This window comes from Aristolochia californica, unplaced genomic scaffold (genome assembly GCF_029961685.1).
Source record: "Aristolochia californica isolate CCGP_79_NKW_82.1479 unplaced genomic scaffold, dmAriCali1.0.hap1 SCAF_7, whole genome shotgun sequence".
NCBI lineage: Eukaryota > Viridiplantae > Streptophyta > Magnoliopsida > Piperales > Aristolochiaceae > Aristolochia > Aristolochia californica.
Genome location: NW_027182268.1, coordinates 33596334 through 33668422, shown reverse-complemented (window position 1 = coordinate 33668422; position 72089 = coordinate 33596334). Strand labels below are relative to the sequence as shown.

The 72089-nt window shown below is 35.6% G+C and overlaps 5 protein-coding genes and 2 pseudogenes across 5 annotated transcripts; 4 read left to right on the top strand and 3 right to left on the bottom strand.

Moving 5' to 3' along the window:
- Positions 1-5599: 5599 nt before the first annotated feature.
- Positions 5600-6136, bottom strand: LOC137937340 (secreted RxLR effector protein 161-like). Its single transcript, XM_068782408.1, has one exon. The coding sequence runs from the start codon at positions 6134-6136 to the stop codon at positions 5600-5602; it is 537 nt and encodes a 178-aa protein (XP_068638509.1).
- Positions 6137-16636: 10500 nt separating this feature from the next.
- Positions 16637-18356, bottom strand: LOC137937339 (uncharacterized). The gene is made up of 4 exons (XM_068782407.1): positions 18189-18356; positions 17438-17974; positions 16924-17301; positions 16637-16669 (listed from the first exon to the last, which is right to left on the bottom strand). Exons 1-4 carry the CDS (start codon positions 18354-18356, stop codon positions 16637-16639), a joined length of 1116 nt encoding a protein of 371 aa, XP_068638508.1.
- A 31372-nt stretch (positions 18357-49728) lies between these two features.
- LOC137937773 (protein SMALL AUXIN UP-REGULATED RNA 51-like) lies at positions 49729-50388 on the top strand. Its single transcript, XM_068782941.1, has one exon. It carries the CDS (start codon positions 49766-49768, stop codon positions 50288-50290), a length of 525 nt encoding a protein of 174 aa, XP_068639042.1. The 5' UTR covers positions 49729-49765; the 3' UTR covers positions 50291-50388.
- A 3590-nt stretch (positions 50389-53978) lies between these two features.
- LOC137937868 (small ribosomal subunit protein uS12-like) lies at positions 53979-54440 on the bottom strand (annotated as a pseudogene).
- A 596-nt stretch (positions 54441-55036) lies between these two features.
- LOC137937337 (uncharacterized mitochondrial protein AtMg00810-like) lies at positions 55037-56452 on the top strand. The gene is made up of 3 exons (XM_068782406.1): positions 55037-55278; positions 55380-56199; positions 56267-56452. The coding sequence occupies exons 1-3, from the start codon at positions 55037-55039 to the stop codon at positions 56450-56452; spliced, it is 1248 nt and encodes a 415-aa protein (XP_068638507.1).
- A 108-nt stretch (positions 56453-56560) lies between these two features.
- Positions 56561-64555, top strand: LOC137937336 (laccase-17-like; annotated as a pseudogene).
- A 4178-nt stretch (positions 64556-68733) lies between these two features.
- Positions 68734-69559, top strand: LOC137937745 (auxin-induced protein 6B-like). The gene has a single exon (XM_068782901.1). It carries the CDS (start codon positions 68857-68859, stop codon positions 69340-69342), a length of 486 nt encoding a protein of 161 aa, XP_068639002.1. The 5' UTR covers positions 68734-68856; the 3' UTR covers positions 69343-69559.
- The last annotated feature ends 2530 nt before the right edge of the window (positions 69560-72089 follow it).

Below are 72089 nucleotides of genomic sequence, written 5' to 3'. Positions count from 1 at the left end.
TCAATAACCATGCGGAGGTAGCGTGCATTAGAATCCACTAGAGCAGCACAATTTCAAGATTCCATAGCGACTAGCATGTGGAGTGATTATTGATGGTTGTACTTAATTGCTTATGAACATGTATGTTGTCGTTCATATGTACTAAAGTAGTAAGTTGATCATTTTAAATGCACGAACTCGTTGTTATATTCCAAGGCATAATCGTTTGTTTTTTTGCTGTAAATTGTGGACTATTACAAAATAATTTATTTATTTATTATATTCGCTTATGTATTTTTAAATTTTTTATTTATTTTAAATAATTAATTCTAGTCACACGTAATTAGTATATTAATTTAGAATAAATTGTAATCATTAATTAGTGTCATTATCCAATTTCTATAATTAATTAAACCGTTGGTTTTACATTTTATGTTAATATATTATTAGTTAATAATACGTAAAAATATATATTATGTTATAGATAAAATAATATATTTTTTTATTTATTATGTATTTTTATTTTGTATTAAAATAGTGATTTTTAATGTTAAAATATATCTTATGTTCTTAAAAAATAATTTATTTATTTATTATATTTGCTTATGTTATTTTTAAATTTTTTATTTATTTTAAATAATTTATTCTATTCACATGTAAATAGTTTATTAATTTAGAATAAACTGTAATCATTAATTGGTTTAATTTTCCAATTTCTATAATTAATTAAACCACTGGTTTTATATTTTGTGTTAATATATTCTTAATTAATAATACGTAAAAATATATATTATGTTATTGATAAATTAATATAGATATATTTATTTATTACGTATTTTTTTATTGTGTATTAAAATAGTGAGTTTTAATGTTAAAATATATCTTATGTTATTAAAAAATAATTTATTTATTTATTATATTCGCTTATGTTATTTTTTACTTTTTTTATTAATTTTTAATATTTTTTTAGTCACATGTAATTATTGTTTTAATTTATAATAAACTATAATCATTAAGTAATATAATATAGTTTTTTATTAATTAGAATATTAATATATATTAATACAACACATTAAATCACTTATAAGTGTAGTAACCATGTTTATTTTGGTTAATTTTATGTTTAGGTATATGTTCTATTTAAGTATATTATAAAAGGTTACTCATTCTCTTCTTTATATCATATTTTTTATTTGGGGACACTAACACTGGAATCTGTTTTCCAGTGCACTTGAACTCGTCTACACTAACACCTAAGGATGAGTTGAAGTTGAATCAATTCATTTAAGATGAATTGAATTCTTCACTTCATTTCAAGTTCATTGTGGACTAACCCCTCCTAATGTAACACAATTTTATTGAAATTATAGTATACACATAAAAGGATCCTCCTTGTGGGCCCTTTTCTATAATAGAAGGGATAGAAGTGAGGGTGGGGCAAAGTTATTAATTTCATTGTTTGTTATCTTGCTTCTATGATTCATTAGGTTTATGATTTAGTTCCATGAGGCATCAACTATGGCCGATGCATAATTACATAAAAAAATTCAAGGTTGATCTCATCTGAAATAAGGATAATATGTTTCTTTGCATGGCTGTTAAATCACATGCATGTCACCTTCTTTCAAATTAGTCTCTTCATACTCTACCTAATGGCAAGAGAAGATAATGGTACAAGAGAGTCCCACGTAACCAGCCTTGTAAAGCTGTTGCAATAGAGTGATAAGCCATTCTAGAACCTTTGTCCTTCAGACATTTTCCTGCTGCATCGTATTATAGATTAGAAGATCGATACCATCACATTTGAAGAAAACCCATTTCTTAATGAATTAAATCTGAATTTTCACTAATGGTTTGGGTTTGTATCCATTGACATCCTTATTGAAGTCAAATTTAAGAACCACAAAGGCAACCACAATTTACAACCTAGCAACATAAAGCAATAAAACACTACAGAGGCAATTGAAATTTCAGAACTTGAGCTCTTTCCAAGCATTTCTGTTTGTTGTACAAAACTTCTTGAATGCAACAAGCTTTGGGACTTTTTGTAAAGGAGTTAGGTGCTTTCAGACTTTCAAGGTTGATCTCATATGAAATAAGGATAATCTATTTCTTTGCATAGCTCAAACAAGTAGTCTCAAACAAGTAATCTGATTTAGTCATTTGTTGTGGTAAGATAACCATCAAAATATCATGGGCAAACCATCAACATATTCTTAGTCCTCTTTAAATATTTTGTTAACCTTTGTCCTGGTGTGCTTGTCTAATTTGGTATTAGGAAACTCTCCCAATTTCTTGGTATGCAAATATAATTACGATAGGCTACATAAGCTCTGCCATTGCACCTCTAGTCCTTCAATGTAGAATTTGAGTAAGAAAGTCCTTTCAAGAAACATATCACTAGAAAAATTGAACTCTACTAAATGAAGGCACTACACAAAGAGAGAGAGAGAGAGAGAGAGACCATTAGGAGTGGAAATCTCAACAATTATCATTAGTCATTTATACTGCATTAGGGTAGTCCTATGCCCTGAAGTCAAGTGCAAAGAAAGATTTCAAACTCAATCTCAATATAAAATCCTGGATAAACTAAAAATTTAAAAAATGAGTTAAAAAGAGCTTTCAAATAGAGAACCTATTGCTATGTTGCCTAGAATCAGTAATTTGGTAAATAGCAACATTATTTTGATCAAGTCCTATTTTTGGTAGTCATTTTACTCACTTGTCAATAGAAATAAACCGACTCTATCAAAAGTAACATTTAGTATTAATCAAAAGGTATCAACAAAAAAAATACATAATAATTGGCACTAAACATTGAAAGAAAATCTCACCCAACTCCTCTAATCCAACCTATGGCCTCTAAATAAATTGTCCCAAGTTTCATAGCTACAAGACCCACATGAGGTCAGTAGCATAAAAGCCTATAGTGAGGCTTCGTAAATATAACTCGCCATGGAAGTCCATTACTTTGTATTTTTCAATGCCCATGCCGAATTTGGGATTTTCATGTTCTCTAACAAAGAATCCTAAAGCAACAATTATTCTAAGCAGGCAAAGCAAAATAAATAAATAAAAAGCCGAATAAGCAAAAAAGAAAAATCAAAATTTAAGCTAGTTGAATAATCTTCCTATTCTCTAATAGAGCTTTGTGAAATAAATAAACAAATAAATAAATTGATAAGGTGCAAGTTTGATAAAGCCTCATTGTACCTTGCATTGGAATGGCAATCAAACGATGATGGCATCACCGGAGACGGCAATGGAGACTTTGGGAGAAGCTATGGTGGAAGAGGAAAAACATAATGAAAGAAGAAAGAAAGGATCACGTTGGTGATGGGAAGGGAGAGGAAGAGAATGATGGTGAGGCGAGGCTACGAGGCTTAGGCGATTGTGACAGTGACAACATGCGAATGGGGGCAAGGCGAGCCATGGTTTGGTGAGAGATTAGGTAGAATGAGAAAAGAGGGAAAGAACGAGGAATGAGAGGCAAGCAAGGAGCGCGACTTGTCACCTCTACCGTTGATCAACATCAAATAGCCAAAATAGCCGTTTCACATTTTTTGCATGAAACTGGGTTTTGTACCCGATCATGCTTCTATATGTATTACTCATCTCAAATATCTCCCAAGTGTTCCCATATTAGTTTGCAAGTTCTAATGCCATTAAAATCTCAACAATAAATGATTTTGGCATAGGTTTTTAGTGAAAGCTAAGTATTTGTGTGCATTGGTTTTAGTATCATATTAAAATACTTGGTGTTTGATTGGTGGAAGTTTGTCTACTAATTTTAATGTCAATCAATGTATTTTGAAATACAAGCAGTTAAGATCTAATACATTACGGCTGCTGAATAGCTTGCACCTGGGATTGGGTGTAATTTTTTTTTTTTATTTTGATTCTAATATCTGCTTATTAAGGGTTCTATTGCGCTTTAACTAGCTAAGCAACTATCTCTTGTAGTTGTAAACCAATCCAAAATCTCACAGGTTGATTAGGAGTCACTAAAAATCCTTTACTTGGGTCTCTGTGTTTGTTTCTAGTAGCTGGTGACGGTAAGTCCCAAGTGTTGGGATGGTGTTGTTAACCCATTTGGGTTATTGGCGTAGTAATATGAAAAATAGTATTTGTAAACCACTATAAAAATTTGAGGTGTAAGAGTGTTAAAAATTCAATTTAAGCTAAAAAAACTCCTTCCCCCTCCCAATCTAAACCCTTTTCTCACAACTCTCTCATTGTCCAAGCATAAGAATTTCTTAATTTGCACGGGGGACAATTCAACATTCTTTCTTGTGAAAAATAAAGGAATAAGTTGCCTCCATATTCTGTTGTATGAATCAAATATCTTTGGAATGATTAGATAAGAATGGAATTTCGATAAACAAGCAAAGGGAAAATAAAGAGAGAGAAAAAGGGAGATTAGAAGAAGCATAATTTCTCTTTTCAGTTTCCTGATTGGGTTTTGGCTTTAGTTTGGTACATTTTATTCTCAGTGCACCCTCCAGAACACGTGCCTCGAGACTGCGTTTTCCACGAAGAGAAGTCTAAAACGATCCATCTTTGGAAAAAAGCTGCCAGAAATGGTTCCCTGATTTGATATTCCTTTCAGCATGGCCAGCAAGTAAGTGACTTAATCTTGTTTTTCCATTGTGAACGAGACCAACTTTGATTCTAATTTTACATGAGACAGGTGTCGATGAGTGTTAGCAGATCAGAGTAGCTTCCACGCTTTACCACCGTTCATGTTGAACTTCTTCAGCCCTCCAAGAAACATGACGAAGATGAGAATGAGCTTTCCTCTGTCGCTCCATCGTCCCATGAACCCATACCACGCATCTTTACGGTAGCCATCTTGCTTCAGTCGCCTTCGTCAACTGTAGCCCGCCCGTCGACTATCCGAAGCCATTTGCCAAAATTCCGTTAGACAATCAATAACTCAGAAACTCCACTTTAAGTAACATGTTTTTCTGCAAAATATTCAGCTCGAAATAATTCCCTTAATTATTGGTTTAGTTTTTGAATGTTGAATTGGTAAAGGTTGAAGGCGGAAGAAAAGTAAAAAAAAAAAAAACATCGCTTGAAATAGAACAAGAACCAGAAGAAGTGATGAGAGAGAGAGATGAACTTGCCTATGTCGAATATTTTGGAGATAAAAAATCCGTTTATTGAAAGAAATAAATGGCTTACAAATAGCCTTACAGAAAACAGAAAGTTCTTCCGTTTATCAATCTGAAAGAACCGGTGTAAAGACTAAAAACAGTCTAGAAGGAATAGTTTCTTCTGTAACAACTTTAACATCCTCCGTTAAACTGAATGCTTTTAGCAATCAAATTACACCTGGATCCCAACAAACACCCAACAAATCGCATATTTTCAAGAACGCGTCAAGCTTTAAAGGCTTAGTCATTATATCTGCAACTTGCTCCTACGTATGACAATGAACCATCTTTACAATTTCATCTTTTGTGAGCTCACGAACTAAATGAAAGCAAACATCAATGTATTTGCAGTGACCATCCATCACTAGATTTTTAGAAAGCTTGATTGTTGAACTATTATCACAGTAAATGGTTGTAGAATCATGTTGAGCATGACTGAGATTTTCCAATATCCTTCTTATCTATATTGCTTGACAGGCACATGAGGTTGTAGCAATGAACTCAACTTCAGTAGTGGACAAGGCGACTACAGGTTGTTTCTTCAAGGACCAAGACACTGCTCCTGAGCCCAACATAAACACATAACCTGAAGTGTTTTTCCTCTCGTCTAAATCCCTAGCATAATCACTATCTATGTAGGCAATCAATTCCTCACTTCCTCCCTTATTGTAGAACACACGAAAATCAACAGTACATTTCAAATACCTTAATATCCTCTTTGCTACTTGGAAATGAACTTCAGTAGGGCAATCCATGAATCTACTGATGAGACTCACCACAAACATAACATCTGGATGAGTGGCAGTCAAATACATAAGACTTCCCACAATCTGCTTATAGAAAATATTGTTTATCCTCACTCCATCTCCATTTTTCATGAGTTTGAATCCATGAACCATAGGATTGCAAACTAGGTTGCACTTGCCCAAGTTAAACCTCTCCAACACTTCCAATACATATTTCTTTTGACTAATAAAGATGTCATCTGGTCTTTGCATCACCTCAATGCAAAGAAATCATCTCATTTTTCCAAGATCAGTCATATCAAATTCAAGCATCATGTTTTTTTTTAAACTCAACAAACATAAACTCATCATTCTCAGTAAATATAAAATCATCCACATAGAGACACACAATTATGATCTTACCTCCATTTCCAGTCTTGATGAATAAAGTATGTTCATGGTGGCATTTATCAAATCCTTCTTTCATAAAATAGGACTCTATAAAACTATACCAAGCTCGCGGAGCTTGTTTAAATCCATACAAGGTTTTTTTTCAGTCTTAACACCTTCTGCTCATTGCCCTTCTATTCATTGCCATGAGGTTGTTCAACAAATAATTTTTCACTAGTTCACCATGCAAAAAGGCTAGTTTTACGTCTAATCGGTAGATTGTCCATTCCTTTAGAACTGCAAGAGAAATCACCAGTCAAATTGTATCTAACTGAGCTATAAGTGCAAAAACCTCAGTATAACCTACTCCATGCTTTTGAGTGTATCCCTTTGCTACCAACCGGGCTTTGTACTTATCCACTTTTCTATTCTCATTGAGTTTTGTCTTATAAACCCATTTTACCCCAACCTTCTTTGCTCCAACAGGTAAGTTTGTCAACTCCCTCGTATCATTTCTCTCTATGGCTTCTATTTATGCATCCATTGTTTTTCTCCACTTCATACTTTTCACAGCATCACCAAATGAGACTGGATCACTGCTTGAAAACAAAGCTTGGTATTCAATAGTTTCTTCCTCAAAGAGACCTCCACTTTCATAATCTCTCTTCCAAGCCGGTGGCCTTCTGACTCTTTCTTCATTGCCATTACTCCTATTTTCTTTATTTGACTCATCTGAATGATCACGCTCTATATCCTCTATTGAATTATCACGATGATCAGCTTCAATGTTTCCTCCATTGTTATTTATTGTAAGAGATTCTTTGTCACTTTCTCCCCAGTTCAGATCAGCTATAATAGCTTCTTCATGACTCTTGCTCTAATCCCAATTATTTTCTTCTTCAAACTTCACATCTTTGCTTACTATTATCTTCTGAGAAACAGGATCATACAATTTGTATGGCTTCGATTCCTCACTAACTCTGAGTAAAATACATCTCACACTCTTGTCATCAAGCTTACTCCTCTTATTATAAGGAATATGAATATGTGATCCAAACACCCTGAAATAATCAACTGATGGTTTAGTTCCACTCTAAGCTTCTTCCGAAGTCATGTTTTTAACTACCAAAGTTAGACTTCTATTCAGAATATAGACAGTCCAATTGACTGCTTCAGACCAGAAAGTTTTTGGAATCTTTCTTCCTAAAAGCATGCTTCGAACCATATTCATAATGGGATGGTTATTTATCTATGCAACTCAATTCTATTGTGGAGTATATGCCACAGTCAGTTGTCTACGTATGCCATTTTCCTTACAAAAATTTGTGAACTTGTGTGATGTAAGTACTCCTCCGCGATCAGTACGAAGACATCTTATATATGAACCAGTTTCTTTCTCAACATGACTCTTATAATTCTAGAAATTAATGAAAGCTTCGGATTTATCTACCAAGAAATAAACCCAAGTTTTGTGGCTAAAATCATCAATGAAAGTGATTAGGCACATTTTCTTGTTGTTTGAAGTGGGATTGATTGGTCTACAGATGTTGGCATGCACCAGTTGAAGATTCTAAGAAGCCCTCCATGTGCTCTCTTTTGGAAATGAATCTTTGCATTGTTTTCCTATCAAACAGTATTCACATACTGTCGAAGGAGCTATAAATTGAGGCAGTCCATTCACCATTCTTTTCTGTTGAAGAGTTTTTAAGCCATTGAAGCTTAAATGTCCATATCTAAAGTGCCAAAGAAGAGTTGGACTTCTGTAAGAGAAGAAAAAATATTTCTTCTTTTAGTTGTTTCTAGGCAGGTAAGATGAACATTCTATTTGAGGTCATTGCAGTCATCATGATCAATTCTCTCTCAGGATGATAAATTTTACATTTCCCATGTTGTATGAGAATTGCAAGCCCCTTTTCTTGTAGTTTTCCAACACTTAGCAAATTAGTTTTCAGTTCTGGAACATAAAACATATCAATGATGACCTGCACAAGTCCATTCACCAGCGTTCGTATGTTTCCTTTTCCTATCACAAACATGCTTGAATTGTCTCCCAACTTTACAAAATTGCTAAAACTTTCATTAAACATGGAGAAAAACTCATTCTTGCCACACATATAGTTGTTGCAACCTGAATCAAGGAACCATAACTCCTCTTTACTAGCTTCCTTGGAGTCCACATATGCCATTAACAACATCTCTTCATTAACTTCTGCATAGTGTGCTTTTTGTCTTTGTCCCCTTTGTTGGGCATTCATATTGAAAATGTCCAAGTTTATGATAATTGTAACACTTATGGTAGACTTGTCAAGGTTTTGCCTACCTCATCCTCTTACTCTAAATCCACCACGACCTCGTCCTCTTCCTCCTGATTGTTCTTCATAAGTAACCTTCAATGCTTGTACTTCCACAACATGAGTATTCATGCATTGTTCATGCACTAGAAAACTCACATCAATGGACAAGGTGTCCAGATCATTAGACTCTTCAATAGAGCACACAACATAGTAAAATTTGGTAGTCATAGATCTTAGAATCTTTTCAATGATCACAATATCCTCCATTTTCTCACCATGAACCCTCATCTTGTTGGCTATACTAAAAGGGTCAAGCAAAGTATTCATTCAGTACATTCATGTTGAGCACCTCAAATTCCTTTTGAAGTGGTTGTCATTCATAGATTCCTTTAGATGTACATTTTTGTGTTTTATGTTTGTTTCACATGTATATTTTCTAAATAGCTTTTATGTTAATGAGAATATATAATATAATTATTTTAATCCTTTTAACTAAAATTATATTTTATTGGTGTTTTTTGGTATTATATGCCATTGTCAATGTTTCATAGTGGAAAAAGAAATTTATAAAATTTTGATAAAAAAAGGACTCTTGTAGATGAAATTTTCATTTTTGTTGAAAAAGTAATTGGGTGGGGAGTGTTAGTCTGCTTGACGCAGGAGATGAACTTCAGCCGCATTACTCAGTTCATCTTCTAACGTCATTAGTGGAGCACCAGAGTTCAAGTCATCTAGATGACTAAGATGAAACTAAAAATCATCTCCATGGTTTAAGTTATGGAATCTGGTTTCAGCCCCTTTTTTTCCATTCATTCAGATGAAGCGAAGGTCGGGGTTCGAACCCTCAGCGATTTTTCCCCCCTCTCGGTCTCTTCATTTTGATTTTTTTTCGCCCTCTTTCCCTAACCCCCTCTCTCGTCTACTTGAGGCCCCTGATCTCTCTGCTCCCTCTCTCTTCTCCACCGTCTCTCTCCGGCCTCTGTCTCTTTGCTGCCTCCATTTTCTTATCGCTCTCGCTGTGAATGTCCTCTCGGCGTCCTTCTCTCTATCTCGAACTCGCTCTCCCTCTAAACCTCCCGCTCGCTTCTCCCTCTCTCTTATCCCACTCAGCCTCCCTCTCTTCTTTCTCTTCTCCCTCTCTTCTCCCTTTCGGCCTCCCACTCCCTTCTCCCTCTCGCTATTCTCTTTTCCCTCAAGATACCTTTTGATTTCATTCGATTTATCCTATTTCAATTTCAATTTTCTTTGATTTTGATATTTGGGCATCGATTTCCCTATTCGGCTTCGATTTCACCCTTCGGCTTTGGTTTTTCCCAAATTTCAGAAGGTATGACTAAACCCTAATTTTTTCCGGATTAAATTAGTGTTATATTTGATTTAATTTTAGTTTCAGTGCCTAATTTGGGGTTATTTGTGCATAATTGTGGGATTTAGGGTCTAAATTCTTGGTTAGGGTTAAGGTTTAGTGTTTTTAGGGTTTGGTGTTTGGTATTTAAGGGTTAAGTGTTTAGGGTTAAGGATTTATGGTATTTTTAGAGTTTAGGTTTTGGAATTAGGGTTTAGGTTTTTTTTCAATTTTTTTTTTCAGTTTAGGTTTATTAGGTGATAGGGTTTAGGGTTTAGGGTTTGGGAGTTTTAGGGTTTTTTGTTTAAGTTCTGGAATTAGAGCTGAGGGTTTAGGGTTTAGGGTTTATTATGGTTTATTATGGTTTTTTTAAGGCTCTCAATTAGGGTTTAGAGTTTAGTGTGTTTAATCCAGTTCAAACAAGGCTGAGTCGCCTACACGGGCGTCCATTAGCAAACGAAACCCTGCCCCCATCACTGACGAGGTATAGTTCATTGTGACTAGAAGTTATATGGGGCTCTACTAGGGGTATTCGGTGAATTTGGACTTGTGTGTGTTTTTGTAATTTTTAGTGCATCTACAGTATTGAAAATTGTTTGATTAATTTTGAAATATTTTAGAATGTTGTTGAATATTTTTGAAGTGCTATGAAATTTTTTTCCCATGTGGTGAGGAGATTCGGGTGTTATACATATCCACCACATGACATTCTATTTTTTTTTTTTTTTTTGTGTTACCGTGACAGGTAAAAGTTGTCTAGGGTTTAGGGTTTTTGTGGTTTGTATTTCCTTATAGCAGGTTGAAGATCAAGAGTGTCGTAGATAGATAAAATCAACAAATACCCATGTCGGTAGAGGATTCAAGGATGAGTGATGATGATATAATTCTTATTATGTGAGGTTTTTTAACCAAATTAAAAAAAAACGTCAAAGTAGGGGAGTTATGAATGAATGTATTCATGAAGTTGGTTTGATGCAGAGCGGCAAATGACTAGTCTTGGTACTGGTATGTAACTTCTTCGACTATCCTTGTACTGATGAAGTAGAAAGACATATTTGGAAAATTGTACTTGTTTGCATGATTCTTTTTGTAGCTTAAGCTTATTGAAGTTGCTTCGCCATGAGAAGCATTACTTATCTTGCTAACAGGTTTTCTTTTGTTCTGTTCCTTGATGTATTGAACTTCACTCCTATTAGGGATTATTGTCTACTGAAAATTGAGGACATGCTAGCTCACATACACTCAAAGATGTTTGTAGGTAAAGCTTTATGTGTCCCTTAACTCGTTCTTCGTTACAATGCCTCCTCTGGATTAATTGATGTTTGATGGGTTAGCAGGTGCTTGCTTGTTTATTCTATTAACAATGGCAATTTGACCCTGTAGTGGCATCGAGGATGTCTCATGGGCTTTATAGAATTGACACTAGCATCTAAAATTTGCTCCTCCATGCGCCCTTTTCCCCTTTCATTTGTATCATATTAACATTTTTTTCATATACTAATAATTTTTTTACCATTTATCAGAATTTTGCTTGAACCCAATGTTCTTTTCCAATAAGTGTCTACTATCATGAGTTTGAATGAGAGATACTTGAAACGCTAATCATAGGAGGGTGAGAGAGAGAGAGAGAGAGAGAGAGAGAATTTGATTTGTATTGAAGCATTGTTTGGAAGGAGGTGTTTATTTAAAACGTCAAAAGAGTTGAGAGTAAGGAAAGCTTAAAGTTGGCAATGGTGGTGATTGACCTCCTTCAGACAAACGCATGGCCCAAAGGTGAATAATTCATATTAGGTGCAATGGATGATATAGACAGCGACGATAGATATGGCCTTGAGGATGAGGGTAACCAAGTAACAAACTTCAAAAGGTAGTGTACATTAGAATCTACAAGAGCCGCACAATTTTAAGATGCCATAGCGACTTCCATGTAGAATGATAAATAATTGTTGTATCTTATTGCTTTTGAGCATGTGTCGTTCATATGTACTAAAGTTGTAACTTGATGATTTTAATATTAAATGCATGAACTCGTTATTTGAATAATCTGTTTTTTAGTTTCTTAATAAAGTTGTATATTTATTTATTTAATATTTTCGTTAAATTTTATTACTATATTAAACTTGATATTTAAGTCTGGTAAATAAAATATAGTTAAAGTATGCATATGATTAAAAAATTATTTTTTATTTTGTGAAATATATTATTAATTAATACCATATAAAAAATTCATCTAATGTAATTAAAAAATAATATAATTAATAAATAAAAAATATTATTTTTTAATTACTTTATTGTATTAGTGATTTAATAGAAATAATTAAAATATTGTTAACTCAAGCATTTGATCAATTATTTTGGTTTAATTTATTTATTTTTATAATTAATAAAATCAATGGTTTTAAATTTAATGGAAAATATTATTAATTAATAATGTGTAAAATTATATAGTCAGTTAAACTTATCATTTGATAGATTTTTCCTGTTTAATCATGACTTTTTTATGTTAAAGTATACCATATGTTATCAATAAATTAATAACTAAACGTATTATATTCGTTGATGTTATGTTTAACGTTATTTATTTATTTTTTATAATTAATCATGTGCACAGTTAATTGGCTCACGTAATTACTGTATTAATGTACAATAACAGTAACCATTAACTAATATAATATGTACTTCAGTTAATTAGTATATTAATTTATTTTAGTTATATATTAAATTAGTTATTCGTGTAGTAATAATGTTTTTTACCTAATTTAATTTTTAGGTATTATATTTTAATTAAGTATACTATTACAAGTTATTAATTCTCTTATTTTCCACATTTTTCTCATTTTGGGGCACTAACACTGGAAACTGTTTTCCAGTGCACATGAACTCGTCCACACAACACCTAATTCGAAGATGAAGTTCATGCAGATGAATGAAATGAATTTGAATGAGATGAAGATGAACTTCAATTTTTATGTTTGTTGACTAACCCCCTCCCCGCCCCCCCCCCCCCCCCCCCACCATAGTTTTAACAAAATTAATTTCTTTCTACAAAATAATAATTTAGACTTACCTAGAAATTTCATTTTCATTAGGAAAGCTTTTACAACTTTTCCTGCCAAAAATTAAGTTCTGCTAGTAGAAATTTCAGCTCTCCCCATAGAATATTGTTTTTTGCTAGAAAATTTTAGAATTTTTTACTACAAAACTTTATTTTCATTCACAATTTTTTTATCTCATCCACGAAATATAAAAAACACTGGCAAAAGTTGCACCATGGAGATGCACTAACGAACTCTACCGCAAAAATTTGAGGGGTAGAGGTTCTACAAATAAAATGAAAACTTCTGCTCATAAAAACTTTTATAGGCGAAGGTCTAATTTCTTGTAGCGAAATCAAGGCCACAATGGTCACAACAACACCAAACCACAATTTATTAAAGCACCAAAAACTCAATCATTGTCACAAAGGCTTACAAGTGAAGTGAGTTGAGGTTTGGACTTGCTTATGCAAAGCTAGTCCAATTACAATAGCAAGGGACACATACTAAACAATTCAAGCATTATATGCCTCTCAAATAGACTGATACAATAATAGATCTCAAAATTGATTATACCTAGATGTAAGTGTGCCTTACAATTGGGGAGAGGCACTCTGAAAAAAAATTTAAAACTAATCTATAATTTAACAATAAATGCATTCATGAAAATAACTCAGAGTAATAGATTTGAAATTTTGAAACGATTGTTGAACAATAATAAATGATTTAGAGTCAAAAGGCAAAGGTTCAACACAAAGTCAGGCAAGTAGAATCAAATATTTGAAAATAAAGGCACAAGTGTACTTGGCTTTTCTGATACTGGGAACTAATGAGCTTTTGAATCTTTAATGTGGCAAATCATTCTTGGGACAGTTATTTTTTACTATAGCAACCATTCTTACTTCAAATGTGGCAGAAATTTTCTTAAAAATCAGAAATCCAACTATTGAAATAGTGGAAGGTAACATTTGGTAGTTTTTTAAAAATCTATTAAATGTTTTAATTAAAATGAAAATAAATACAAGGTACAATATTACACAATGATAGGTCTCTTACAAAGTTTGGAGGCCTATATCATACAAATTGAAGCTCCAAATCTTATTCAATATTTTCATGTTCCTAACACCACTCCAACCGTTTGCTTTTTGGAGCATCTTCCATGCAACTATTGGGGTTTTCGTTCTAATACTTGAAACTGCAAATTCTTGTTGAATGCATTACTCAAATACTCTAATGAAGTACTTGGTTGAGTATTCTATCTTCTTCAAATCACTATTGAGTTCACTATTCCCATACATGGAGGATTACTATTCAAATAGTTTATTTTTTTGTAGCTCTTATTGCTTCATCTATTTGAATGGTCAGCTTTTTCCAACCCTTTTTTTCGTTCTTAAGGCTGATATCTTTGAATACTTGGGGTAATATTAGAATAGTCAGTGCTCTACACCTTCTTCACTGTTGAGTTGATCCATCAAGTACTTTTTTCACTATTGGAACAATTAGTGCAGCAGAAATACGAATTGATTTAGAATTTTTCTTAAAACTCACTCAAAGCATATAGTTATATCCAATTATAGTTTTATTCATCTTTATTTGGAAAGACGAATTGAAAAGAAGAATCAGAAAGGTGTAGTCAAAAGTAAAGGAAAAGTCATGAATCTTATGGAAAAGATTCCTCAAATCGATCACAATAATTGGACTCTACCAGACAGGACCAATATTAGATATGATAGAGTACTTTAATATTTGATTTGTTGATAATAACTTTTAAACAAAGTAATGGCTCTGGTTGTTTCTCACCAAGCAATATGATAATCAAAGGTGGTGTTTATTATGCCATCTTTCTTAAGCTTTTTTTCACTATTATTATTTGAATAGGCACGAGAGAGAGGCTCGGTCTGCCTCTTTTTCATCCTTTTAGTCCCACATTGCTCAGAGCAAGGGATGGATAAATGAAACACGGTTACAGATCCAAACCATTGCCTCGTAGAGGTAAAATCTCTTTCGAATACAATGAATACACACCTCGAACTTATTTAAGATACACATATCTTTATTCGTACACATCGACACTAACATTACTTATTCGGGTTTATTAGTGTTATTCAACTTCTGAGAGTTAAATTTTCTAACAATCTCAAACTCCCCTTGAGATTTCATGAGATGGATCTATGTGTGAGATGATAACCCTGGTTGCTATGAACACATATCAGCATTACCCTTACAACCAGACTCATTTTTTCAGCTTTTATTTATTTATTTATTTATTTTGAATATGATATTACTGATCTTGCAAATTGCTGAAACCATATCAAGATACACCATTAGAGAACAACTGCTGCTGTGATTAGTTAATTTAGTTTTTACCTCACAAGGGTATGCTTTATGATGAGCTTATCTTGCTTTCGTTTTATGGAAAAAGAAAGATGAGAAAAGGAGACCTAGTGAGTATTTGGCTAAGAGAAATTGCCATGCAGATATTTGATTGCATATCTGGGTTAAAAGACTCGATAAAGGATTTCCCAGACGAAGAGGGCACTCGCCACTTTGTTATTCATAAATGTTGTGTTGGCTTCATTATCATATGGTGGCTGTCCTTATAACGTGAAAGTGGCAAGCCTCTTTCTCGATGTGTAGACATGAATTCTAAACAGATAGCTGCGCAGATAGGCAAAAAGCAGGCAAAATGAGCTTTATAGCATAAACAACAAAGTGAAGTAAGTGGCGGAGCTTTGTCTTAGTTAACGAAGAAAGGTGGTCAAGCTTTGTCTTTGCTCCTTATCTTTTGAGGTCGAGGTGAAGCCAGCTGACAAGTGACAGGTCTCTGGTTTTGACGATTGGCAATGGCTGCTTTCTGAATTCGAAGGGAATTCGAGTTTCACAGACTTAGATCTGCTATCCAGCGATTAACTTAATTAAAACTAGTTTAAATATGAAGCCAAGTCTCTAAGCAACTCAAACAAGTCATGCTTTAATAGTAAGTAGGATTGTGTTTTGTAGTGTTACTTGCAGAAGATGAGGAAAAGGAAAGAGATTGTCATTGATGCGGAGAAAGGTATTTATAGACAGATTTGAAGAGACTCCTAAATAATTATTTAGGAGTTTATCTACGTCTCATAGCTGGATACAATGTTTACTTCTAACATTACTTATTACCATCACCAAATTCCTCTTGTATATTTCTTGTACTACCTTTGATGAGTGAAGGCAAAACTACTCTCCTTCACTAAATTTTCTGCAAACTTTTCTTTTGTAAGGACCGAATTATGCTTTATGTGTGAGTTGGTGATGTGTTTACTTCTACTATTCTTATGCTTACTCCAAAATTTTTAATTATTTTTAGAACTTGGGGCATTATATGAAATAAGAGGACCAAAGAACAATTTTTGGGATAACCAAGGCGAACGGAAAACTATTGCTTGTGCTTAAAACGGACCGATTCCTAATTTTTCTAAACTTCTTTAAGGCAATCACTTTTAAAATTGGGTTATTAGAGTTTTTCTTGTGACCGTCGTGATCTCTTCAATAAGTGCTTACGTAGGCCTCAAGGCTTATCGACTTTAGATTACATCTTTGTCACAACTTTCCACTCAAAATCAGTCTCTAAGATATATTAGATAACTCTCATTTATTAAAGAATAGTCCCATATGGATAAATAAGTACAAATATTTTGGGTTTATTAATTGGGAAAGAGATTTTTTAATTTGGCTAGTTATTGTGGACTAGGCATTGACCAAAATCCTGGTCAAAGTATAAATTAAGTTACCTAAAAAATATAATATTTTTATTTTTATTTAAAAAATCGGTTAATTAAAGTTAAAATGTTCATAATATCAAATATAACCAATAATTTTCAATGTACACTAAAAAATAGAATTAATCAGTGCATCCTTAAATGTGATTTAACTTTTTTAATAGCTTTTTTGTCTTTATCTTTATCAAGCTGGTTAAAAAAAATATTAAAAGGTCCGAATCGAAACCGAGTTGTATCTAACCAGCTCCATTACTGCAAGTGCAAAATCCATGCAAGTCAATAATACACTTGCAAGGCGTGTCGGCTTGAAACGATAATGCTTATGCGAGACGATTTCTTGCGTTCTCATGGTGCAAACATTGCAGGCGCATTTCCAGGAGGCCGCACTCTTATCGTGTTCGTTTTCGGGAACGACAACAGATGCCTCCATTGGAACTCTTGTCAGCCACAACCAAGTGTTTGCTTTCTTTACGTCAATAAAAACGCTTCCTTTGATGAGCAGAAAGGATAGTGGCCAACAAAAACCAGCAAAATGGAGACGGTTCTCTTCAGTTGTCTGCAAATGGTACCGATTTGCAGACATGACCACCACAAGAAATGTGAGGAGGAAGAGGATGGCCTACTTGCGTTGAGTTAAACTTTACCTATTCATATGGATCTTTTCCAAACATTCAAAGAAAGTAGTAAAAGACTCAAAGAAAGTTTTGTTTTTTTTTCTGATTGTTTGGGATCGATCAGGTTCATAAAAATCATACATCAAATGCTTCTCCCGTCTCTTGCACCTTCTCCCCGATCATCCCCTTCCCATTCCTAAACACGACATCTAGATTGTACAAGACGGGTATCATGGTGACAGAACACAAGAACACCAAAATGGGTCCAAAGATCCAGAGCAGTAACGGAAGGGCGGCGTAGAAGAGCCGATTCCCGACTGTGTTGAGGATGAAGCCCTTCTCCAGCAACTCGGCCACGTACTCGGGGGAAACCGAGAAAGAGTCCACTTGTGGAGTGTTGATGAGAAAGTTAACCTGGTTGATGAACCTGATGGAGAGGGAGTAGCAGACGAAGGAGAAGAGGAAGATCAAGAGGAGGGTGACGTACTTGAGCGCCACCATCAACTCCCCATGGGCCCCGTACACAGAATCATTGAGTGGCTTCTTTATACTATAAGTGCTGCTGATGAGAGCCGCCAATCCTGAAGACAGGAGGATCGATGTAGTGGCCATCAGGGTGGAACCCATTATAGCATTTCTCAGTGTTTGCACTGCCAGGACATTCTTCTTATCATTATCCTGCAACAAAAACAAAAAAAAAATGTTAATCACTGTACTGTCCTGTCTTCTGGATGAATGGCTTCGCAGTGATCGTAAACAGGAAGAAAGAGCAGAAAGCAGAAAGGAGAAACCCATCATCGTTCGAACATGAATTAACCATTTGATCATTAAAGATTGTTATAAAACAATCTATTGAAAGACGGGAAAGGGCTGTTTGATTTCATAAGCTTACCTTCATCATGGCGATGACCCAGAGGCGTCTACCACTCGCATTGGTTCCGATGATGGTGCTCATTGGGCGTGTCCTCACTCTATGCCACAGCCAAGCGTGATAAACCAGGCTTAGAATAAACCCCAAGGGCACCAAAATTAAGTCCAAATAGCTCTTCCTCCATTCCATCCCTCTCTTTCTCTTTACTCTCTTCACTATCCTTCCTCTTCTCCGTCCTCCTTCGCTCTTTCAAGTGTGAGAGGCCCTTCACCCTCCCTTTATACGAAGAAGAATTCGATGTACATGGACATCACCAGAAGGCAACAAAAGCAGCTACGCCTTTGCCTTTAAACTGAATTTTCAAATTACGTCAATGCCATCATCTTCTCTACAGACAAGAGAATTCCCGAATGGGGCACTTACTCCCCCGTTACTTTAACGCTTCTGTTTTTTTTTCATTTTTTATACAGGACAAAATCACGAAAAACACCTTCCTAAAAAGTGGTCGGAGGGTTTAGGACCTATTCACACATATTTATTCTCTTCGCGATTTTGTATTGATTTAGAGTGGTATTTATATATAATTTTACAACAAAAATTACCTAAACAAAAAGAATAATTCAGATGAGTCATAGGAATCATATTCTTATGGACAACTCAACTAATCATAAGCGTAAACAACGATTGACTAAGCTTTTAATGTGATTAGTGAGGCCAGAAACTCCAGGTCCGGTTCATACTTATTGGTGGACCATGATTTTCACATAACCGGGTCCAGCTATAAAATAACTCAACCAAATCGAAGAAACGGGATCCATCCATCCATCCCTTCCGCGTCAATCAGACCACGTGGAAGCACGGATTTTCCATTCGATCAGCGAATCGGGAAAAAAAAAAAAAAAAAAAAAATGGCACCTAGTGTAATTTTATAGGTGAAGGGGTGGAAATCTGGAAGGTAGTGAAAATCTGACGAGGCGTCGGAGAAGAAGCGAGTGAGCGACAGCGGAAGCCACGCACACGCCATTAGCGTGAGCATTTATTTGGTCGTGCATTGCAACAAGCAGAGAGAGCGTTGGCGGTTTCGTCGTTTGCGGCCGATATTCCACACAAAAACTATACTGACGTGGTACTTCCATATGGCGTACACGTAGCGGTTTAGTAATGGCGCAGGCCCGCGCTCCTTTTACGCAGCGGAGCCTTCCGCAGTGTGTGGGAAGGGCGGCTGGTGAGGCAACACAAAATGAGGAGAGAGAGAGGGAGAAAATGCAAATGAATAATTTTTCCGGTTGTGCAACCATAAAGCCTAGTGGAAGGCGCACCAAGGCATCAAAAGGTAACACCAACCAAATTAATTCCAGTTAGTGGTAAAATAAAGCACTATTCTAACTTGGAAAACACGAAGAAATTACAATAAATAGTATGTCCACATTGTTTGTCCCGATCATTGAATAAGAAGAATGAATAATTTTTTGATATTTTATATTCATCAATTCAGATATTTATAAGTTACAAAGAGATAAGATTTTATATGATAAACATTATCACTAAGAGGAGTTTACATTGTTTCTGAGTTTACCTATACTATTTGATGAGATAATATAGGTTTTAAAGGGGTGGAAGCAGTAGAATGTTTGCAACCTTTTTATGTTAAAGCTTTTAGGAGTGGGAGACGATGGAGAAAAACAAGGACAGATTTTCCCAATCCATTTTCCAGATTGTGGCTTGACCTGAAAATCCATTGTCTCCTTGATTCAAATGCTTAGGGAACAAACACGGCGGCAGACTTTAGATTTTTCTACCCATTCTTGGAAGACTTGAAGATCCTTCGTCTTGTCCAAATGAGATCCAAATCCAAATTTGATCCATGGCCTAGATGTAGGGGAGCCTCACCCTAATCATACTCTGATTCCAGACCGAACCACCATGGTCTCTTATTTGGTACAAAGCTTACAATTAATTTTCCTGTTATTAATTGTGACAGGTTCACAACATACAGGAGCAGTGAAGCAGTGAATACTTCACTGGATTAATGGAAGAGTGTGCTAACTTGTCCAAAATGGAAGACATATAGGACACAATGGAAACTTGAGAGGTTCAATACAAATCTAAATTTACATAAGATTTGACCTAACTCACTCCCTTTTAGTGAGGAAGATTATCTTTGGTGACAGGATTAACCCCTCTTTTTCTCCCCAAAGAAGCATAAGAATATATTGCTTTTACCTCGTCTGAATCTCCCTCTTGTGAGGAAGAATATCTTTAATGAACGGATTATATCCTCCCTTTTTCTCCCAAACATGCATAAGAAAATAATGTTTTTACCTCATCTAACTCCGTAATCTACCATATCAAAGACTTGGTTGGATTTAATTTTCATCGGGAGAAAATAAGAACTTCTTAGCAGTTCCTATTCTTCACGGATAACTCATTATCCGTTTAATGTTAGAAGTTCCTGTTTGACCTATTATCCCCAAACGTAGATAAGATAAGCAGTTGTAACCTCCCTCTTTTGATGGAAAAAAGTGGTTCAGAAATCAGCATACCCGTTGTAGTAATACAAAAAGCTCGTTTTGTTCTATTTGCAATGTTACTTAATCCAGTTGAAACCAGTTCTTAGTTTACTTATTTAAAAACAGGAGATCAATAATTGAGGTGGATAGAATTGAGTGAGTATAGGAGTTACTTAAGACCAACTCTTCAGAAAGCTATCGTTTTAGTCTATAAATATGGTAGACTTATATAAGCAAAAGAAAAGAAACCGTTCACAAGTGGATCAGCTTCCTGAAATTTATTGACGAAAAAATGTAGAACCAGTAGAGAAAAACTGAACTAAGTGGGTCCTGTGCGTAAGAGTAAAATTCATCATAAACCCAGAAAGGAGGATTTCACTAACAACTTGAGAGATGCATGGATGAAAGCAAGCGTGAAGTTTCTGTTCTCTTGCGAAAGCAACAACAGAGAGAAAACCCAGCACGGAGACCCAAGCTTTCTGCAGAATTCCACCCAGAGAGATAGAGGCATTTTTTTCAAAAAAGAAAGCCTCCGAAGGGTGGATTCTCCAGCCCAGAAATTCCACCGAAAGCACGTATAAGGGAGGTGTTGGAGAGTATATTCACAAATGACAGTAAATCTGGACACGGTTATCACGGGATAGTGCTTTACCAAATTCCTACGTTACGGCAACCCTAAGTGATTGGACTGAAACACAGAACGGAATCAGATTCACCCCAAAAATTAATGAACGCCCTTAGAGAGACAATTACTCTCATCATCTACAGCTCTACCCAAAAAACAGTTTTACTAGTTATCTTTATCTCTATCATTATCTCTATTGTTATCTTTATCTTTATTTTTATCTTTATCTTTATCTTTATCATACTCGAATGCCATAAATAAATAAATACTACCCTCTTTTAAATTATAATAAGGAATATATATATATATATATATATATATATATATATATATATATATATTAAATGCTCATTTGTTCTTTATGGGTTCTTACTACAAAAAAAATTAAAACAATACAAAATAAAGAAAATATCTAAATATTAAATTTCATATTAATATAATCATTAGACAAACCTATGATCCATGATATAAAAGCTTACTCTTTTACCCAATCTTTTTCAAAATGATTAAAACACTATAAATGATCTTTTAATAATTTTTCTAAGAAACTTGTATAGATGGATTTTAAGGGATTCTCTTAATTAATTTTATTTAGAAGATTTTTTGAAATATAATTTCAATAATAATCTAATTATAAAATTTAAATTTATTTTAGATGTTATACTAAAAAATATCAATCATATCTTTTATTAGAGGTGATAATTTTACTCAATTATAGATTCTACATTTTACTTGTCCACTTAAAAGTGAGGTAAAACAAAAAAATTATCCGTGAAAGATTTACCCATTAATTCCAGTACGATTTATTAAATACGATGGATATAGGTAAAGGTCATTTCTGTCAAAAAAACCTTTAGCTATATCCATCGTATTTAATAAATCGTAATGGAATTAATGGGTAAATCTTTCACGGATAATTTCTGTCAAAAAAACCTTTCTTTTGTATATTTAACTTCCTTTCTTTCTTTATAGATTACACATTTATACACTATAGATTACATAGATTATAGGATTTCCTCTTGTAATCTCTTTGAGGATAAATCAGAGGATTTCCTCCTCTGATTTCTCGGATGAGGATTTTCCTCCTCTGATTTCTCTCGAAATATAAATCAAAGGCCCCTAATTTATCCTCTAACAACTCCTGCCAATAGTCTCCCTCAAGTTGGTGCATATAGATCTCTAATGCCCAACTTGCAAGTGAGTTGTAGAAGTTCTTATTGCATATCGCTTCGTAAGTATGTTTGTCAACTGGTCTTTAGATTTAACAAACAGAAATCAAATTATCTTGGCCTCAAGTTTTTGATTGATGAAGTGTTGATCTACTTCCATATGTTTAATTCGATCATGTTGAACCAAATTATGCGAAATATCAATAGCCACCTTATTATCACAGAATAAGTTCATCTCATGGCTTGGGACAAAGCCAATTTTGGTTAATAATCTCTGAAGGCAGAGAAACTACCAAAGACCCTTAGCCATCCCATGAAACTCGGTTTTAGTACTTGATAATGCTGTCACCATTTGTTTCTTACTTCTCCATGTAACTAGGTTCCCTCCAACAAACATAAAATAGCCTGAGATGGATCTTCTATATGAAATATTCTCTGCCTAGTCAACATTTGTATAATATTCAACCCTTAGGTGGTTGTTTCTCAAGAACATAAGTCCTTTTCTAGGGGAGGACTTTAGGTACCGATGAATTTGACTCACGGCATTCATATGATCTTTACTTGAACAATACATGAATTGACTTACTACACTTACTGCTAGGGGTGTCATCGAACTGAGCCGGTTTGCTAGCGGCTTGCGCTCGACTTGGTTCTGGCTCGGATCGATTCGATATACTTGGATCTCGAACCAAGTTCGAGATCCAAGATAGGTTCGTTTAAATTAACAAGCCGAGCTTGACCAAACCAAAGTTTGGTTTGAAAGCTCGTGAGTCGTCTCGTTAACTTAACGAGCTGCCCGGGATTCAGAGAACTTAGGACTTGGGAGAAGAGTGTCGTGGAAACAACGTTTCGTCCTCTTCCATTCCATCTCTGGCACTGACAACACGATTTTCTCTAGAGAAACAGGGATTAGATATCATAAACGGTGTTCTTCAGGTAGTGATTCATCAAAAATGGGGGGTTTTGGTCTTCATATCCCACATTCTCCCTCACTCTCTGTCTCTGTCATCTTCGATTTCTTCATCTCTTATCTTCTTCCTCTTCGATTTTTTCATCTAAAGTTTTTCCTCGCCGATTAAAGTGACAGTCTAAATGAAAGAGGTAAGATGTTTTATCTTAATCTTCTTCTTTTTTCTTCGTCGACCTAACCCTTGATTTTTTTTCATTTTTATCTTCTGTACTCCATTATTTATCTTCGATCAGATGAATGCCTCCAACTGATGATGTTTTAGTAGCTACTTCCTACTCATTTCTCAAAGGTAATGACTCTTGCCTCTCAACCTCTTGATTTTTACTTTTCTAGCTCCATTCTGTTGTGCTCTCCATTTAAGTGTTTTGTATTAATGTCACCAGCTCTCTCTCTCCTTAGATTCGACACTGTGCATGTTTCATTCGACCTTTTTCCTAGTAAATTAAAAGGTTCGAAGAGCACTTTCTCGAATAGTATTCTTTGAAGCTAAGATCCATCAAGACTTTAGTAAGAAACTCTCCCTTCTGTCCGAATTTTCCTTTTATTCCTATCCTTTGAACTCTACCTTCTCTGAAATTTTCTAAAGTCAGTATCAAACCCATGATCTTTCTAGTTTCTACATTAACCCCTTGAAATCATGTTACTCTTTTTGAGAAGAGAAGACTAAGAGAAAAAGTGAGATTGAGATGAAAGAAGAGGGAAAGGAGAAGTGTGTGCGTGTGAAAGAGAGAGAGAGAGAGAGAGAGAGAGAGAGAGAGAGAGAGAGATCAGAAAGGTGGATCGAGCATAATGAGATATTTGTAATTTACTATTAAAAGGTAGTAACTACAATGAACTAAAATACCCCAAACTTACTCGATTAAAGGTAAAAACTGTCATTGGAAAATAAATCATCCAGAAATAACAGAATAATGACTACCTAATATGACTTTTTTAAGAGATATAAGAATGTTAAAGGTCAGGGGTATTTCGGTTATTTTATTTTAGGATATTGTATTCTGAAGTTATAGTTAATGTAGAAACCTCCCTAAGGAGGTACATACAAGTTCCTACTTCAACAATTTTGATAATCTTGCTTCGTTTGTTCCTGTCAAAGTCATTAAAGTGTTCTCCCTAGAATTATTAATCTTCGTAGGCATTGTTCTCCTTATTGCTAATAAGTATCTTAGATTATGTGAAGGATCTTTGTTGATTGGATTGCTTTCTTTTCTTTATGTTTTTAGTTTTTAATTTTTTTTTTTTTTTTTTTTGTAGAAGTGAGAGTGTCAACACCTCCTCCTCAATTGACATCAATAATTAACACTAGTTCTAGTGTGGCAATAGATAGTGACTCAACCACCAGAGTCACTACCCTCTAGAACTATTAATGTAATGGAAGTGGGCCCAGATGAACGTACCCTAAATGAGGATGAAGGTGACTCTACCTATACTTCAAAAAGACAAAAAAGGTCTCATGAGTGGTTGGAATTCAAAGACTTCTCACTTAATAATACAAAAAAGGTTCAATGTGTTCATTGTAAAATCAATTTGAGTGTTATTCGTAGTGGAGTGACCACATATATGAGTCGACATTTGAAACGATGTCCTAGTAGAAAAGTGGCAATGAGAAAACAAAAAACCATAAACTTTCAACCAGTGGGAGTGGGGTTTAATGTTGATTAGAGTCCATCTAGACTTCCTTTTACGGATTTTGGAGGCAAATATGATCAAGCTAAAATGAGAGTACTCATTGTTCATTGGATTCTTATGCATGAGCATCCATTCATGATAGTAGAAGATGAGGGATTTAATTTTTTAATGAAGATGGCAAATATAAATTATGAGAAAATATCCCATAAGACCATTAAGAAGAAGTGTATGGAGGTGTGTGAGGCAGAGAAAAAGAAATTGAAAATTCTATTAAAAGAGATTAACAAGATTAGTATTACCATGGATCTTTGAAGTCCCAAAATCAAAAGATTGAATACATGGTTATTGTTGGGCATTTTATTGATAGTAATTGGAAGGTACAAAAATGAGCCTTGAGTTTTGTGCATGTTCCTCCTCCCCGTCGTGGTGTTGATATAACATATGTTATTTACAAGTGTTTGAAAGATTGGGACATCGAAAATAAAGTATTTAATATCTCAGTTGATAATGTTGCATATAATAATGTTTGTATGAGAGTTTTGAAAGAAGATTTTTCAAGAAAAAAGAAATTGATTTGTGGTGGGAAGTTATTTCATGTGCGTTGTTGTGTTCATATTCTGAACTTATTAGTCCAAGATGGTCTTGTTCAAATTAAGGATATCATTGAGAATGTGCGTGAGAGTGTCAAATTCATAAATCTATATGAGGCTAGACTTCACACTTTTTCTGAAATTGTACAACAACTAGAACTAGGGGAAAAGAGGTTGGTTATTGATTGTCCAACTCGTTGGAACTCCACTTATGACATGTTGTCTTCTGCATTAAAATTCAAATATGCAATCTCTAGATTTAAAGTTAGAGAACCAACTTATGATTGTTTGCCAAGTCTTGATGAATGGGAAAAAGTTGAAATGGTGTGTGAGATTCTACAAGTTTTTAATATAGTTACTAATATAATTTCTAGGAGTGACTACTCTACTTCTAATTTGTACCTTAGTGAGGTATATAGGGTAAAAAAAGTTCTGAATTTTCATTCTACAAATGAAAATATTTTCATTAGGACAATAGTTAGTAGAATGAAAGAGAAATTTGAAAAGTACTGGGGTGAATGCAATTTATTGATGGTTGTTGTTTCAATTTTGGATCCAATGGTCAAATTAAGGTTGATCGAAATGTATTGTGCAGTGATATATTATGAGGAAGCTACGATGAATATAAACATAGTTTGATGCACCTTATATGAGATTTACGATGAATATGTATTTTTATATAATGTGAATATTATAAATGAATGGATTGCTTCAAGTACTAGCTCTATGGGTGTTTCCACAAGTAATAAGTCATATTCTTCATCAAGTTTAGGTTGGTCAAAGTTAATGACTTATGTGAAACAAGTGGATGTAGATAATTCACCAAGGTCAAAATTGGAAAATTATCTTGAAGAAGGTGTGTATATTTGTGAGGAAACTTCACAATATGATTTTGATGTTTTATAATGGTGGAAAGTGAATCATATAAAATTTCGGGTATTATCCAAGATGGCAGCAAATATCATTATAATTCCCATATCCACACTAGCCTCAGAGTCTACCTTTAGTGCTGGTGGTAGAGTAATAGACTCATATCATTTTTCCTTGGCACCAAATACAGTTCAAGCTTTGATTTGTGGCAATGATTGGGTTCGGGCTCTTCATGGTGTCAAGAAAAATCAAAAGGTGAATTTCTTGGAATAATTATTTATTATGAAATTTTTGAGTATATTTTTTAGTTTTATTTTTTTAAATTTTGTTTTATGATTACTGCCTGAGAAGAAGATTGTAGAGATAATGCTACCAGTTGCATGATTTTTCATGTTTTTCTCATCATGATAATTTTAATATTTTTAACTAATTAAGTAACTAGTAGTGGAAGACTATTTTTTTTATCTAACAATAATAAGTTTTTTTTTTTTGTCATAGGTGGAATTTTGCTCATGCAGGGACGTATATTATTTTCTAGCATGAAGCGAAACAGCTATAGTTTATAAATTTATAATGGATTTATAGTTTTTATTTAGATGATTATAAATTGATATTGATATTTCATTTAATTTTGTTGTGTTTGATTATTGTATGGAGTTAATTCATTATATTATGGAGTGTATGAAGTGTTTAGACAATTTTATTGAGTGTATGGAGTGTTTATGGAGTGTATAGACAATTTTATGTAGGTATTATGTACATAGATTATGCCCAATTTGAAGTATAAGTCATGCCAAATTTTATACAGGTATTATATACATAGGTTATGCCCAATTTTATGTAGAGGTCATACCTAATTTTACGTAAAATGTATGCATAATTTTATATACAATTTATTTGGCATGTATTTTTTGAAAAGTTTTAAATGTATGTTGGAGCTCGAACTCGAGATACGTATTTTTTTTAAAGTTTTAATTGTATGTTGAAGCTCGAGCTCGGCTCGAACTCGGTTAAAATTATTGGGCTCAAGCTTGATTACAATTTTAGGCTCGAGGTTGGGCAGGTTCAGGCTCGGCTCGGCTCAAGTTTGAAATATTTAAATCAAGTTCGGCTCGAACATAGGCAGGTTCGGGCTCGGCTCGGCTTGATGCCTCCCCTAGTTACTGCATAGGCGATGTTAAGTCGTGTGTGGGAGAGATAAATAAGTTTTCCAATCAACCTCTGGTACCTTCCTTTATCTGTTGGCACATGGTTTAGGTATTCTCCAAGTTTGTGGTTTTGGATTATTGAGGTATCTGTAGGCTTACACTCCAATAGTCCAACTTCAGATAATAAATCTAGGATATATATTCGTTGAGAAAGGAATATGCCTTGTTTAGATCTAACAACTTCAATTCCCATAAAATATTTGAGTCCTCCCACATTTTTCATCTCAAATTCTATTGCCAGTTACTCTTAAAGTTTTGGTATATCATCTGGATCATCTCTTGTAGTGATCATATCGTCTACATAGACTATCAACATTATTACCTTACCTTGTTGATGCTTTTAAAATAGGGTATGATTTGAGTTGCTTTGTTGAGAACCATATTTTCTCTTTGCCAAGCTCAATCTCCCAAACTATGCTCTAGGAGATTGCTTCAAGCCGTACAATGTTCGTTGTAGCTTGCACACCACCCTTACTTCCAAATTTGTCATATATCCCGGAGGGACATCCATGTAGATTTTTTCTTTAAGATATCATTGGAGAAAATAATTTTTTAACGTCAAGCTGGTGTAATGGTCAATCAAGGTTAGCTGCAAGAGATAGCAGTACCCTAACAGTACTTAATTTGGCCACTAGTGAGAATATCTCTAGGTAGTCTATGCCATATGTCTATGTGTATCATTTTCCTACTAGCCTCACCTTGTACCTTTCAACTGATCCATCGGATTTTTACTTGATGGAGAATACCCATTTACACCCCACTATTTTGACCTTTGGGTAACGAAACATGACTCCATGTCTCATTTCTCATTAATGCCTTTGTTTCTTCCTTCATAGCTTGAACCCATCTAGGATATTTTAGAGTTTCATCAACACTTGAGGAATATGGTATCAGGAGATTTCACTTACAAAGTTCTTGAGAGGTTCAGACAGTTCTTTGGTTGATACATAATTGGCAATCGAATATCTCGATTTTTGTTCCATCACTTCAGGAGAATTTTTATTTAGTAGACTTTTTTGAAATATAATTTCAATAATATTCTAATTATAAAATTTAAATTTATTTTAGATGTTTAACTAAAAAATACCAATCATATCTTTTATTACAGGTGATAATTTTAGTCAATTGTTGATTCTACGTTTTACTTGTCCACTTAAAAGTAAGGTAAAACAAAAAAAATTCCATGAAAGATTTACCCATTAATTCCAGTACGATTTATTAAATATGATGGATATAGGTAAAGGTTGTTTCTATCAAAAAAACCTTTCTTTTATGTATTCAACTTCCTTTCTTTTTTTATAGATTACATATATTTATACACTATAGATTATATAGATTATAGGATTTCCTCTTGTAATCTCTCTGAGGATAAATCAGAGGATTTCTTCCTCTGATTTCTCTCGAAATATAAATCAAAGGCAACTCATTTATCCTCTAACAACTCCTGCTAATAGTCTCCCTCAAGTTGGTGCATATAGATCTCTAATGCCCAACTTGCAAGTGAGTTGTAGAAGTTCTTGTTGCATATCGCTTCGTAAGTATGTCTGCCAACTGGTGTTTAGATTTAACACACCGAAATCGAATTATCTTGGCCTCAAGGTTTTGATTGATAAAGTGTTGATCTACTTCCACATGTTTAATTCGATCATGCTGAACCGGATTATGCGAAATATCAATAGCTTCCTTGTTATCACAGAATAAGTTCATCTCATGGTTTGGGACAAAGCCAATTTTGGTTAATAATTTCTGAAGGCAGAGAAACTACCAAAGACCCTTAGCCATCCCATGAAACTCGGTTGTAGTGCTTGATAATGTTGTCCCCTTTTGTTTTTTACTTCTCCATGTCACTATGTTCCCTCCAACTAGATAAGATTTTATATGATAAACATTATCACTAAGAGGAGTTTATATTATTTAAGAGTTAACTATACTATTTGATGGGATAATATAGGTTTTAAAGGGGTGGAAGCAATTGAATGTTCGCAACCTTTTTATGTTAAAGCTTTTAGGAGTGGGAAAGTGGGAGACGATGGAAAAAAACAAGGACAGATTTTTCCAATCCATTTTCCAGATTGTGGCTTGACCTGAAAATCCATTGTCTCCTTGATTCAAATGCTTAGGGAACAAACACGGCGGCAGACTTTAGATTTTTCTATCCATTCTTGGAAGACTTGAAGATCCTTCATCTTGTCCAAATGAGATCCAAATCCAAATTTGATCCATGGACTAGATGTAGGGGAGCCTCACCCTAATCATACTCTTATTCCAGACCTAACCACCATGGTCTCTTATTTGGTACAAAGCTTACAATTAATTTTCCTCTTATTAATTGTGACAGGTTCACAACATACGGGAGCAGTGAAGCAGTGAATACTTCACTGGATTAATGGAAGAGTGTGCTAACTTGTCCAAAATGGAAGACATATAGGACACAATGGAAACTTGAGAGGTTCAATACAAATCTAAATTTACATAAGATTTGAACTAAGGAAGATTATCTTTGGTGACCAGATTAACCCCTCTTTTTCTCCCAAAGAAGCAAAAGAATATATTGCTTTTACCTCATCTGAATCTCCCTCTAGTGAGGAAGAATATCTTTAATGATCGGATTACATCCTCCTTTTTTCTCCCAAACATGCATAAGAATATAATGTTTTTACCTCATCTAACTCTGTAATCTACCATATCAAAGACATTGGATTTAATTTTCATCAGGAGAAAATAAGAACTTCTTAGCAGTTCTTCAGACCAACTCTTCAGAAAGCTATCGTTTTAGTCTATGAATATGGTAGACTTATATAAGCAAAAGAAAAGAAACTGTTCACAAGTGGATGAGCTTCCTGAAATTTATTGACGAAAAAACGTGGAACCAGTAGAGAAAAACTGAACTAAGTGGGTCCTGCGCGTAAGAGTAAAATTGATCGTAAACCCAGAAAGCAGGATTTCTCTAACAACTTGAGAGATGCATGGATGAAAGCAAACGTGAACTTTCTGTTCTCTTGCGAAAGCAACAACAGAAAGAGAAAAACCAGCGCGGAGACTCAAGCTTTCTGCAGAATTCCGCCCAGAGAAATAAAGACATTTTTTTTTAAAAAAAGAAAGCCTCCCAAGAGTGGATTCTGCAGCCCAGAAATTCCACCAAAAGCACCTATAAAATAAAGAAATATATATATATAAAAAATATATTTGAAACTATAATTCTAGAAGAGGGAGGTGTTGGAGAGTATATTCACAAATGACAGTAAATCTGGACACGGTTATCACGGGATAGTGCTTTACCAAATTCCTACGTTATGTCAACCTAAGTGATTGGACAGAAACACAGATATTTTGCTGAACGGAATCAGATTCACCCCAAAAACTTAGTGAACGCCATTAGAGAGACAAGCACTCTCATTTATAGCTCAACCCAAGTTGCCGTCTTCATGGCCTGCTTCCAAAAAAATACCAGTCTGTCTACTCGAGTGTCATATGTAAAAATACCCTATTTTAAATTATAATTAGGAAAATATATTTTGTTGAATTTATGAAAAAGAAAAATATTTTATTGACTTTTTATAATCAGAGTACATGAACCTCTATTTATAATAGAAGAAAATAGTAGAGTCTGATTACAATTAAACTATCTTTATCCCAATTACACCCAAACTCTAATACTTAAAATAAGCCTTAGCATAATTAAATAACCTAATATAAATAGAAGACTAACATTACTAAAACACTTTAAAATTGAAACTTTTCTGTAAGATCTGCTTCCATAATAATTTTAGCTCTGTAAGATTTCTTATTGTGTAAGAATTCATCATGTCATAATTGTATGGGCCTGGGGCATCTCCTTGGTCTATGGGCCTTGAGCCCATCTTCCACATCTCTTGGGTCTTCCTTATTCTTACGGGTTTGGGCCCATCTTCTAACACACTTGGATATGTGAGCATTCCTTGGTTGTGTAAGCTTGGGCCTATCTTCGCACACTCCGCCTCACGCCAGTGCTCTCTTTCATGAGGCCCAACAGGCATAAGATAAGTCAGAGTAAAATCACTCCAAGCCATATGATATATGTCCATACTCCAGTCATAACCCATGTTGGACGTATGGCACACTCCTATCATTCTCAAGTAGTGGCACTCCTATCTTTCGTAGTGGATATATACGTTGTGGTCAGGAGTGTAGTAAAACTCTTCCATCACCGTATCCCTCGACAAGACAATGACTCTCAAGTGGTAGGAGTAATAAATGCCAATTAAGGGGGGTAACATATATATAGTAATAAGCTCCTCCATCACGGTGTCCCAACTCAGGCACCGACTCTCAAACATGATAAGTGGGTAATGCCTGTCATTCACAAGATGGCGATAAAAGACCCATAGGTATAAATATGAAAAAGTTTCAATGGACTTAAAACACCCTTATGTATATATGTATGGACTTAAACTCCCAACTGAAGCAACACGTGAAAGGTTAGCCCAAAGAGGTATGTGAGAGTCAGGGGTAGGAGTAAGGTTGTCAAATAACCAATAGGTAATGGGTAAAGAGGAAGTTAGGATGCTGAGGCCACTACTTCAATAATAATGTCTCATCCAAAGAGACACAATAGCTACAGCTTAAATGGGCCTGAGCCCATATAACACGAATCAAAATAATAAAAATCCTTGTAAAATGACCCATGAAATAATCCGATGCGAGTATTTGCACAAAATAATATGTTGACCAAGAAATATGTTGCGAATACCTCAAAATAATAATCCAGCCGGAGAAATATAATCTAGTCAAGTCAAGTCAGGTATCACCAATTGGTAATTATTATTGCGAAACAGAATTCTTGATCTTCAATTTTTTGTTGGTGCAAAAATTTCTTCTTAGATGCAAAAGCTTCATCTTTTATGCTTCCCTTTCTTGAATAATTTAGTCACATAAAACTTATTACAACATATAGAATAAAATACCTCTTTTTTGTAGTTCTTCTACTTCTCCCCCTCAAACTGGGAGGTAGTGGCAATGTTCCCAACTTAAACCAAATAATATAGATGTTGTAACCAAAAAATTTAACCGAAAAAGAGGTAAGTGAGATATTTTCCTAATATTGTTGATCAATAACAGCAACTCAAAAAGTGACGCAAAACAATTGGATTAAATTCGGATTTTTCAAACCAACAGGATACCAATATGACCTTTGATTCTTCCAATGCGAATATATCCTTAAATATAGATTAGATTGATATGAAACTTTCTCTTTATGAAAATAAAATTAAATACCTTTTATCCAAGTATAACTTCACTTCATAAAATATATTTTTATTGAGATATATAATCTGATAGATTTCGGTCACTGTAATCTGGCCGAACTTACTATTTTTTCTCCTTTTGCAGCATAACCTTTGACTCTTCCAATATCAATATCTCCATATAAAAACTCAAATCGATAATTGGTTGAATAGGTAAGAAAATAGACTTATAGATATTTCTTTGGATATATAATTCTTCATATAAAGTCTCTTTCTTGATAGCATAAAATGGCTCGAAAATAGAAGTCTTCTGCTGTTGCTCAAACCTCTCTTGTAATCTAACATTTGCTGCTTCAAATATTGATTTCTCTTTGTAGAAAACTCTGATTGCCAAAAAAAAAAAAACTCATTGGAAAGTAAACTCGAATATCTTTCTGTAAATATATAATATTCAATATGAAAACTTAGGATAGAAGTGAAAACGTAAAGAAAATAACGAGCATAGGGGCTGAAATTATAAATATGAACCTAAACTGCTAGAAATAATAAATCAGAAAAGATCACATTACCTCTGTGGGTTGACCAAGCCAACTCACCGAACCTGCTCTGATACCATGTTAAATTTATGGAAAAGAGAAATACTTCATTGACTTTTTTATAATCAGAGTACATGAACCTCTATTTATAATAGAGGAAAGTAGTAGAGTCCAATTACAATTAAACTACCTTTGTCTCAATTACATCTAAACTCTAACACTTATAAGTCCTAGCATAATTAAATAACCCAAAAAATAGAATACTAACATGACTAAAACACCTTTAAACTGAAACTCTTATGTGAAACCAGCTTCTATAATAATTTTAGCTTTGTAAGATTTATTTTTGTGTAAGAACTCATCATGCCATAATGGTATGGGTCTAGGGCTTCTCCTTAGTCTATGGGCCTTGTGGCCATCTTCCACATCTCTTACATGTGTGGGTCTTCCTTGGTCTTATGGGCTTGGGCCAATCTTCCAAGACACTTGGATATGTGGGTCTTCTTTGGTTGTGTGGTATTGGGCCTATCTTCCAACACATTTGATTTTAAATGCTCATATGTTCTTTTCTTTATCGACTTTATGGTTCTAACCTCAAAAAAAAATCACAAAAATAAGGAAAATATCTAAATATTAAATTTCATATTAATATAATCATTAGACAAACCTCTGCTCCATGAGATAAAAGGCTTATTCTTTTACCCAATCTTTTTCAGAATGATTAAAACACTATAAATGATCTTTTAATAATTTTTTCTAAGAAAATTGTATAGATGGATTTTAAGGGATTCTCTTAATTAATTTTTATGCAGTACACTTTTTTGAAATATAATTTTAATAATATTCTAATTATAAATTATAAATTTATATTAGATGTTTTACTAAGAAATACCAATCATTCCTTTTATTAGAGGTGATAATTTTACTCAATTATTGGTTCTACGCTTTATTTGTCCATTTAAAAGTGATGTAATACAAAAAAAATTATCCATGAAAGATTTAACCATATTACATTGACCGAATTGTTGTATTAGTGTCCTTGAACCAGTCAAATATCAACCAATTTAGCTCTTCATATTCTCGTGTCTGTCCTGGAAGTGAAGAATTGGATGCCACATGAGAGTAGCAATTATCGAATTCCATGAATGTGACATCCATAGTCGCATATGTACTTCGAGTAGTTGGATCGTAGCAACGGTACCCTTTTTTTTAGGACCTGTAGTGGAGTTTTGAACTCAAACACTTTTGAGGGCATGCCGTTAATACAAAAAGCTCGTTCCTCTCTATTTGCAAGGTTACTTGAATCCAGTTGAAACCAGTTCTTTGTTTACTTATTTATAACCGTGAATAGTAGATCAATAATTGAGGTGGATAGAACTGAATCGGTATAGGAAGTACTTTAGACCAACTCTTCAGAAAACTATCGTTTTAGTCTACAAATATGGTAGAATTATATAAGCAAAAGAAAAGAACCTGTTCACAAGTGGATTAGCTTCCTGAAATTTGTTGACGAAAAAACGTAGACCCAGTAGAGAAAAACTGAACTAAATGGGTCCTGCGCGTAAGAGTAAAATTGATCGTAAACCCAGAAAGGAGGGATTCACTAACAACTTGAGAGATGCATGGATGAAAGAACACGTGAACTTTCTGTTCTCTTGCGAAAGCAACAACAGAAAGAGAAAACCCAGATCGGAGACCCAAGCTTTCTGCAGAATTCCGCCCAGAGAGATAAAGACATTTTTTTAAAAAAGAAAGCCTCCGAAGGGAATTCTAAAGCCCAGAAATTTCACCAAAAGCACGTATAAAATAAAGAAATATATATATATAGATAGATATATATTTGAAACTATAATTCTAGAAGAGGGAGGAGGTGGAGAGTATATTCACAAATGACAGTTATTCTGGACACGGTTATCACGGAATAGTGCTTTACCAAATTCCGCCGCAACTTAAGTGAACAGAGAGAAACACAGATATTTTGCTGAACGGAATCGGATTCACCCTAAAAATTAATGAAGGCCATTAGAGCGATACTCTCATATATAGCTCAACCCCAAATTGCCTGAGTTATTGACCTGCGCTAAAAAAAAAAAAAACTGTTTGTCTACTTTGATTCACTAGTTTTCTTTATCTTTATTATTATCTTTATCATTATCTTTATCTTTATGTTTATCTCTATCAGACTTAAGTGCCATAAATTAATAAATACTACCCTATTTTAAACTATAATTAAGAAAATACATTTGATTTTAAATGCTCATTTGTTATTTTCTTTATCAACTTTATGGGTTCTTATCACAAAATAAATTTTAAAAAAAATAAAAATAGGGAAAATATCTAAATAGTAAATTTCATATTAATATAATCTTTAGACAAACCTCTGCTCCATGAGATAAAAATCTTACTCTTTTACCCAATCTTTTTCAAAATTATTAAAACACTATAAATGATCTTTTAATAATTTTTCTAAGAATATTGTATAGATGGATTTTAAGGGATTCTCTTAATTAATTTTTATTTAGTAGACTTTTTTTTAATAACATTTAATTTATTTTAGATTTTTTACTAAGAAATACCAATCATACCTTTTATTATAGGCGATAATTTTACTCCACGTTTTATTTGTCCATTTAAAAGTGAAGTAAAACAAAAAAAAATTATCCATGAAAGATTTACCCATTAATTCCAATACGATTTATTAAATACAATGGAAATGGGTAAAGGTTGTTTCATATCTGATTATTCAATTACCAATATAAAGAGAAGGATAACTTTGTCTTTTTTATCCCTTTCATTTATATGTTTAAAAATAAATGTTCTCTTAATATAAAGGATGACTTAACTTATAGACTCGCTAATAAAATACAACTTAATTGTATGTTTAGTTTAATATTTTCACACATTTTAGAATATTTGAAGATTATTTTATAGGTTTGTGTAATTTTGTCGTGATTTTATATATTATACATTAAGGTTATATATTTAATTAGCAATTTACCCAATTATCCATGGATAATTAGCTAAATAAATGGGTAAAAAAATTTTGTAACAAAAAAGTTGTAGTATAGTTTTGGAATGAAAATGGAAATATTAAAGTAGATAGAAAAATTGGTTTCTTATTTCTCCAATAAGAAACTATGAGAAAAACAAAGTAAAAGCCTTTTAAAACAATCATTGGCTACTCTCTTCTTATCTCCACTTTGTTTTTCAATATGTGTTACACTTGGGCTGTAAATTGGTTGGCTCGAGTTGGGAGACCTCATGATCCACATGCAACCCATTATAGACCAAGTTTAACAAAGTCTGATCCATATACTATTGTCGATCAGACCTCATCGGGTTAATTAATTTTTTTGTTCATCCATGGTTCATGCAAATCAGATTGTGTGGCTTCAAAACCCCTTGTTTCCATGTGGATCGATCAAGTGTGGACTGAGGCAAATCTTTCTGCAAATTAGAATGATCTCTTATAATAATAATAATAATTATTATTATTATTATTATTATTATTATTATTATTATTATTATTATTATTGCTTGATTGTAATAGACAATAATTCATCAATAAGTTTGACCCATTATTTTTTGTTAAAATTTTTATAGTAACAGACTGCCCATTTTGACTGCACTTTCTCTTACTCTGTTTAATACAATTACTCAAATGACTTGTTTTGTTCTTCAGTTTATAAGAGTAAATACCATTTCCATACTTGCAAATACAAGAAATATTTTTTTCTTTTATATTAAAATGCTCTCAAAATTTAGAATATTTTTAGTAAAAAAATATTATGACTTGTGGTGGTATAGAGTATGTATTCGATAGGCTAGGTTGTGTTGCAAGTTCACTTGAGACGAATTTAATATTATTTATTTAGCTATAAAATGTTAATTGTTAAATATCATATATGAATTATAATAAAAATAAACTATTCACAAATTGGGTAGGGTATCTATGAATATGGTATGATTTAACATTTTTAGATTTACACTAATCCATTTTAATTTGTGGATTGAATCAAGTCATGTTGTGTTTTGCTTGCAACACATCCACATTTTAATCCATATTAAGTGTAGATCAACATTTTTTACCCATATACTAATTGTTAAAACTTAGGATTTCCATGATGTATAATCACAATAGAAGAGAATTCATGGGTGAGAAGAAGAAGAAGAGTTGTAGAAAGAAGGTTTTAGGAGGAGAAGAGGAAGAGTGACGAATTTGGAGAAAATAGGAGGAAAAATAGAGTAATAGACTTAGTCCAAACTCTCCCCCTTAAGCTCTATTTATAAATGATAAAAGTGTTAATATTATATTTATACCCTTCACCCTAGTAAGAATGAAGAAGAACAAAAAAACAAACTAGTTACATCAATGACACTCCAACATATTCATATATTCCAACACCTCCCTCAAGCTACGAGATTAGACAGCAATCTCAGCTTGAAACAAATAACATAGATGTAGTAAGAATCTCCTCCATCACAGTGTCCCAAGGATAAGTACGAAACTTGGCACAAACTCTCAAAGGGTAGAAATGGGTGATAAAACATAAGTCGAGACCAACTTCAAATGATTTCGAAAAAATATAGTAATAATAATCACTAAAGTGGGTAATGTTTATCATTCACAAGACGACTATAAAAAACCCAAGGGTGCTAATAAAAAAGATCAACCATAGCAACGCACCATAAAGGGTTAGCCAAATGGGGTACACGAGAGTCAAATAAAGGATGGTAGGAGAAAGGCTGCCAAATAATAGAAGGGTAATGGGGAATCAATAGGAAGATCAAATGAAGAAGTTGGACTATCATGTACTTTATTTTTTGAAGTAATTCAAAATTTTCATCATATGAACTAATACTGATAATAGTCAGCAAATAATGAACCCAAGGCAAACATCCGAGGAGTTCTTCTTCAATAATAATGTCTCAACCAAAGAGACACAATAGTAGCTACTGTAATGAGCCAATGCCCAAATAACATAAACCAAATATGTTGTTATATAGCAACAGATAATGGGTAAATAGCAAAAATTATTAAGAGTAATAAGAATACATGAAATAATCTGTAGCAAGTCCATCCTTAAATAAGGAAGATATGCACCAAATAATGAGTTGGAATCAAGTAATAAGTTGCCAATAAGTTGAATCGTGTGTTGTTAATCTTCTAAAAATGAATAACTAAACTGAGTGCTACAGGTTCCAAGAGCAACTGCAAGGTCTTCTAAAAAATAGAGAAGAGTGAATAAAAAATTAATGGATGTTGCTTCCACATTTGTTGCATCAATAATTAATTCAGACACCAAATTGAGAACTAGCCATATTAAACCAAATTAGGAGTCAATGACATAAGTGTTCTATTTTTTAATATAGTCCACGCTTAGAGATGTAATTACATAATGAAACTGATTCTGAAGGGCAAGATAAAAAACTGAAGGCAACCTTGAGGCTAGACCAGTTATAGCTTGAAAGGATTTCACCGAGTGATAGGTTGAGCGGGATAAGTACACCAAGTGCTACTCCAACATGTTGTTAATATGTTGCAAGAATTTCACATAACTAGAGAAGAAACACACATTTTAAATTTGATCCTAGATCATAATATCCTTATGTAGATACTTCTGTAATTTGCAGCATTAAATCAAGTAACTAATCTTTTTGGAAGTTGCCATAATTCAAAATGGAAATACTTCTTCTCTTTGAAAAATAAATCAAGGAAATTTTAGCGTAGACCATGAGATACTTTCCTGATATTGTTGATCAAAAACAGCAACTCAAAAATTGAAGTAAAAAAATCGGCTTAAATTTGGATCTTCGCATGCAACAGGATACCAACATTACTTTTGATTCTTCCAATGTGAATATCACCTTTAATATAGATCAGATTGATATAAAATTTTCTCCTTAAAAAACTAGACATAAATATGTTTCATCCAAGTATAACTTCTCTTCATAAAATATACTTACTTTTATATAAATAATCAGATAGATTTTGGACTCTGTAATCTAGCCGAACTGAGTACACTTTCTTCTTTGGCTAGCATGACCATTGACTCTTTCGAGATCGATATCTCTATATAAAAAACTTAGATTGAGAATTAGTTGAATAGGTAAAAAAAAATTTATAGATATTTCTTTTGATATATAGTTCTCCATATAAAGTCACATTCTTGATGGCATAAAATGGCTCAAAAGTTGAAGTTTTCTACTGTTGCACAAAACTTTTCTACTGCTCGACCTTTTCTAATTTAGATGTTGATTTCTCTTTCTAGAAAATTTTGATTTCAACAATTATTTTTTATTTAGAAACTAGACTCAAATATATTTTCAAATATATATAATTTACTATATGAAACATAAGGTAAGAGAGTTAAAAATCTAATGAAAAAAACATTATTGGGAAAAAAGACTGAAGGAAAAACGAGAACCTCCTCTTGTTTCTTTTTCTTTTTCTTCTTCTTCTTCTTCCTCTCCTTCTTCTCCATCTTCTTCTCCTTTTCCATCTCAGATCTTGCCCAGCTCCAATACCATGTTGAAATGTAGGATTCCATGATGTATAATCACAATCAAAGACGATTAAGTGGTGAGAAAAAAAAGAAGAGTTGTGGAGAAAAAGTTACAGGAGGAGAAGAGGAAGAGTGACAAATTTGGAGAAAAGAGGAGTGTTGGAAGATAGGGAATTAGCCCACACGACCATGGTAGGGCCACATATCCAAGTGTATTAGAAGATGGACCCAAGCCCATAAGACCAAGGAAGACCCATGCATCCAAGAGATACAGAAGATGGCTCAAGGCCCACAAATCAAGGAGAAGGCCCATAGGCCCACATACAATGATGACATGATGGTAAATGAAGGGTCATCTCATAGAGATGACATTAATGTAATTAAATTAAAGTTTCAAGGTTAAAACCCTAAACCCTAAGTTCAGGAGCATTATTGTAATACAATAGTTTCATTATTTTATAAATAGAGCTTCAGGGGGAGGGTTAGGACATCAATCCATAACCTCTTCTTCCTCTGGTTTTCTCCCAATGGGTTTCTCTCCCTTTTTCTCCATGAGCTAAATTCATGGAGTCCTAAAAATCAACATGGTATCAGAGTATTAATTTTCAGGATTCATAGGCATGTTTTTCAGGATTCGTGAAACCCATTATTTTTCTTTTTTCGATGTGTTTTTATAGTTGTTAGAATTCGGTTGTTAGATTTTGTTGCTGGTAAGATTTTAGAATTCAGGAATCGTCCGATTTTCTTTTCTCATATCGATAGTTGGTTTTTTTATAATTGCTAGAACTTCATATATATTTATTTATTTTGTTTTGTTGTTCATTTTCTACATGGTGAAAACTCTGTTTTTCTGCATCTGGGTTTTTTCTCTGCTATTTAGCATGAATGCAACTTGATCCTCTCAACCCGACCCATCTCTCAGCCAGCAGAGTATCCTTCTAGAAATAACTCTGACGACCCTTCAGAAGTAATGATCCAGTTGGCTTTGTTATTGCACTAGCCTCATTATTGCTCTCATTGGAAATATTATCAAAGAAGATGGCTTCTTCTCGGCATGCGGCAAGCTCAAGAGCCAAAGGAAGCTTCACGTAATCTTTCTGGCGAGGCCGGTCTTATATCCGTTCCACAACTCGGTCCTTTTCTGATGTCGGAATTTACTGTTGCTCTTCGACGGTCTACGCTAGCATCGTCTTCGTTTGCCTTCTCCTTCATTGACAACACTCTACTGGCGTTGTCGTGCTTCCCAAGTGCCATCTATGGGCTCTGTTTGTTGCCGTAAGCGGGGAAGATGATATTTCTTGAAGGTCTATTCTGGAGTGAAGATTTTTCGGAAAATACTCTTTGTCTGGAATCTTGCTATCTAGAAAGTTGCCTTCCAAGCTCTATTTCCACCGAAAGTCCATTACATCTTTGGCGTCAGGGAAGAAGACGTTCTGCTGTAGCTGCTACTGTTGTTGAAAAAATTTCCTTCTACTACTGGCTATCTTCGGAAAGATTTTCCAGAAACTCCTCTCACTACTATTGCCGATTAATCTACTGGATTGCTGTTATTCAAAAAGTTTCCCTCTGTTTTTCATTATTCACTCGGGGAAGAAGATATTGTAGAAATATTAATGTTTCGTTAGGAAATTTTAATTGAGTGTCGGTTCAGTGCTTGAGTTCTACCAACCCGGACCAGCCGAGTTCCCAGAGTCGATTCAGCGTTTGAGCTCTGTTCTGTTCCTTACCGAGTCAACCCAAACCAACTCGAACCAGGTCAACTCTGTGAGTCAACTCAGACATGGCCCACTTATTTTTTGCCGCAGTATACATGTTTATACATATTTCTGCCACGACTCGGTAATTTTTTTCTCTGGCTGGATTATTATTTTGAAGAATTAACAGATTATTTCTTGGTCAGCATATTATTTGGTACAAATATGTGCATTAGATTATTTCATGGGTCAATTTTACAAGGATTATTTTGGTTTGTGTTAAATGGGTTGAAGCCCATTTCAGCTACTGCTATTGTGTCTCTTGATGAGACATTATTATTGAAGAAGAAGTTGCCTCATACCATTATTTATTTATCCCTGTCAATAATATCAAAAATATTTGTGGTTGGGATTCCATGATGAAGGAACTTAATACCCCGTCAAAAATATAAAAAATATTTTCGGTTGGGATTCCATGACGGAGGAACTTATTATTACATATAAGTTACTTCCCCCCATTAATTTCATATATTACTCTACCACTTGAGAGTCGTTGTCCTGTGGAGGGACACGGTGGTGGAGGTAGACACTTCAGAGCAATGCCGATAGACACACTACCTACAGACGACGGAGTGTGCCCTACATCCAACATGAGTTAAGACTGGAGTATGGAGCAATGTCTTAGCGGCGATGAGTGATTTACTCTCATTGATATTATGCCAGTTAGGCCTCATGAACGAGAGCACCAGCGTGAGGGGGAGTGTTGGAAAATGAAGGCATATTAGAAGATGTGCCATTTTATACAAAAAAGATTTTACACATCATTTGCAGCAACCTGGGAGTTCATGTTGTTCTCTCACCCCTAGCTTGAGGGGGAGTGTTGGAAGATAGGGCCCAAACCCATAAGACTAAGGAAGATCCATGGATCCAATAGATATAGAAGATGGGCTCAAGGCCCACAAATCAAGGAGAAGGCCCATAGGCCCACATACAATTATAGCAGGATGGTAAATAAAGGGTCATCAATAGACATGACATTGATATAATTAAGTTAAAGTTCTAGGGTTAAAACCCTAAACCCTAAAACTTAAGTTCAGGGGTATTATTATAATACAGTAGTTTCATTAATCTATAAATAGAACTTCAGGGGGAGGGTTAGGACATTAAGTCCATAACCTCTTCTTCCTCTGGTTTTCTCCCAATGGGTTTCTCTCCCTTTTTATCCATGAGCTAAATTCATGGAGTCCTGAAAATCAACAAGGAGGAAGAATAGGGTAATGGATTTAGTCCAAACCCTCCCTCTTAAGCTCTATTTATAAATGATAAAAAATATATTAATATTACAAGTATACCATTCACCTTAGTAAGAGTGAAGAAGAGACAAAGAAAATCAACTAATTGCTTCAATGATACTCAAACATATTCAAATCTTCTAACACTAATCAAATCAATTTATTTGTTGATTGGATCAGTTTTGCACATTGGGAGCAGTTTGGATTGCAAATCAACCCGATCCATTTGCGGCCTTGATAATACCTTTCCTTTCGCTTCTAGTGCAAACACAAATATTAATATCTTTCCTATGGTGGCACAAACACAAAATAAAAAGCTAAAGAGAATGTTTCAAATAAAAAAAAATCAATTGAAAATGATTTCTCAGTCATTTTGTTTTCTTAAGATGACACACAAGGAACTTAATAAGAAAGAAACATTTTTTCACCGAAATGTTTTCTTGTTTCTGCCCTTTTGGGGATGGAAAAATGTTTTGCTTCATTCATCTTGATTCCCCTTACCTTGAAATGTTAAAAAAAAGTTTCATATTCTTGCAATATGAAACCATAGGAAAAGTAAACCAAAAAACATTAAATTAGGTTTTGTTCACTCACCTCTTATTTTTACCCTTTTTTTACTTTAAAAACTTTTTTATTTAGTTCCTAGTGTAGACACAAACACTATAATCAATTTTATGTTGCTTCTTATAATGACACAAAATACAAGAAAACTAATCAAAATGGATTTTTAATAGAACATTTCTCTAACAAAAAATTGGTAAAAATTATTTTTTTACCTTATTTTCGTACAATGTTGTAAGCGAACCTCAAGTAATCTTGTTTTGCAAGTAAGGGTGTAAACGATAAGACACGGAATGGGTAACAAATGTTTTATTACCCTAATTGTTTTCCTTATTCTATTAGTCATTTTAGTCAAAATGAAAGAAGCTATTTTATCCATTTGTGTACCCAATTACCCACGGGTAATGATGTAAAAAAAAAAGTAAATAAATAGATAAAATAAAATATTCTTATAAAATTGTTATAAATTTTTAAATATTCATAAAAAAATAATGTTAATAAAATATAATTAAAATATATAAAGATTGGAGAAAAATAGGTTGGGGCCATCTTACCTCTCCTCACAAAGCAATATTTATAAAAGAGAATGATGAAAGGGTGGCGGGTCTTCCCCCTTGCATTGTGACCTAATGAGGGAGGCTCTCACCCTTTTTTTTCCCTTTCCAATCAACCATATTGTGGGGAAAGAGGGAAGACCATACCACCCCTTCTCTTCTTGATATTTGTTTTAGATATTCAAAAGAAGGGTAGGTTAATGCGTCCTCCATGTTGGCAAATGGTCCTAACAAAGGGTGATATATTACCCTCCCTCTTTAAACTTTAGATAAAAGGTAAGGACAAATTAAAATAATTTGGTACCTAAAATGTGCTAAATTGTAGAATGATAGTTGACATGGATAATGAATTTAGGTTAGGTCTTGGTCTCAAGATCTTCATCAGTTAATTTTAATGATAATAAATACCAACTTTAAAATTTGAATGAGCTTAATTTAGCAAAACCAAACCCAATACTTTGATTCAAATTTTAGTAGTTATACTTAGAAATTTCATGTTGAAATTAATTGCTCATACTTTACAATTATATGAATTGATTCCAGCTTATGTTTTGGTTGTCTTTCAACAACTATTTTAAAACTCTAATTATTGAGTTTTAAGTCTCATCATTCATATGCTTTGAAATCAAGTCAAAAATTGAATTTGAGCTGCTATTATCAACCTAAGTAATTACTTGAAGTTTAACTTCAAATTTAAGTCAATGATTTAATTAAACTTCAATTTCATGTGCATTGGAAAACAATTTCCAGTGTTTGTGCCCCAAAATGAAAAATATGATGTAAACAAGAGAATGAGTAACTTATAATAATATACATAACTAGAAGATATATATCTAAACACCAAATTAACCAAAACAAACATGATTATTACACTAATAAGTAATTTAATGTAGAATTAAAATATATTAATATATAAATTAATTAAATAAAATATTATATTAATTAATGATTACAATTTATTGTACATTAATACAATAATTACATGTGATAATTAATTGTACACTGATTAATTATAAAAATAAATAAATTAAAAGTAAAAAATAACATAATAGAATATAATAAATTTATTTATTTATTTATTAATAACATAAGATATATTTTAACATAAAAATGAATAATTAAACAAAAATAATTGACCACTCTTAAATCACTAATTTAATACAGTATTAAAAAATGAATATAATATATATATTATATATATTATTTTATCAATATATTCATAAAATAGTATTTTATTCAATAAATATAATCTGTTTTCTTCGCATTGGAGGTCATCTTCAACCTCCAGCCATGCCCAGAGGGGGTTCGATGGCAGCCACCGTCGGACGTTAGACGTACCCCCCCCCCCCCCCCCCCCCCCCCCCTTGTCGGTCATCATCATCGGTGTCGCTAGCTCACCTCGCTTGTCGCCGGCCTTCATTGCTTGTCGCTCGATCACTCGTCGCCGGCCTCCATTGCTTATCGCTCGACGGATGAAGGGATGGTGTCGCTTGTCGCAGGCCAAGAGAGAGAAGAGAGGGAGAAGCAACAGGGAGGGAGAGAGAGAGAGAGAGAGAGAGAGAAGAAGACGCAAAAGCCAAGAGGGAGAAGACAGCGGGAGAGAAAGAAAAAAAATCGGGAGGAAGAGACGCATCCCTTTGCTTCAAGTGGATGATTCAAAAAAATGGGTGGATTCATGATTCCACTGTTTAAGCCTGGAGAGACTTCATCCCAATAACCTATGTCTTTCAGATGAAGGTGGCGCTGGTGCACCACTAACGATTTCATTGAATAAACTAAGTAATGCAGGTAAACTTCAACTTCTGATTCATGTTGACTAACCTTCCCTAAATGTATTTGTTGGGATTTAATTATTGTAATATCTATTTTTAAGATATTTTTGTGGTACAATGGTAAAATAAGCAATTAGTGCAATTTGTAACTAATTAATTAATTTGGATAAGCTGATTGGTGACTACGTGGGTCTAGGTGCTTGTACCTATTTGTTATTGAATGTAAATCTTGTGTCAATAAGTGTTGTAATTTAGACCATTGAGGTTTGTTGCTTTAGATGTCATTTGGCTATTAAATATAGTGAATTAACTCTAAAATATAAATAACTTAGGGGTATATTAAAAATCCCATATAGGGTTGTAAACCTCTGTAAAAGTTATTACGCTTTTTGTGATTGTATATTCTAATTGATTGTTGACTTATTTAAGTGTTGAATTGCTTTAATTGAAGTTAAAAACAAAATTAGCTATAAAAATTTTGATAAACCTTTTCAACCCTTGTAGCTTATCCTTGTATGACCTTAAAACATTAGGGATTAGGCAGAAAAATGTCAGTATTTTGTAAATTTTTATATTTACTAAAATTGAAACTATAGTATTACCTTTAAATAAGCTCTGGGGTAAGTCGAGGTTGAAATTAACATAATCCATTTAATTTTCATTTAATAATCAGCAAACAATTGAATTACCCATATCTTTAATCGGGTAAAATTTTTTATTCCATATCTATTTGTAAGCGATCAAAACAGAAGAATATCAGGTAAATGGATAAAATTACCACCTTATTTGGAGGGCAAGTAGGTCATCTCAATAGCGGAAACCCAGGAATTTTTTGGCCGTTGGACGGCCGTCTAGGTTTTTGTTTCCCAATGCCTTTAGTCTCCTCTCTCGCTCTCTCTCACTCCCTCTGCACGAAGCTTGAATGCTAATTTGCCCCAGCAGGCACATGGTGGTTCCTTGGAGTCGAAGAACGTGTTCCCGCCTCCACCAACCTCGACCCATCATCTAATCTCCTCTCCAATCATTTTCCTACTTAAACAAATCATTTTCTAATCCAATCTTAATCAAATTCTTTTTCCCTTTACTTCGTTATACATAATATCGTTTTGCATCAATCATTCTCTCTCAGTGCTTCATGCTTCCTACAAACAGAGAGAATTTTCAATTCTGTTATCTTATCTGTTGATTATCTTCCTCAACAGAAGATCAAAACGCGACGATGATCCTCATCGCATCATCATCTTTATAAATCTGCAGTCCCTGCTCTCGCCCAATCATCCACCAATCACAAGCTGTACCAACCCATAAGGCCATAACCTGTTTCTTGATTTGTTTCTACGACAAAACTTAAAGAAACCAGGGAAAACCAAGGAATCCCGCCAAGCAGGTCAGCCCGCCACCCACCTTCAGAGATGCAGAAATCCGATGATTGATTTGTCAGAACCCAGTTGCAGAAAGCTTCTTTCTTTTAAGCGTTAAAGGAATGGTCAGACCCTCACTCCATTATGACTGCAAGTCTCCGAGAAGCCGACCCAATTCACTGCACTTGTTCTTACTTCCTCTCATCATTCAAAAATCTCTGAGGTTGTGCAGTCCTTCATTGAAAGATACGAGAAAACTGACCATCCTCTTCAATTCCAACCAAACAAGAAGGTACCGGGAGAAGATCCATGCATGCATGCAAAAAACCAAGAAGAATACACTTCAAAACCTTCTCTGAAGCTTCCGATGATGAACTCCTATATTTGCCCTGATATCGATTATTAGAGAAACTCTTCTTCTTATATGCATTGTAGGGAAGTTTCCAGCTGACAGGTTTAATGAAACATGCTTGGCAGCTTGGAAGGATTTCTGATTTACAGACTCCGGCTCAAAGATACTGTGCTGATAGTTGTCTGCACAGTGCCACTAGTAGGATCTGTATTGCAACCTGCATAGTATTGATCATTCTGATGTCGGGCTCACACTGTTTCTTCTTCTTAGAAGATCCCAGTTTCAAGCTTTGTGATCTTGTTGTTGCCTAAATGCTACACTGAACCACAAAGCCCACATGGAACTGCAGCATCATGACATGTGTTTGTCAAATAAATCACAAGTTACCTCATTAAAAAACAAGCAAATATGACTCTTTAACAAGATTAGGGAACCAAACAATCTAGAAATGAACAGTATCCAGTGCTAACAAGAAGAACAGTTCACGTGGTACTTGAAATTGCATTTTCCTTTTTATATATCTTCTGCATATGGGGAGGAAAGAGAGTGAAAGATTTGAATTACACAAGATTGAGTATCATGTGAACTGAAAGAAACAAAAAATTTATGTTAGATAATGCTTGCATTGATCAAAGAAGAATCACTTCATCTCACATGCTCATTCCAATCATAACAACAACTTGAGATAATAATAGTGTTATAATAACCAGACTTAATCTTATTTTAAAATCGTGCAGTCAACTTGAAGAAAGTTTTTTTCCCTGCTTTGACCACTGACCAACTATCAGGCACCTTGTTATCAATCTTAGTTTTAATCCCAATTGCCCAAGTGACCCACATTTTTTTCCTCTTTTGTGTTATGATTCCTTTTAAGTGCACACATGCCCACTGTTTATGAAAGTGCCATCTCCCTTTAGGCAAGCTTGTATTTCAAATCATCAGTCCAGCATTCTCCTTATTAAAACTCCATTAATGAGTGGCAAAGGTTAAGATCTGTTGTGACCGAAATTCATTGAAATGGTCATGGAATGAAAAGAAATGAAATGGTTTTCTGATCATAATCATCAAAGTGTTAACCAGCAGTTAAATGTGAAGAAACATGGAGAAGTCACAGCTGCAGTCATTTTTAAGCGATAATAGCACAAGAAGAGTAGTTGGGTAATTTCATCAAACACAATGTAGACATCAAATTTTTACATAGAGGAGCACTTCACAAGCAATGCCCCTCATTGTCATCTTCCACGATCTCCCATGCATCCAAAATCTAATAGAAAAGGGGAAGTTTGTGAAAATTACCACTCATAGCAGCAAGCATTTAATGCATAATAAATAACTATCAAATGCACATATCAAGGCAGACCTAACACCTTGAAATCGCAGCATTACCAGTCTGAGATTTAAATTATTGAATAACGACCGACTCCCTCTGTAATTTTGATCGTTTGGGCAGTTGCAGCAAATACTGGATGGTTTTTTAAGAAGTGACTGTAACTGTTGAACACAGCAGATTAGCCAAAAGTCAAAGAGAGAAAAAAGGTATATATCTAATTTACTTAAAATTTTCAATCCTACTCGGATGAGATTGGAAGGATCTTCAAAGAATAGTTGTATTGATTTATTTGATTTTTCGATCCTCAGAGAAGAGTTGCGCAGATTTGTTTAATTACTAAGGCAGTCAAAGCACGATGGAAAGCAATGTTGCAGAGAGGTATCAAAGGAGTAAGTAAAAAAAATTTGGATAAAGCAGCCGACCTGAGAGGAAAAAGATTAAAAACTGGGTATTAATCAACTTCTAATAGAAGTTCAACCCAGAATAAGTGGGTTTGATTCCTCGAGTCGGCTGAGCAGAAATCTGAAAGAGTAGCATCCGGAGAGTACAAGGAGGTTCATAAAAGCAACTGTAACTACAAAAACCAAGATAAGCCAGCACCTTAAAATTCGAGCATTACTCTTTTCTTAATAATAAAAACTGTTCAAGGGCTTTGATTATTGGGGCAGTTGAATCAGGATTTGCAATTAAAATAAGAACAATATTTTAATGTGATTGTAAGGGAAAAAATAACAGTCTGATGATTCCCAACTTCTATAAATCTTAATCCCAGTTCTCTGAGATCCTCACCAAAAGGTTCAAATCCTTTGATATCTCTTGCTTCCTGAAACAACTTTAAGGGAAGGTCATGGATTCCAAGAAATCCAACAAGATCAGTGAAATTGTTAGGCTTCAGCAGATCCTCAAGAAGTGGAGGAAGCTTGCGAATGCACCAAAGAACACCTCCACAATCGGCACCAGCAGCACTAAGAGCGGCAACAAGAGCATCAAGTTCCTGAAGAGAACTCTGTCGCTCACCGACACCTCCGTTGCCGCCATCTCCGGGGACGTCGTCCCGAAGGGGTTCCTGGCTGTATGCGTCGGAAGAGAGCTGAAGAGGTTTATCATCCCCACTGAGTATTTGAGCCACACAGCGTTCGGGATTCTCCTGAGAGAAGCAGAGGAGGAGTTTGGGTTCCAGCAGGAAGGAGTACTGAGAATCCCATGCGAAGTATCAGTGTTCGAGAGGATCTTAAAGGTGGTGGAGGAGAAGAGGGAGGTGTTCTTCGTGCATGAACTGGGTTTCGGTGGGGATATGGAATCCATTGGATGCCGTCCTTCTGAACCTGAGATTTGCCAATCTCATCTTCCCCCGAAGCCCTTGTGTAGATGACTTTTGATTTTCATATTCCTTCGTTTTGTTTTATCTTCCCCCTCCTCTTCCTCCCCATTCTGATATTGCGACTGTAATGCAAGACGGATTCAAAGAGAATAATTACAAGGTAGAGAATTAAAACGCCTCAGTGGCAATTGAGAAACTTCAGTCAAGGATCAAAGCTTTTACATCCTCTGTTTTTTCTTTGCTCTTCTCGTACATTCTAAATCAATTTTCTGGTTTCAACTCTGGGATCATCAAACCCATCTCTGCAATCACGACTGGTTAATTGTCTCGATTTCCATTCTCAGTTCCCGCATTACAATTCTGTGACTAAGTTACAATAACAATCACACAAACACGATTTGTTGAGAGACGACTACGTGATGGAGATACTAACAGAAGTGCATGAAATGAGCTTGATCTGTTTGGTAGTCGATCCCGCTCGAGTTGAGATTTGTTAGGATAAATTTCTCCTTTTTAATGTCAGACACATCCCAAATCATTGGTTGTCCAAGCGTACAAATGCAACGCCATTGTATCGGAATCGAGCACCAAAAATCCGGTAAAGTTTTTTCGTTTCGGCCGGTTCATAGCATCGATTACCTCCTTGAAATCGATTTTGTGTCTCCCACCGTGAAGGTAGAACACGTTAAGCCGTATAATGCTTGATTAGAAAGCATCAAGGACTGCAAATGGAAACAGCCATTGCTGTTTTGTATCGGTCGACATGATGGGGTGTCAAGCGAGACGGTAAGTTCTTAAACCAAACTGGTGAAAACGGATCGTAGTACGTGTAACGAACCCTCTGTTATAAAACAAATTAAGCCAGAGTAGTGATCGTTAAAAATGATTAAATCGCGGGCTAAAGCTACTATTTAGTCCAAGTCGTACCATGTACGGTTTGTCTAAATTCTGAGATGATTAAAGAGCCAAAACCAGTTAATGGCAGCCATTAAAAACGTCATCTTGCGATTAAACAAGCAAAAACTTAATGTTTTGAAGCTCGAACCAGTCTGAGCAGAAGCTTTACAGCTCTGTGCTCACATGTAATCTTTCATGACTGAAATGTACGATAGTACATGCGTTGGAAAACGAAGCGAGGAGTAACTAGATTTACTGCAGTTCAATCTTTTATTTTCTTCTTTTAATTCTTGAATGTTTCAATTTGGACTGGGGGAGAGTAGAAAATTCTCGGCTTTATGTTAATGGTATCCGAGGACGATGATTGATTAAGAAAACTCAAGTCTCACCTCCCCAGATTTCGCAGACGATCTGAGTTTGACATTTCTAAGACTGCACGACGCCCTCAGCTTGGATGGCGGATGACCCATGGGCGCCGCCCACTGGAGCTTGGATGGCGAAGGCGGTTTCCGTAAGCAACATATTGTTTTCTGTAGAGGTGAGGATTGAAAGCGTTTCCGAACTGGAAGCCTTGTCGTTTGCTGCTCGTTGGTTGCAACCGAACTCTCCGGTGATCTTTGTCAATTGTAATCTTCTAAAAGGAAATTTTAGTATATTATCTATTTTTTTAAAAAAAATAATTTAAATAACTAATTTTTAAATTTAATTATATAAATACCAAACTTTGACCGATATATGGTATCATGTCTTCACACCACATCAACACCTGAAGAATCTTATGCCATATCACTCCCCACATCATCAGTAAATCATGTCATCCTCTGCGTAAGAGGACACATCATTAAAAACTAAATTATTTTTTACAAAATATTGTATGAAATTAAATAATATCTTAATATAAAATAATTATATTAAGGTATTAATAAGGTATTGAGTAAAATAAGATAGTAATTATTTAAAAAAATTATTTGTGTAAGGTTTTTTAAAACCAGAAATTAATATTTTTAAAATATTTTTTAATTACAAAATAACTTAAATCAATCATGAAAAGAAAATAAGAAAAAAAAACTGATGTGGGGGGCCTTAGGTGGCAGATGTCACGTCATCCTATATGAAGGATGAAGGATGACATGGCTTACCTATGACATGGTGAGCGACATGGTGTAAAAATCTTCAAATGCTGAAGTGATGTGATGACGTGGTACCACATAAGCGATCAAAGCCTACAAGTCACATTTGACTGTATACATATGTAATTGACCAGTCAAAATTGGGTATTTGAACAATTAAGTTAAAAAATTGAGTAATATACTAAAATTCCCTATTTAAAAAAAAGTCTGAGTGCTCCAACAACCTCACTACCATGAGCCACAAAGACGCAACAAGAAAAGAGCTTCAGCCTTGACAAGGATACTCTCCTGCTCAAATCCTCCATTAGCTGAAATGTTCTTCTCATTTGATTATAGGAAAACAACAGCGGGGAGGAATTAATGAAATTACTACATGGGCGTTTGCTTTCTTTGGAGAAGATCATATCAAGATTAGTGGAGAGTTGCTCATCTGAGCGACCCTGATTAAGTGTGTAAAACCGATTTTGCGGGTATTTGATTAAATAGTGACTTTGACATTGATGCCTTATCTTGATTACCAAGCAAAAAATTCAGCATCACCAACATGCAAAAAGCAGGGTGACTAGACTGAAAGACCTTCCGCCATGGATGAAACTGGACCCATGGAGGTCTTTCCCCCATGACGATATCGTCACCTAATCAACCAAATGTTGTTCTTATTCCTCTACATAAACGACTCCATGTTTTTATGGCAGTCAAGCCCGAACCACACTTAGTACACATCAATTATCATCCCTCGGATCTAGCAGAAATTGTGAATGGCAATGCAACGGAAGCCTACAGACCAGGCTTCCATCTACCGGAACCGACGGATCACAGACCGGCATAGACGGATCACAATGCCAGAATGAGTAATTTTTAGTTTACAATTTTTTGTATCAATATGTGATGTAAATTATTTGTAAAGATCGTGGTGAATAAAGGTTTTAATATTTACATGGTATCAAAGCTTTTGAGTGATTTTTGAAAGAGCTCAAAGCTCTCAGCTCGGGAGATGAGGTCAGAGAAGCAAGGGAGAGGCATAAGGGCCATTTGTGTGACGAAGAGGGTGGAAAATTCGAAGCCAAGTCCACGGAGAAATCAGTGGAGTTGGTCAGTGTTGTCAACTGGTTTGTCAATCACGTGAAGCTGATCACAGAGACCCTTGAAAGTGCGTGTATAAGCGACAATGGATTGATTTTCGCGCTTTAACTGCTGAAGATCTTCTTTGAGTCAGATTTCCCAAGCCTTTGACCGATGACTGAAAGCATTTTCCAATGTGACCCAAACATCACGTGCAATGGAAAGGCCAACAACTTCGGCCATTGCCTCCTCGATGAGGGAGGAGGAGGCTAAGAATATGTTAATCCATTGCTCTCCATTGCAAATATTCAGTAGTAGGGGGTGGTAGAATCTGTGGCAGCAAACTGAGGTGGTGGCGTGAGGGTTCCATCCACCTAGGGGAGAAGATTATTACTCTCCAAAAGAGGAAGAAGTTGGCTTTTCCACGAGAGATATGTTGTGAAAGAAAGTTTAATGGTAATCATATGGATGAGGGTATGAAAGGGGAGAATATGAGAAAAGTCTTCGGTGACCATATTTTTTTTTAAATAGAGAAAATTGATCACCTATAAATCCCTCAAAATCTGGTCTTCATACCAAAAATTGGAAAGATCTAAGACGGTTGATATCTTCAATAAAGCAACTTAAAAAACCTACTCATATAGTCACATAACGAAGAAAACATAAATATAAACGAATTTTATCTTAAGATCTTGGCTTCTCTTTCTTCTCCTTGAAGAGTGCCAGCAAAGACACACCGGATACCTTCACCACTTTGAGCCTAACTCCGGGAATATCTCCCACGGCATGACCTCTCCGACCAAATCCAGTAATCAATACCTTGTCATTCTTCTAAATGTAGTTCAAACAACCATCATTGGGAACAAAGACTACGACTTTCTTTCCATTCTTGATTAGTTGAACTCGAGCACACTTACGAATGGTAGAGTTGGGCTGCTTGGCTTCAATACCAATCTTTTCAAGAACAATGCCTTTGCCATGGGAAGAACTAGAAAATGGCTTCTTCCACTCGTTACCAAGATGACTTTTCTTGTATGCTTTGTCAGCCCACTTCTGCCTCCTACGGTGGTTTTGAGCTTGCGCCCAGCTCCCATACCAGGAGTCTTCCCCATTTTTTTGTAAAAATAGCTCACAGAAATCCTCTCAAGGAGTAGCTGCAAAGGCCGGCACTGAGAAACTAGGTTTTGAGACCACTGGAGGGTGCTGATCCAGTGAGAGAACATGATCCTGTGAACACCTCGACAAGATGGACAGGAGACTCATTTGACTCATTGTGGGCATAACGTTGATTGCATCGATCAACATAGTGACCATCAAGACGACATATCTGACAACGAGGAGGGCGGCAACTTTGTGTTGAATGAGGTCGGCCTCGGTTGGCATAATGGCGACCAAAACCATTTGTTCATCCATGGGTGCGACCAGAGCCGTGGCGGATCCACCGGTTTGATCCTCGGGTTGTAGTAGTGAAAGCAGCAATGGGAGAGACAGAGGTCGACCTCCGTATCGTGGGCTCCTTTGAACTCCTCTCTGATCTCCTTGTCCCTACTGAGCCTAAAGGATTCAAATTTGTCGTTAAGAATTCAGCTTGGATTGCTGCCATGGATGAAGAAGTTCGAGCTCTGCAAAATAATCGGACCTGGATTTTAGTCCCTTGACCTACAAACACCAATATTGTGGGTTCCAAATGAGTGTTTCGAAAAAATACATGCCTAATGGATCTATTGAGTGTCTCAAAGCACGCCTCGTTACCAAGGGCTACACTCAAATCCCTGGTCTTGATTACACTGACACCTTTAGCCCATTGGTAAAAGCTACTACTGTCCGGGTTGTGCTCTCTCTTGTTGTGACTAACTTGATGTCAAGAATGCATTCCTCAACGAAAATCTCACTGAAAATGTTTACATGGAACATCATCTTGGGTACATTCACCCTCGTTATCCGTATCACGTATGTCAATTGAAAAAAGCTCTCTACGGTCTCAAGCAAGCTCCTTGTGCCTGGTTCCAGTGCTTCAGCTCCTTTGTCAATCAACTTGGATTCTCCTGCAGTCGTGCTGACACTTCTCTATTTGTTTTTCATCAGTATTCAGACACTATATATATGCTCCTCTATGTTCATAACATAATTATTACTCACAACAACTCAACACTTATCACCAGGTTCACTCATGAGCTTCATTCTGAGTTTGCAACTAAATATTTGGGTTCACTCAGCTACTTTCTTGGTCTTGAAGCTTCGCCAACTACTGATGGCTTATTTATCGGTCAACTCAAATATGCACGAGATATTCTTACTCACGCTCATCTACTTGATAGCAAGTTGGTTCCTACGCATATGGTCATTTCACAGCATCTGTCTGCAGATGGTTCTCTATTTTCGGATCCCACTCTCTACAGGTTTCTCTTTGGTGTCTTTCAATACTTGACCATCACTCGCCCTGACATCACCCATGCGATAAACTCTGTTAGTCAATACCTTCATGCTCCCACTGACGATCATTTTCTTGTTGTTAAATGTATTTTGCGCTATGTCAAAGGTATCATTCACTTTGGCCTTATTTTTCGTCCATCTGCTACTTTCGTTGCTCTTGTCGCTTACTTTGATGCTGACTGGGTTGGATGTTCTGATACTCGTCTCTCCACCTCTGGTTACACCATTTATCTTGGGAACAATTTGATATCTTGGAGTGCTAAAAAGCAGCCAACGGTATCTCGTTCCAGCTGTGAATCTGAGTATCGTGCTCTAGCGCACACTACAGCTGATACTATTTGGCTTACACATCTTCTTACCGATCTACATATTCCACTTCCACAACCACCTCTACTCTTATGTGACAACAAAAGTGCAATCTTCTTCAGCTCCAATACAGTATCTCACAAATACGCCAAACATGTTGAGTTAGATTATCATTTCCTTTGAGAACTTGTTGCTGCAGACAAACTTCACACACAGTATGTGCCATCTCACCTACAAATTGCGGATATTTTCACCAAAAGTATTCCACACCTTCTCTTTGATTTTTTTTCAATCCAAACTTCACGTCTGTTCCAATCCCAACGGAAGCCTGCAGACCAGACTACCATCTGTTGGAACCGACGGATCACAGATCCGGCATAGATAGATCACAACACCAAAATTAGTAATTTTCAGTTTACAATTTTCTATATAAATATGTGATGCGAATGATTTGTAAAGATGGTGGTGAATAAAGGTTTTAATCTTTACAGAGATGGGTAGCATTCTGCTTCATGTACTATTTGTTCTTATCACCCTTTCAATCATTCCTGTGCTCAGTCATGACCAGCGCACCAGACAATACCACTTCAATGTATGTATCTCGATGTCTTATCTTCTTCTTCCTCAATAAAGTAGAAAGACTTTATGGAGAACTACTAGTGTCGTAAACCTTTAGTTTTTTGTTTCTCCCGATTACAGATTGAGACACGAAATGTGATTCAGCTGTGCCACACGAAGAGCATTGTGACAGTCAATGGACAGTTCCCTGGGCCCTATGCTTCTCTGTTTTGTAGTTACGGATCAGTGAGCGCCTGTGTTTATGTTTCTGCACTAATTGATGTAAAACTAGGCATGACATTTGGCAGCTTCGGAGCAGCTGGGCAGATGGTCCCGCCTACATCACCCAATGCCCAATACAGACTCGTCCAAAGGTGGGAATTGGAAGCTATTAATTGAATGTTAAATGCAATGTGGCTGATCGATTCAAGGTACAAGAAAGCAATTCTACGTATCAGCTTTTGGGTAATGGCTGATGCTTTCATTTTGGTTTGGTTTGTTGATAATGCAGATACGTATAAGCTGAGGGTGCAGTCGAGGAAAGCTTATCTTCTTGGACTGATCAACGCTACACTCAACTGTTAGACTTGATGTCTAATAATATTAACATAAACATCATAGAAATAGATATTAAATCCTCCATAATTCTTCTTATCATAAGAGCCATACATATATCATAGAATTGAAATAAGAAGAATAAAGAGAGCATACCTTTTATCTTGAAGAATATAAATAGTACTTGAAGTGCACAAGATAACCTTTGATAATTCAATAACAAGTGATAAGCTTGCTCCCGTTCAGCCAGACTGAGTGTGCAAATAGCCTTAGCCTCACTTGTAAGACCATAGAGGAATTTACAGGTTTCCAAAAGGGTGTGGCACTAATGACTATTCATAAGGATACATCCCCTTGGGAGAGATACATCCCCTCAAGAGAGATACATCTCCATATTCCAAAAGGATGTATCCACTAAGTCAATGCACCCAATTAATCTACCTCTACAGGGGGATGTGCTGGCCATTATTCCCTGTACTAAACATCCAATGACAAAACATCTAGAGGTGGACCCCACGCCTATAAATCATGGTAATTTTATTTCATAAATAATATATTTGAAACCATAATTCCAACAAACTCCCACTTGGTTTCAAATTCCGATTTTCAAAAAAAACATGAAAAACCAATCTTTACACATAAAACCATACCATGACCATAGGCATTACCTTAAACACTTTAATATACATGTGTAGTTAACCCAGGCCTACACAATATATATCTTAGATATCCTAGGCTGGGGAATAAACCAAATCCATACTTGTCGAATTTGTCAGTTCAGCGGGTCTCCATTCATAGCATACTTGGAACTGAACTCAGGGTGAAGCTCTTTACCAGTTCGAGTATTAGCCACTAAGGTAACTGTGCCTAATCAGTACCATAGGCCTGAATAATTTAGACATCCAACCCTACCTTCCTATTGAGACCCTTCCGTATATACATACAAGTATATACCTAATAGAAAAGCTGGACATCAAGGCATCTCACCGTCCATAGCATACTCAGTACTTGAGGAGCTCAGGGTAATGCTCTATACCAGCATGAGTATTTGCCGTAAAGAAAATTGTGCCTATGCAGTCCCATTGCCCTGGACAATTTAGAGACTCAGCTGTCATCCCCTATTGAGACCCTCACGTATACACATATAAGTGCATACCTAATAGGGAAGCTGAATCTCAAGGCATACACTGAGTACTCATATTATCACACAAAAGCATATGCATTCTTTCAAAATGGTCATTCCATGGAATATAAATTACAATGTCATGACATAGTATGACAAATTATTGAGACTACAATGTATACAAAAGAATGTTCTCCCACTTCGTCTCATCAATTATAAACAAATCAAACCCATGTTCCCCACATGGAAAGTTAAACTGGTCATGGGAAGACACTTGGTTAGTGGATCAGCTAAGTTGTCTGGAGAAGATATCTTATAAATAACAATTTTCTCCTTCCTCAGCATGTCTCGTATGTAGTGGCATTTCCCTTTGATATGTTTAGCATTGGAGTGACACTTCAGATCTTTTGTGATAGCAATAGCAGATGCGTTATCACAAAAGAGAGGAATAGGTCACTCCACACAGTCTACCACTAGAAGACTTCGCAAGAATTTGCGAAGATAGACGACTTCCCTTGTAGCTAAGTTCATAGCCACATATTCTGCCTCCATGGTTGATTGCGCGACACAATTTTGCTTCTTGCTTTTCCAAGAAATGGCACCTCCGCCAAACATAAAGATAAAACCAAAAGTAGACTTGCGTGTATCAATACATCCTTGGTAATTTGAGTCGGAATAACCAATCAATTCCAACTTGTCCACTTGATAAGTCAAAGCATATAACTTTGTTCGTTTTAGATAGCGCATTACCCATTTAACCCCTTCCCAGTGACTGAAACCTGGATTAGCCTGAAACCGGCTAAGAACCCCAACAACATAAGCAAGATCAGGTCTTGTACATATAAGAGCATACATAAAACTCTCCACAGCAGAAGCATATGGATACTTAGATTCGTCCAACTTATCTTTGAGGTGAGAAGGACAATCCACCTGACTCATCTTTTTAGTGCTATCATAAGGTACTTTACCTTGTATACAGTTAGACATGTGAAACCGATCCAGAAGAGTGTCGATATACTTCTCTTGAGACAAACTCAATTTTTGCAATGCTCTATCCCGTAGAATTTTAATGCCAAGAATATAAGAAGCTTCCCCAAGACCTTTCATATCAAATGTCAGAAACTACCATGTCTTTATACTTTGGAGTAACTGAATATCATTTCAAGGTAATAAAATATCATCTACGTATAAAGTAAGAAAAACAATGCGGTTTCCCACTGTTTTGATATAAACAAAAGGATCTTCTGGATTTGAGTAAAACCATACGATGTAATTGCTTCATTGAACTTGATATTCCATAGTGTTGAGGCTTGTTTCAAACCATAAATAGACTTGTCCAACTTACACACCTTTGCTTCAGTTCCAGGTCTAACAAATCCACGTGGTTGTTCCATATAAATCTCCTCATCCAAATTTCCATTTAGAAAATCAGTTTTAACATCCATTTGGAACAACTCATAGTCATAATATGCAACCAATACCAGGAGAGCACGAATGGATGGTATTCGTGCAACAGGAGAGAATGTTTCATCATAATCAATCCCATATTGTTGAGTAAAACCCTTGGCAACAAGATGAGTTCAACTTTACCTTCAACATTTCTCTTCCTTGTAAAAATCCACTTGCACTTAATGGACTTAACTGATGTAGGAGGATCAACAAGTTTCCAAACTTCATTTTTATACATAAAATCCATCTCTTCTTCCATTGCCGACTTCCACTTGTTGGAATCCACATCAAGGAATGCTTGCTCGTAAGTGTCAAGATCAGTAACGTCTTCATTCAACCTTGTTCTTTCATAAGTTTCTCAAGCATAGGTATAAAAATCCGAAGATGATAGGAGTTTACTAGGTTTTCTTTCTCTAATCCCTCTTCGAATATCCATTTGGGTAGAATTCTCTATATTAGAAGGAGATTCAGAAGAAAACATTTCAACATATTCTTCCAAGTGAGACTTCGTACCTAAATCTTCATCACAATCAAATCTATCGTCAATGAATTTTACATGTCTACTTTCAAAAATCACTTTCTCCTTGGGATCATATAACCTATATCCTTTCGAATGTTCAAAGTACCCAACGAATAAACATCTTCGAGTCTTAACCTTCAATTTGTCCTTAGGATCAAGTTTTAAAACATGAACAACACATCCCCATAGTTTAAAATGGTTAAGACTAGGAGTTTTGCCTGACCATACCTCATAAAGTGTTTTCTCAACTGACTTTGAAGGCACTCTATTTGAGATATAGGTAGCTTTCAATAGTGCTCCGCCCCAAAAGGATATTGGCAAATTTGCAAGTGCCATCATAGATCTTACCATCTCTAGTATAGTCATGCTAAACATATGGATAATCCCGTTTGACTTGCAAAATTCAGAGTATAACTCTGAACAATACTTTCCACCTCTGTCGGTGTGTAATGTTTTGATCTTCCTTCCTGTCGAATTTTCTACCTCCAATTTAAAGGTTTTGAAATAATCTAAGGCCTCATTTTTTCTATGCAGTAAATATACTCTTCCATATCTTGAGCAATCATCTATAAATGTGATAAAATATGAATTACCATTATGAGTATTCACATTCATAGGTCCATATATATCAGAATGAATAATATCCAAAACATGAGAACTTCTTGAACCTTTGGATGAGAAGGGTATCTTTATCATTTTCCCATGTAAATAAAGCTTGTTATGTCGTCAATCTTTCTTAGCTCCTTGAAGCCCTACAACTCATTTGATACATGAACAGTTGCACCAGAATCAGCCCACCAACTAAAAGGCTTGATATAAATAGTACAAGTTTCAAGAGATAAGGACTCACTAGTGTTCTCCTGTTGCCCTTCTTGCATGGTTTTCAAAGCCCTACAATAATTCTTTATATGTCCTGGCTTATTACAGAAGAGCAAACACGTTGATTTGCATGTACTTCAACCTTTTGTTGATTGACCTTTTTGTCCTTGAAGTTTTGAAATCGAAAGTTCTTTCCCGTTTTCTTAAAATTCTTCTTCTTCTGCTTCAAAACTATGTTAGCGCTAGGTGAAGGTTTATCTAACTCAATACTTGGATTAAATCTATCGGACTGGTGGTCGATCATATTAACCAAATCAAATATTGTCCACTTTGTCTTGGACAAAGAATAAAAATCTTGAATATATTTGAGAGATTTGAGTAAAGAGTTGATAATGGTGACCACTTTAGTTTCTTCATCCATTGGTCTACCATAATATTGTAACTCATCTGCCATGGCAAGCATGTCATTTACATATTTTCTCACATCAGCATTTTCTGGGCATTTGGCACGAGTGACCTTTTGCCATAAGTTATTGATGTGAGTAGACGACTTTTTACCATATTTAACCTCAATTTGGTCGAGAATCTCTTTTGTAGTGGGGACATGAAAATAAGTCATCAAGAGAGTCTCACTTAGAGCCCCAAGAATATGTGACCTAGAAATTTCATTAGCATTATCTCATTCCTTGAATTTTCTAAGGTTGTTCTTATACTGTTTCAGATTATCGGGATAGTTTATTCGGGAAGGTTTTTGAGGAGGAGTATCCACTTTGATAATCTTATCAAACCTATAGCCTCGTAGCATTAAGTCAACCCGTTGTGACCAGTTCACATAATTAGTTCCATCAAGTACATTTTCTTTAGGGACTCAGCAAAATTATGTCCACTACTAGATTTTCCTGTCATCCAGAAAATATTTCAATATTTGGGAGTACATACATAATTATACAATCATCTGAGCCATCTAGTACTCCCACTTACCCTTTGGGGATTCATGAGAGTTACTAGGCCAATCATTCCACACATAATAAACAAACAACAATATCACAAACAAACAAACAAATAAATTAATTCACACTTACCCTTTGGGGATTCATATGAATTAATTTACAATATACTAGTCTAATTATACAACTCCCATTACCCTTTGGGGATTTTGCAAATTATATAATTAAATTAATTTTCACATAAAATACATAAATATATAACAAGGCATGCAATAAGACAAATTATAAATACTTCAAGAAATTATAGCAAAGAAATAATTATCCAACAACTAAACCAATTAGATATGAACTATTTATAAAATATCAACATATAAATCTTCATACCTATAGTCTTGGATCTCAAATAGCCAAATAAATTCCAAATAACATGTAAATTCCATTAAAAATAAAATTTTGGGTCAAAACAACTCTTAAAACACATTCTGGCTCATTATATTAGTAAAACCCGGTTTGGTTCATGGTCCTGGGTCATTACAGACCCGGACCACACAAGCCCGCGTGTTAACAGGCATGCCCAAATAGTAGCCCGCGCATTGGCAGGCCTACGCAGAGCAACCCGCACCAGTAGATCAGCGCACAGGGCCCCCCGCATTAGCAGGCCCACCTGCGGTGTTAGAACATAATAAGCCTAAACTAAGCTTATTTCTATTCATAAATAAATAGCCAAAATATCCAAAAAATATGAAAAAAATAGAAAATTAGAATCTATCTCTATGATACCAGCAGAGACATTATTCACTTGTATTTGTTAGACTTGATGTCTAATAATAATAATATAAACATCATAGAAATAGATATTAAATCCTCCATAATTCTTGTTATCATGAGAGCCATACATATAACGTAGAATTGAAATAAGAAGAATAAAGAGAGCATATATTTCATCTTGAAGAATATAAATAGAACTTGAAGTGCACAAGATAACTTTTGATAATTCGTTTACAAGTGATAAGCTTGCTCACGTTCATCCAGACTGGGTGTGCAAATAGCCTTAGCCTCACTTGTAGGACCATAGAGGAATTTATAGATTTCCAAAGGGTGTGACACTAATGACTATTCATAAGGATACATCCCCTTAGGAGAGATACATCCTCTAAAGAGATATACATCCCTTCAAGAGAGATACATTTCCAATATTCCCAAGGGATGTATCCTCTAAGTCAATGCACCCAATTAATCTACCTCTATAGGGGGATGTGTTGGTCATTATTCCCTGTATTGAACATCCAATTACAAAGCATCTATAAGTGGGCCCCACGCCTATAAATCATGGTAATTTTATTTAATAAATAATATATTTGAAACCATAATTCTAACATCAAGGACGATATTTTCTTCAGAATTGCTAACCACGCCCTTATAGTGGTAGATGTGGATGCAGTTTCAGTGAAGCCCTTCTACACCGAGACTCTCCTCATAACTCCCGGACAGGCCAGTAATGTCCTCCTGAGAAGACCAAACCATTCTACCCAAATGCGAGCATTCTCATGGCAGCGAGGCCCTATGCCACCGGTCTTGGCAACTTTGACAACACCACCACCGCCGGAATTCTCGAATACCTTAAATCCAATTCATCTTCTTCCTCCAAGAGCAACCCTCTATCTCTTCTAAAACCACATCTTCCTGCTCTCAACGACACCGCCTTCGCCGCAAACTTCAGCGATACGCTTTGTAGCCTGGCCAATTCTCAGTTCCCGGCAAAAGTTCCCCAGAGCGTGAACTAGCGGTTCTTCTTCACAGTGAGCTTGGGAACCAACCCCTGCCCAAAGAACCAAACGTGCCAAGGCCCTAGTGGCACCAAATTCGCCACTTCAGTGAACAACGTCTCCTTCATTAGGCCAACCACGGTGCTGCTACAAGCCTACTTTTCTGGCCGAACGAACGGCGTCTACACCAGGGATTTCCCTAGCGTGCCTCCTTTCCCCCTCAATTACACGGGAACGCAGCAAAACAACACCTTCGTGAGCAATGGAACTAAGGTGGTGGTGCTTCCATTCAACACGAGCGTGGCGCTGGTGATGCAAGATCGAGCATACTGGGCGCGGAGAGCCACCTCTCCATCTCCATGGTTTCAACTTCTTCGTGGTGGGACAAGGATTCGGCAACTTCGACCCGAACAAGGACCCACAGAGGTTCAATCTGGCCGAGCCGATTGAGAGAAACACCGTGGGTGTCCCGTCCGGAGGTTGGGTCGCCATTCGTTTCATGGCGGACAATCCAGGAGTTTATATTGGTTCAATTACCCTGAAATTCATCAAGCTTCTCAGATATCTGAATTCTCTTTGATTAAGGTTCCGACCTTCGTTTTTCTTTTACGTGAATGCAGGAGTCTGGTTCATGCATTGTCACTTCGACGTTCATCTTAGTTGGGGTCTGAAGATGGCTTGGGTTGTCCTGGACGGGAAGCTGTCCAACCAGAAGCTACATCCTCCAACCTCCGATCTGCATATGTGCTGATTTCAAAACCATTTTCAAGCTTTCTGTTTTAGGAGGTAGCGAGAGGAAGTCGAGCTGGACTTCTTTCCCCCTGAACGAGATTGTCTCAATTGTTCAATTCTAAACACGATTGAATTCCATTCTTCTTTCTTCAATTTTCAACCTCTTTCTCTGTGCCATGTATTAACGATTTCTTTCAAATAAATGCGGCATTTGTCATTACGATTCCATTGGCCTGTTAAATATTCGTATTACAGTATTCAAAGTTCTGAAACTGGCATCACATTATGTGGACAAAGATGAATGTCTTCAAATATCATACAGAAGCAACGGGTGAAAAGCTCGATCTTGACGTTAAATATATCTCCGAGATTCAACTTTCTATAATCATTGAATGCAAAGAATTAAGAAAATCTAGAAAGCACTAGTGCAGATTTCTTTCCTGAATCTTCATCTCTGCATTAACAGGATAGCTAGATGTCTGCTACACTCTAGTTTTTATAGAACGGCTAAAGCTTCTTCCTCAAATCTTTCTTCGAAAGTCGAAGAATTTCCTCGAAATCCTCTTCTTCGCAAGGAAACCTGAGAGCTCCCGTCTGTTCGAAACCGAATTCCTCCTCTACTCTCTTCATCAACTTTTGGAAAGCGGGAAGGCTGATGTAGCTGGTGGGGATCACGAACCTCCGCATGTGGGAACCGACGTAAACCGCCATATGTCCTTTCGGAACTTTTGCGAGAGTACTCGTTGACTGCTCTAGCAGCGCGCTCCGAGCATTGTCGTAGGAATTCGACGGCGACATTTTCCCAGCGAAGGGAATCAAATACGGGTTTCCAGGGACAGACCCTGCCCATCGGAGAAGTTTCGTCAAGGGCATCGGGCCGGAGAAATGAGGGTTTGGTAAGAGATGGTTTTCAAGGGAGCACCAGATCTGGGGATCATGGCGTGAACCGGTGATTCCCTGATTTTTCTCTTTGCTTCGGTCATGAAAGAAAAGATTCAAATTTCTGCTCACTGGGAAAAGGGAAGACAGAAGAATGAAACAAGAAAAAGAAAGAAAAAAAACGATGGTATTCTGTATAACTAGGACGCAGCAAATCTCTAAATGTTTTTTGTAGCCGAATAGATCTTCCCGAGAGTACATTAATCAGGGAGAAGAAGAATTACGTATCAAGAAAGTAAATCCTGTAAAACAATCCAAGCTTCAAGGAGACCAAAACAAGGATGAGGTTCTAGTGGAGATTACAGTTACAAATCGAAAGCCATGTCCCGCTCCGAGACGATTTCTCAAGGAGGGAAAGACAGGAAGGAGCAGGAACCCGAGCTCTGACGAGATTTGACTCATAGAAAGACGGTGGCGTTTGACCACCGTTTCTTTGGGTTAGAAATCCTCTAACGACCACCGTTTTGCGGATATTGTGGATAACCAGATACTGCCCGTTGACTGTTTTCCTTTCTAGTGATCCTTTGATTCGTGTTGCAACGAAAGGGACGATCTACTTATTGTAACTTTGAAGTGAGAATTTGGTGAAGTATTGGTGCTCTAACGATTCGACTTTCTTCGGTTTTTAGCTTTGTTTAGCTTTCAATGTTTTAAAGGTTTCCCTTACAAATGGCAAAGTGCTCCCTATTGATGGAGGGCTGCGGATGATTTAACCACCCATTTTTTCTCCCTCGTTTTCCCTCCTTTACCAGCTCTTCAACCAAAGAAACTTGACATGTGGCAAGACCAAGTCCTCGTCCAGAGAAAATCCTTATCTCATGAGATTTTGATATATATCGGGTGAGATAGTTTATTTTCTACTTACATGGAATTCCTGTTGGCGCCAGGTGTTGCTCATGTGCCAACTTCGCCTATGTGGGGCCTAAGTGGCATTCAATTAGCATTTTCCTATACTTTGATTTTGTTAGTGGTCTAGTTTGATTGGTTTTATCTTGATTATCAATCACCTTTGATCTCAATAGTCCATCTAAATTTTAATCAAAATTTTACTTAATGGACCACTTTGACCAGCCCTCCATGTTTTGATCATAGAGAGTTTTGACTTTGATCACCGATCAACTAGCGATCAAATTCCTTTAATTTGGACCATTAATCGAGATCAATGATTCTAACAGTCAATCAAATCCATGTCTGCAATAGGAAATGCTAGAAAAACTAGTTTCTAGAGAATATTAGTGCCACTACATTTTCTTGAAATGCATATCAACTTAGAATTTTTATCTTAAAAAAAAATTTTATTTTTCATGGATAGATTTTAAGCTAGGAAAGGCTGCAAACACTCCTTGAAAAATCATGGAGCATCTCCCTCATTCCGTTTGTTCTTCCCCTTCCTCTAATCCCTCTTTTCTTTGAGATGTTCTTTCCCCATGAGGTTATGATAGACCTTCTTTGTAATTATCCCTTCTGTTTAGGAGATAAACTTTCTATTGTATTTATCCTTTTGTTGTAATTATCCCTTCGGTTTAGGCGATAAGCTTATCCTTGTAAATTCAGAAAGTGAGGGATAAAAAATGTTAAAGTCAGTCGTATCGTGCAAAATGGCAAATAGGGCTAGATTCATTCAAAAGGTCCCCATTAGCTCCATATGATTTGAGAGAAAACAAGGATAACTCCATTGAGACATGTCCGAGATGTGGGAAGAAGCATGGAAGAAAATCTTGTAGTGAAAGACAATGTTTTGAGATCCAAGGTAATTCCAGTGAGAAATTTCTATGCGAAAATAAAATTGAAGATGAAAGTACAAAATGCATAAACCAATTTTAAGTGGTTCAACCCTAGGAGAGCTTAATCCAAAATTTTAATTGAATCAGAATGAATTATTACAATCAATACAAGCCTATCTATATAGGATAAAAATGATTATTTAATTCCTAAATTAAGAATTTGAATATCCTTAATTTAAGAAATAAAAAATTAATCAAGATTTTCTCTTAATTTTAGGAAATCAAGACATATATTTCCTAAATTATTATATAATTTACTTCTGATTTTTTAATTTTAAAATTAATTTAATATCTCTTTTAACATCCCCCCTCAAGTTGTATTGGGGATAAGAAGAAATACAAGTTGTTGTCTTGCAAGATACAACCTTCATCTTGTGAAAGGGGACTTTATTTTTGTTTGGGGTAATTGATGGTACGATGAAATGTCATATGACATGGAGAATATCTTGATGAGAAAGTAATGACTATAGAGGGGACCCTCCGTCTAGCACATCTTATATCCATCCTATAAAAAAAATTATACAAGCCAATAATGTGATAAAATATAGATGAAAGATTAGTAGATGGTGTATGAAAGATATAATAATATGATATTTGAAATTGGTTTAGGATATGAGATTGTATCCGTCACACAACCCCAATTCCTAATACCATAAAAAATATCTCCCTTCTAATTCAATAAATAAATCTCTTTTCAATTCCTCTTCCTAGAAGATTTTATAAGAAAAAATAATGGTAAAAAAATCATAAAAATTGAATGAAAAAAGAGGAAAATATGAGAGTTTTTTTGTTTGAACCAAAAATTGGTCCGAAAAGTTAAATGACCGAAATAAAAGAAGATAAGTTAAATTTTGTTATAAACAACCGTATGTAATCACAACATATTTTCTACGTTTTTCAGTAGTAATATGTGTTGGTTGTATCAATATTGTATCATGGTTTATATTGGAATATTATGAAATGCAGAGTAGAAACAAATCAAATTAGTAGGCCCCTTTTATATTTAATAAAGAATCAGGAATAAGCTCATATCTTATGTCAATTTCATGCAGTCACACCCACCTAGGAATATTTTGGTCTCTTTACCACACCACTCCAATCAAATAAAAGAGAATACCTTTTACCTTCACTAGGACCACAACACCCTTCTCTTCCTCTTTATACATCTCCAAATTGAGGAGCCCACCGAAGGAAATGGCCCATTTAAGTGGCCGTAGAATGCTGGGACGCATCTCCTCGAACCAACCGACGCGTGGCCTATCGAGGGACCCACTGATCTAATCGGTTTTTTTTCATTTTTTTTGGAAATTGGAAGAAGCGCCAAGGCGAGAGTTCGTATAACTCCTTCGAGGGTATTTTGGTCATTATAAGACAAGTCTTTTATTTAGCTTCAATTTCCCTCCTCGTCTCTCGGCGCCTTCTTCTGATACCCCCCGTCTCTTTTACATAAATCGTCACTCCCGTATCAGAAGAACAAAGGGAGAAGACAACGGCAGAGGCAGAGCAGTAAAAAAGCACAGCCTCCACTGTTTTTTTTGCTTTCGTCCCTTTGCTACCCTCACTCTCCTCACTCTTTATCCTTCCAAAATCCTCGTCAATGCCGAGCGCCTTCAAGAAGGTCGACAAGATTCGCCAGATTGTGCAATTGAAGCAGCTCGTGAGGCGATGGAAGGCCTTAAGCCTTCTCCGGCGCTCTGGCGTCTCCCAGATCAACCACTCCGATTCAGAATTCGTGGCCACCCCTCGTAGGATCCCGCCGGGGTTCCTCGCCGTCTACGTCGGTCCACAGCGTCGCAGGTTCGTGATCCCGACTCGTTACTTGAATCTGCCGGTGTTCGCGTCCTTGTTGAAAATGGCGGAGGAGGAGTTCGGGTTCCAGTCCAGGGGAGGTCTGGTTTTACCCTGTGAAGTCGACGTTTTCAAAGGGGTCCTGACGATTTTGGAGAAGGACGAGCAGAGGTTCTGCACTTTGGATCTTGACGACGTTTTGAAGCTCTTCGCTGAGGCTGGTCTCGACACTTGCAAAGAAGGCTCCAAATCTGCTCATGCCTTCAAGCCTCTGTTGCAGAAAACAAGGGTTTGATGATTCCGCTCTCCGGATATTTTTTCCGGGATTTTCAAAGTTTTTAACCTTTTTTTAGTTTTTCTTTTCTTTTTTCCATGTAAGAGATGGAATAAAAGAAATTAGGATTTGGATTGTATAGGGGGATAACAAAGAAAAAGCAAAATCTTTTTTCCTTTTTCTTGCTCTTTTTCATCCATGAAGTCTAATTATGGAGGCTTCAAATGCGATGTTCAACTTTTATCTTTCTCTTTTTTCATCTATGAAGTAGGAGTTTCTGAACGGTGAAAGATGTTTATGACAATGATGAAAATTTTAATTTTTAATCCAACACCTTTCTTACTTTTTTTCCTTTCTTCTAATCTCGACAGCATTCTTTATTTTCTTTTTACATGATATACTCTTTCAGAATTCACAAGTCCCAATTTCATTCAACAAAACTGCCATTAAACTTGCAGAGCTCTGAAATTTCAGAACGAATGGCCGTCTTGTTTGATTTCCTCCTCTTTCACTGTTCACAGATGCCAGAAGGCCCAGAACATCAACATTAGCTGTAATTACCGAATTAATCATAGCATCTGTTCTTTAATAATGACTTGAAACCTTTACGAACCCATCCCCTCTTAACCATGTCCCCTAATTCCAGCCTTAATCAAATCAAACTATGATTAAATGCTTCCCCATCTGTAAACAAGAGGCGGTTTCTTACGGAATTATTTATTGTTTCTGTGTGCTTTATCGCCATTTAAACCCGAGTTTTTCAGTAGTTTAAGGTCTTGCTCAAGTAAACTAACTCGGGTTGTTGAAATTGGGTGATTCTGGTATTATTTTATTCCTGAAGATTATTATTCAACTGCCACTTGAAGACATTCCCCGTATGAAAGGATAGAAGAATAAGGATATTCAGATTAAAATCCGGATAAAAAATAGTCCATCTTCGGATTTGCGCCGATAATTTTGGGTTTTATCGTTAAGATTTCAGATAATGGTCGTCAAGAATGAATGGAGGTCAAATCCGACATCGTTATCTTCTCTGTAAATCTCCGGTAATGGGGAATCGGGTTACCTGCGTGAGTCACAGAATTTCAACGGATTCGATAAGGGTGAAGACGAAGCAGACGCCAACGTATTTCTCTCTGAAGCTTCAAGTGGAGGAGTTATTGGCGTTCTTTTGGCATTTTGGGTCAATCTCTGAGCGAGATCCAGCACTCTTCGTACTGTAATTGTCTCTTTCATTCGTCTTCTTTAACTGTAATTGTTTGTTCTTTTATGGTGCCGTATCTATTCCGGGATTTTGACTCTGCCAACGACTCTGATTGAGAAAGAAAGTACCAGGCACAGAAGTAGCAGTGACTCGGAACTCCCTGAATAGACTTGCGAGCGAGGTACGTGAAGAGTGGAAGACCCGGTGAGGGGTCTGTTAAAACAAAACGCCAAACTGAGTCATCCAGGGTCCCATAGGGGGGGCGGACAGGGACGTATTCTTCCTATGCATGTTCCTTGCTCCTCCTTGAAGGGCACTTGACCTCTTTGTCATCGACGATGAAGAGGCCTCCCAAGGTAGGGGAGTTTTTCTTATACCACTGTTTTTCTTTTTTATTCTCACTTCCAAGTGATTAAAAACCTGATTGAATCCGTTATAACAAGACAGGTGATTAGATAAAAATACTGCTTCATTTTATGATTTGTGCATACAACCCTAGTTTTTCAATATATTTTTTTAAAACTCTACTTAAAGTTTTGCTTTAAAATAATCGTAGACATGCATGAATTTTCTCTTTTGAATGTACATTTTATGACTCATTTTTAAGTAGCGTTAGGCAATACTGTATTGTATAGTACCTCTCAGAAGTACTGGAAGCTATTATTTGTAAAAAAAAACTTGTTTTGTAAACATAATTAACAAATTACTTTTGAGCTTAATTCAATAAAGTACATTTGGCTATGCTTGTTTAGAAATTATTTTAAAGCTTAAAAAAAAATACCCTTAGTTTTATATATCAATTACTTAAAACTATCGACACCCTTATTCACTACTAAATGTGCGTAGGGTTTCAATTCCTCAAAAAGAATCAACTCCATGAAGCTGCAAAAGGTTATAACATTCAAAATTACATCTAACTTAACCAAAAGCTCAAAAAGAAGGTCAGCAACTGATAAAAAAAGAAGGTCAAATGTTTGATAGAAACAGCAATTGAAAAGTTAACGGAGTCGAGCACCAGATGAATGGAGTCGATCACATATCCTTGGAGTTGAATATAGTTAACAATTGCTAAAAAAGACATTCAAAAGGTCATTACATGCTATGATTGAAAAGAAGAGGAGTCGAGCACACCCATATGGAGTCCAACACATGCACAAGAAGCTACAAAATACAAGCTCAAGATATTCAAATTTATGAAAAAGATTTCAAGTCAGATATCAGAAGGAGTCGACCCCATGATCAATGGGTTGAACCCATGCATTCAACTATAGGCTGCTAGGAAACAAATTCAACTTACAGTGATTTTTGGTTTAATGAAGGAGTCAAACCTATAAGAGGAACCAAGGTATAGGGTTCGACTCCAACACAAAAGAGTCGACTTTTGTAGAGAAATAGAAGGTGAACTCGAGCCTGAAAAAAGCCATTGGAGCAAATGGATTTGATCACAAAGCAAAGGACTCGGCCCCATGCTCCATCAATAAAATTTCAATCATATCAAGAGGCAATATCTTTGGCTACAGACCTCCAAATTCTGTAAGTGTTATACCATAAGGACAAGCATATT

What these genes read in the sequence shown, in the direction of transcription:
- LOC137937337 (XM_068782406.1), top strand. Translation starts at nt 55,037, where the DNA reads ATGCCTAATGGATCTATTGAGTGTCTCAAAGCACGCCTCGTTACCAAG. An exon ending in ACCCTCGTTATCCGTATCAC is followed by an intron (nt 55,279 to 55,379) that starts GTATGTCAATTG and finishes ATTCTCCTGCAG; the next exon opens with TCGTGCTGACACTTCTCTAT. An exon ending in TCTTCTTCAGCTCCAATACA is followed by an intron (nt 56,200 to 56,266) that starts GTATCTCACAAA and finishes TTGTTGCTGCAG; the next exon opens with ACAAACTTCACACACAGTAT.
- LOC137937745 (XM_068782901.1), top strand. Translation starts at nt 68,857, where the DNA reads ATGCCGAGCGCCTTCAAGAAGGTCGACAAGATTCGCCAGATTGTGCAA.
- LOC137937339 (XM_068782407.1), bottom strand. Translation starts at nt 18,356, where the DNA reads ATGGAATGGAGGAAGAGCTATTTGGACTTAATTTTGGTGCCCTTGGGG. An exon ending in GGGTCATCGCCATGATGAAG is followed by an intron (nt 17,975 to 18,188) that starts GTAAGCTTATGA and finishes TTTTTGTTGCAG; the next exon opens with GATAATGATAAGAAGAATGT. An exon ending in CACTTGCAGTAATGGAGCTG is followed by an intron (nt 16,670 to 16,923) that starts GTTAGATACAAC and finishes TACTTTGACCAG; the next exon opens with GATTTTGGTCAATGCCTAGT.
- LOC137937340 (XM_068782408.1), bottom strand. Translation starts at nt 6,136, where the DNA reads ATGCAAAGACCAGATGACATCTTTATTAGTCAAAAGAAATATGTATTG.
- LOC137937773 (XM_068782941.1), top strand. Translation starts at nt 49,766, where the DNA reads ATGGATTCCAAGAAATCCAACAAGATCAGTGAAATTGTTAGGCTTCAG.